The 72,089-nt window shown below is 45.0% G+C and overlaps 1 pseudogene; it reads right to left on the bottom strand.

Annotated features, from left to right (window-relative positions):
* Positions 1-22,556: 22,556 nt before the first annotated feature.
* On the bottom strand, positions 22,557-66,642 carry LOC147710407 (E3 SUMO-protein ligase KIAA1586-like; annotated as a pseudogene).
* Between the last annotated feature and the right edge of the window lie 5,447 nt (positions 66,643-72,089).

Below are 72,089 nucleotides of genomic sequence, written 5' to 3'. Positions count from 1 at the left end.
CTGCGGGGAGCGCAAAAGCCCTGGTGATTCCTGCTTCCTGTTTCTCCCTAGAAGCCAGGAAAAGGAAGCAGGAGAAGGGCAGCCGCCCAGAAGGTAAGTGTTTTTTTTCTTTAACCCGATCCCCCATCCCCTTCCCGCTATTCCTCCACACCCACCCCTTTAAGCACTACCCACCCCAATGCTGCTTCCAGGTAGCAGCAGCGACTGGCGCTGTACAAAAAGCTCTTTTAGCCTATGGAGAGTCTACGCCATATATAGGTTACAAGGGATGCCTGACTTTCTTTTTAGTTCACTAACAGCATTGTCATCTGGGTAAGGGCAAGAATATTTATCAGTTCATGTTTTTCTCTCTTTTAAAAAATTCTTATCAATGCGGCGGTATAATTTAATGTGCTATGGTGAAACGCATCTGCATGTTAAAAAGAGACATTTTTTAATTGCCATAACAACTTACCAAATTTTAACATGATCTTTGTTGTATGATGTACATGTCAAATAGTTTTATGGTTTGGCTCAAGCTCTGGTACTTTGAGCCAGATTCGACCCATGGCTCCTTTCTGGCTAGGCTCTCAATGTACATTTGTTGGCTGGCCCCCCACTAATGTATTGTATGTCAATTGCTCAGTGAGTTACTGCTTTTATCACAAAGGTGCTTCTCTTATTTGCAGTCAATAAATCAGAATCCTGCTTATATAGCACATTGAGGTGTGAACTGGCATCAAGGAACTGCCCGCAAACTGGAAGGTATAGATACAGGGCCAGATGTCCGACCCGTTTTTGCATGCACAAACAAGTTTGCAAACCCTGTTTTCGCATGCAAAAACAACATGGGCCATGTACAAATTCTATTTAGCGGGTCACAATTTATTTGCAAATCGCTAAATAGGTTTTGCGGCTCGCTATTTGAAAGGGGCGTTCCCTCACAAATTGCGAGCCTCAAACCCATGCACCTATGCTTTGCGACCACAATTGTGGTCACAAAACATTCCAAATACCACCTACTTCCCTGGGACCACTGCCTGCCCTTAAAAAATTAAACTGAATTGTTTCTTTTTTTTACTAAATGCATCCTTTAAGGAAAACAGGCTGCATTTGAAAAGAAAATACTGCTTTATTTAAAAGCAGTCCCAGATATTGTGGTCTGCTGAGCCCAGGAGGCCACCATCCCTGGGAGGGCCGGTCATTCCCAATGGGCTCGCAAATTGCGAGAGGCTTATTAAGATTAATGAGCCTCGCAATTTGCGACCCCATTGGGAATCACAAATTTTGCGCCTCACAATTTGCGACTCTCATTTTGTCTCACATTGCGAGGCGCAAAATCAAATGGTCGTACATCTGGCCCTTAGAACCTTGTTTTTATCCTCAATCTTTCATTATTGTTAAAAAGAATTCCTTTGGATAGTAATAAAGTCTTATTAGCCCAAGCAACCACTCCTGACTTTGTGTTTCATCAGACCAAGTGCTCTCACAATATAATGCCTACTAGTTTGGGCGATAAGCGACTTTTGCGCCTTGTGGCCCTCATTATGCATATATATAGTAGTGCTTTCATTTGCAATTGGCATTTATATAACTTTCACTATGTGCACTCTCCAAAGAGGCCAAGGATTGAATGTACATTTAATTTGAACACCTTAGTGACCCACTGGCAGGCACTGTGAGAAACCTGTAGTGCTCTTAGGGCTCTCAATTGTGCCCATCATAAATGTCCACCAGAATCTGAACTCACCCACATCTAAAGGATACACAGTTCACACTTTTGTACTATCTTAGAACAATATGTTGCATGAAAATAAAGCTACAAAAACACATCAGCTGGAAAAAGCAAATGCTCCTAGGAAATATAGGATGATGAAAAGCATTTGAAATGTAAACACGGACTGCTTTGTTCACATGAATTACCTTAAGGTTTTTACAGTCATTGTTGGAAAACCGTCAATGCTTTTGCCTTTAAAGTTAAGAGCATGATCCAGAATACTTAAAGCCCTTGGTGGGGGATAGGTGATAGGTGCAAAGGAGCTGCGCAGCCTCATGACATTGTCCAAGTCAGTGGCAGGACAGCACAATGATGAAGGGGAATGGGATGGGATGGGACATGGTGATTGATGACAGTATCAGCAGAGTTGAGGAAGCATCAATGTTGAGATGTTTGGCAGAGAGTGTCACGAACGATCTGGGATTTAACAGAGTAAAAAGTGGTCCTTAGCATATAAGATTAGGAGAAAACAAGGATATCATATAGACCACAATGGGCTGCTATACAGTTCACAATCCCTTGTCCAGCCGGGCAGGGAATTTTTATTGATTTGATAAGTTGTTTGATCTAAAAATGCAACAGATAACCCAAAACAATATAGGGTTACAGTAGGGCACAGTCCTGTGCCGTACGTAGGGAGGAAGTGAAAAGGAAATGAAAGGAGCAGTGGGTGAAAGAAATATCAGGCAAACAGGGTGAGCTTGCAGGTCACTGGTATGGATTTACATTAGCAGTGTATCCTGGAGTTACTCATACATACAATAATACAGCATGGTCACATGTATGAATCACTCAACAAGGAGTCGACGTTTCGATCCCAAGCTCAGTTATAAAGGGATCATCTTCAAGACTTGAAAATAATTTTGCCTGAATTAAGCTTTTTAAACGCCAATTTTGCGTCCGTGATAGAGGTCTCTTCAAATGGGGTGGCCTCAGTGTTAGAACTGTCAAGCAGTGCCCGTCTCTGTGGAGTCCTTCCAATGTGGGGCAATATTTAGGACGATATTTGCAAACTCTGTGCAGGTACCAGGATTTTGTGTTCAGTCATGGCGTCACATTTGATTTGCTTTGCAATTGGTACATGGTGCACCGGGGTCAATGTTTGCATGGACTGTACCGATGCCTCGAGTTACTTCACGCGTTGGTCGCGTCTCGTTTGGTTAAAGCATAAAGACTTGGTACGTTCATGCGCTCGGTAGAAGCACTGGTTACAAGGGAACACTGGTATCTTATAGTTGTGGATTCTTGATGTTCAAGCTGCCAAAGGGGATCGCGTGAGATTTTGAGTTCCAGTTGCAGCCGTGGTTAAGACGCCGTATAAGTTGCGGTCTGCGCGGAAAATAACCTTGGATAAGTTTCTTTGTTCGGGGAAGTCCAAATGTCCGGCACGATTAATGGCGCCGTGAGTGCTAGACGGCCATAATGTTGACTGGTCCGCCTGGAGTTTGAGGATACTGTGGATACGCCGGGCAACCGCTGTCTCTGGCAGAATCACGATTCTGCCAGATACTTGATACCCATGGTCCCGAGCCATTTATTGAGTTCCCCTTGTCTTTTTTCAATTAACGAACAATCTGGGAAACACAAACAATCCTATCTGCTCACAAAAAGGGAGGAGGAGCTTCGCGGGCAACTAAGATGGCCGCGTGAGCTCGGAGCTCCGAAGACCCTCCGATCCTCCGCATTGATCCTGTCATCTATCCTGTCCCACGGTGGTGGGAATCAGTTGCGGTGCTGTTGCGGATGCGGGGCCCGTTCTCCGATTGAAGATCCGGGCTTCCTGTGCCGAGTTACACCATCGTGAAGTTTGGTGACGACAATGCCATACTGGTCTGGCATTGTGAGGGGGACGGCGGTGCTTCTACACGGTGGCAGTTCGAGAGGGTATGAGCTGCCTTGCTTAGTACCGGTGACCTGACTGGCCTGCCTGGAGGCCTTGAGTTCCGCTGGGACGGTGGAGGTGATTGTTGACTTCGACCGTCTGGTAGTGGTAGTGTTGGCTTGACCCCGCTTTGGGTCGCACGATCCCCGTCGCCCATCATGGCGGGCAGAGGAGACCCGGACAAGGGGAAGCCCCCGAGAGTCAGCAGGAAACCTTCCCTCTCGCAGACTACCATTTCTGAGCGCTTCTCCCTTCCTAAAGGCTCGCCTGGTGCTTCGGGCCGCACCAAGGACTCACACCGAGATGTGTCTCCGGAAGATGCTGAACCCACCCTCCGGGACGTGATGGGAGCCATTGCGGGCGTTAAGGCTGAAATGCATAAGCAGCACGAAGTGTTGTCGCACAAGGTCGATACCCTCACGATTGAACTCAACCTAATCAGAGCCGACCTCGGGAAAACGAATGACAGGGTCAAGTCGCTCTACATCAAGACGTCGAGCTTGACTACGGACATGTCTGATGTGCAGTCGGAGGTTCGGGACTTGAAGGCCGCCAATTCGATGCTTGCCCGCCGGCTCGATGATTTTGAGGGACGGGCACGGCGCCAGAACGTCCGCATTATAGGTGTACCGGAGGGTGCGGAAGAGGACGCTGCTGACCTATTTGTTGAGGAGTTGGTGGTGAAGCACTTGGCTCCAGGTGGCCTGAGTAAGTTTTTCTCGGTGGAGCGAGCGCATAGACTGCCTGGAGGCCAGCCGAAATTGGGAGCGTCTCCGCGCCCCATCATTGCCAGACTTTTTAACTACAGGGACCGTGATGCGATCCTGCAGGCATCAAGGAGAGGAGGTCCGTTGAAATTTTCAAAACGCTGATGTGAACTTCTTCCCTGACTTTACTCCAGCGGTACAGAAGCGTCGACAGAGCTTCATGGGTGTTAAACGGAGACTGAGGGAGTTGGGGCTGAAGTACTCCATGCTTTACCCAGCGAAGCTTCGTATAGAACATGGCGCCCGAGCGGTGTTTTTTGACTTGCCGGAGGCAGCTGGGGACTGGCTGGACACTTTGCCTCAACGTCGGACTACCCCTGAGGATCAGTCGGAAGAGGCGTCGGGTGGTCCTGGCTCTCAGGAATGAACTGTGCTTCTCCGGATCTCTTTCGGTGGAGGACCCTGCGGATGCAAGCAGCTACTGACTTTTGTTTTCTTTTCTCATTTCTGCTGTTTTTCAATTTTGGAGGGTAACGGGGGTGATAGGATGTCTCCTTTCTCCTCTGGGGGCTTTTTGTAGATTAGTTTACTAGGGGCGACAGGCACACTGCTAGTTGGGGGGCTTCTTAGTCTAATGCAGGGGTGCAGGGTGGGGGGTGGTTGGTCTGTGTGTTTCTCTTTTGCTTTTCCTTTTTCTCTCTTCCTATGGCAAGGCTACTATTGTTCTGTTTGCAACGCTGTGGTAGCTGTTTTCTGGGGGCGGTGGTTGGGACGGTGCATCTTTGATGATGGGGGGTAGGACTTTAAATGTGTTGAGTTGGAACGTGAATGGGCTGGGGGATCACATTAAACGTGGGGTTGTGTTACAAATGTTTAAGCGTTGTGTACCCGATGTTATCCTCCTGCAGGAGACGCATCTCATTGGCAATACTTGTCACGCACTTAACAGAAAGGGGTTTAAAATGGTGGCTCATTCCGGGTTCTCTACGGGGTCCCGAGGGGTTGGAATCATGGTGCGCATGTCTCTCCCCCTGGAGGTAGAGTCCACCGTGATTGATGACAGGGGCCGATATGTTGTTGTGTTGGGCAGGCGGGAGGGGCGCACCCTGGTTTTGGTTTCAGTTTACGTCCCCCGGGTTTGCAGACGACTACCTTTCAGGATCTCGGGGGTGCCATTTTGGGCCTCCCAGAGGGACTACTTGTCCTTGGTGGGGATTTCAATTCCGTGGTTTCGGGGACCCTTGACCGTTTTCCGTCCAGAGATCTTCGCAGTGCGCAATCATGGCTCCCGAATTTCATGAGTACTATGGGCCTTATTGACTGTTGGCGGCTTTTACACCCTGCCCAGCGGCAGTACACCTTTCACTCGGGCGCACATGGTAGCCTTTCCAGAATTGACTACATCTTGGCTCCGGCGGTCCAGGCATCGACCGTCTCTGGAGCCCGCCTTATGGCCAGAGGTATATCGGACCACTCCCCTGTCTGGGTGTCCTTTGACTTTGGTACTGCGGCGACGACCAGGGTGGCGCCGGTCAACCCATGGTACTTCCGCAACCCCAAGACTCGAGACCTCCTAGCTAAAGCCATCGACCTGTATTTCACCGAGAATACGGGTACGGTGACGTCGGCCTTATCCCTCTGGGAGGCCTTCAAGACTGTCCTGAGAGGAGAAGCTTTCTCCCTGATAGCCGAGGTGCGCAGACGAAGGGATGAAGAGATGGTGCGGTTGGAGTCGGATATTGCGGGCCTGGATTCCCAGTTGGCGTTAGACCCGACGCCCGAACTGCTGCACGCTCTCTCCCTAAAGCAGTCGGAATATCGAGCCACTGCCACTGACGCTGCCAAGGCGATGGGCAGGGAACAGCAAGGGAGGATCTACGATGCGGGGGACAAGGCGCGCAAGCTCCTTGCCTGGTTGGATAGGAGGGAGTTGGCCTCCCGTGTAGTGCCTGAGATTTTGGGCGAAGACGGGGTGGTTGTTACTGACCCCAGAGCTATCGCCTCGGCCTTTGCCGACTACTTCGAGACGGTTTACACCTCAGTCTCCACTTTGACTGAGTCGGACTCGGCCTCTTTCCGTGAAGGGGTTGAGCTTCCTTGCCTGTCGGACACCGAGCGTGACGACATGGACCGGGGTATTACGGCAGACGAAGTGGCGCTTGCGATACGGTCCTTGCGATCTGGCAAGGCTCCCGGTCCTAATGGTCTCCCGGTGGAACTCTATAAGATTAAAGCAGATACCGTCGCAGTGCCCCTGCGGCGTATGTTCTTGGAGGCCCGGGAGGTTGGTGAGCTCCCATTGGATCAGCGCCTGGCCACCATTGTGGTCATTCATAAGGAAGGGAAGCCCAGAGACCTTTGTAGATCATATCGCCCGATCTCTCTGCTGAATGCCGAACCCAAGATCCTGGCTAAGTTGCTGGCTAATCGGCTCGTGGGTGTGATCGCAGACTTGGTCCATCCAGACCAGTCGGGCTTTATACCCCACCGCAATACCGCCCTTAACCTTCGGAGGCTTCACGCTGTCATGGCGCGGGTGCACAAGCTTTGCGAGCCGACGGTCCTGGCTTCACTGGACGCAACGATGGCATTTGATTCCCTCGAATGGAATTATCTCTGGGCGGTACTGTCCAAGTTTGGGTTCGGCCCCGACTTCATAAGTTGGGTCCGGCTTCTCTATGCCTCCCCGTTGGCCAATGTAACGGTCAACGGCTGGATGTCTGCTCCCTTTGCCTTGCGCAGGGGTACTAGACAGGGTTGTCCGCTATCACCGCTCCTTTTTGCCCTGGCGCTTGAACAGCTGGCTGCCTGGATCCGCACTCACCCTGACATCTGTGGGATCAAGTGGTCGCCTGGCTTTGAGGATCGAGTCTTGCTGTATGCGGACGATATTCTGCTCTACCTTACCTCCCCCTGTCGGTCCTTGATTGTTATGTTTGACGTACTGTGCACCTTTGGTGGGTACTCGGGCCTGGTTATCAACTGGTCCAAATCTTACCTCTATGTGCTTAGCGGAGATACTCCACGTCTTCCCAGGGGCTGTGCGATACAGGTCTCGCAGCAGGGATTCAAGTACCTGGGTATCTATGTATCAAAGGATGCCCGGGCGCGATACGCCAACAACTTGCTTCCCCCTCTTGCGCGCCTTAGGCGCGATGTGGAGGGCTGGAAAAGATTGCCGCTGTCCCTGTTGGGCCGTGCGGCATTATTCAAGATGATGTCCCTGCCGAGATTCTTATACGCGCTTCAAAATGCGCAGGACCCCGTCCCTTCGAAGTATTTCAGGGAAATTGAAGGTCTACAGCGGGCCCTTTTGTGGGAGGGTAGGCCGCGTATAGCCGTAGTTAAGCTGACCATTCCGTGGTACGACGGCGGTATAAACCTTGCCTGATGTCCGCCGGTACTACTGGGCCTCCCAATTGGCTGCTCTTAATCATGGCTTTTATGGCCCGGCGGAAAACCTGGGGTACGCCATGGATCGCTGGCTCATGAATGACGGGATGTATTACAGGGCGTTGTACTCTAGATCTCTGGACCGAGGATTGACTGGTCCCACCAAGACCGCTGTACAGATATGGAGGGCCAATACGAAGGCACTGGGGTGGAAGGGTAGGCTCACTATGGCCACTCCCCTCTATGACTCCGACTTGCTGGGTAGGTTGTGGCACTCGAAGGGGTTTGACCGTTGGGACCTCATTGGTATTTCCAAGGTAGCTGATGTGATGGCCAGAGGTGAAATTAAATCTTTTGAGACTCTGCAGACTGAATTCCAACTGGGTGCCACGGAATATTTTAGGTATGCACAGTTGAGACATGCCCTTACGTCTACCCTGCCTGTTGGTGAGAAGGTCCCCGAGTCGTCCCCGCTGGAGGATAGGGTGCTGGACGGCCATATGCCGGATAGCGCCATTTCCCTGACTTACAAAAAGCTAATCAATGTTCGGACGGACCTGTTGTTGAAAGTGCGTGATCAGTGGGTGCGTGACGGGATTGAGTTGGATGATGAAGATTGGCAGTGTGCGGTGTCCTCCCCCAAGGAAGTGGCGATTTCGGCCAGGCTGCGCTTAGTTCAGCTTAAAATTCTCCACAGGGTTTACGTTACTGGCCCCAGGTTGATTCACATGGGGCTTTCCCAGGATGGCCTTTGTAGGCGAGGATGCGGTGCACTGGCCACCTTTATGCGTACCATTTGGGAATGCCAGGCCATTGCCTCCTATTGGGAACGGGTGCATGCGGTTATGCGTGACGTGACTGGCGTTGATTTGTCTGCGGAACCTCGACGTTGCTTGTTGAATGTGTGGGGTCCGACTGACTACAATAATGCACAAACTCGTTGGGTCACGCTAGGGAACATGGTGGCCAAGCGAGATATTGCTCAAAAGTGGGGCGCCCGGACCCCCCCCTCTGTGAGTCTCTGGAAAACTAATATGGACTGGTGCATGCTCCGTGAGAAAACTGTGTACCTAGCTAGGGGTAAGCCCAAGATGTGGGGTATGATCTGGGGGGCATGGAATGCTTACAGAGGCGATATTTGTGTGCCCCCTGCTGCAGGTCCGCTGGAGGCTCGTCTTTCACCCTAGCCATTCCCTCCACTCAATGTTTCATTTTACCGTAATCCTGTTCTTTCTTCCCCCCACACTTGTACGTTCTTCCCAATATGTTTCGTTCAAAATGCCGATAGGTCCCACTCGCCCCCTGGATTTGTGCTTTACTGCTCCTATGTTTTGCCTTGCCACCTTTTTCCTTTTCCCCTCCCCCCTTCTTCTTCTCCTTTTCCTTTTAGGTTTCTATCTTGTTCCTTGGTTCATATTTATACTATAAAATTAAACCTGATTGCTCCTCTAATTGTTTTGTGCACACCTTTCCTCCGCTTTTATAATGCTGCCTAGCCTCAGGGATGTAAGGCTGAATAGCTGTGTGCTTTGAATCATCAATAAAGGTTTTCCAAAAAAAACAAAAAAAACAATCCTATCTGCTGTTTGCCAAGTCTAGGAGCTCTTTTCTAATCTTTGGTTCATAAAAAGGTAATTCCAGAGATCCAATATAACTTTTAGTGCGAGTGTAAGTGGCCCTGGTGAAGGACTTTGGAGTGGAGGGCAGTAAATTGGCCAGAGCATTTGACTGTTTCTTTTCTGGCCTCTTCAGTACATGTAGTACATTTTGGGCCAGATGTACAACCCTTTTTAGCAGTTGTAATTGTTAAATTGGCGCATTTGCAACCACTAAGATGTGTGGTATATACAAACCCTATTTTTTGATTTATTAACCTATTACTGACTCGCAAAATAGGGTTTGCGAGTCGCTATTCGGAAGGGGCATTCCAAATGCGTCCTGTCCTAATAGCAAGTTGCACTGGTATGTACAATTGTTTTGAGACCGCAAATGTGGACAGAAAATAATGGCAGTTACCACCTACTTCAAGTAGGTGGAAAGCCATTCGCAAACAGGAAGGGGTCACCAGGGGACCCCTACCCTTTTTGTTGGGCAGCAAAAATATTTTTTAAGAGCAGGTAGTGGTCCCATGCACCACAGCATACTCTTAAAAAATAAAACAGAACGTTTAATTTTCCTTTTTTAAATGCATCCCTTTTTCCTTTAAGGAAAACAGGCTGCATTTTTTAAAAACTGCTTGATTTACAAGGCAGTAGCAGACATGATGGTCTGCTGACCCCAGCAGGCCACCATCCCTGTGAGTGCTGGCCATACCCAATAGGTTGCAAATAGCGACCTTAATGAGGCAGGTAATTTGCGACCAATTTGGGAACCGCAATCAGTGTCTCCGATACTGCTGTACATTATGTTTTGCTAGTTGCAAATTGAAAGTCACAAAACGTCGCAATTTGTGACTCACAATATGGAATCATCGCACATCTGTCCTTTTAACTAGTGTGGGCCTCATATCCTATTGTGGTGATCCTTGCAGATGTCAGACAAGACCCTTTCCCTTTTAGTCTTTTAACTTTTCACATTGTTGCTTTACATTTATTTACACGTTTTCCATGAAAACTGCTTCTCGAATTATCTGTCTCAATGTTTATTTTTGCTGCTGTCCCTTATTTGCTGAAATTACTTTGACACAGGGGTAATTTCTTAGTATATCATTGTGTGGTGTTAATTCTGGAAGATTCCTTAAGTATTCCTTTTTGGAGAACCACTGTAGAAATAGCATTGACTTCCCATTTTTAGACTTCATTAAAGTGGATTATAATCTGCTCTTGTAGAGGTCATTCGTAAATGCCATGTTCTGGTTTTGATCTGTGTTGACACACGTGCAAATTATAAGGTCACAGCGGGGACTGATCTTGAAAATGAGCAGTTATTCATACAATTAGGCAAAATTGCAGAAGTGCAAAGGTGCTCAATTAACTTCCTCTGACTATATGTATATTGAGTAGATTTTAGAATCTTCCCTAAAATGTTTTCTGAAGTTTATTTTTTCATAATTTGAGGTTTGCAACTTTGGTCTGCGTTGGGCTGAATTTGGGCTTGTACTTGGACAGCTTTGGGCTTGGGAAGGGCCATAAAATCTGACAACACTGTTTACAGACAGGCGCTATAAATAGAAGCCCTGCACAATGTTAAGAACACAGGGGCATATTATCAAGGGGGTTTATCTCCGCTTTTTTGGCTTTAAAAGCCAAGAAAGCGGAGATAAAATTATCTCCCTATTACCTAGCTGTCGCTAACACCAGTTAGCGACAGCTAGTAGGAGATAGATACCATCTTGGGCCCCACTTTGCATGTCAGTGATATTTATCACTAATGATATGCAAAGTGGGCGTGCCAAGATGTTAGCGACTGAAAACAGTCGCTAACATCGCTATCTCCTATTACCAACTTTTGGAGATATTTGCGCTAAGCGCGAATATCTCCAAAAGCTAACCCCTGCCCTGAGCAGTTCTTAGCCATGTTATCCAATGGGAGGTGGATAACATGGCTAAGAGCATTAGCTCGGTAATGCATGAACATCGCTGACTTTTCAGCGATATTCATGCATTGCGGCGATTTTTATCGCATTTGCGATAAACCTTGGTAATACCAAAGGTTTATTTGCGGTAAAAATCGCCGCAGCGCAGCGGTAAATTTTTGTCTCTAACCAAGCAATAGCGATAATTATCGCTATTGCTTGGTAATATGCCCCACAGTGTCCTTCTGAGTAAAAAATAAAAGTAAGCGCACCCATAGCAACGTGATTTTAATCTCATAGATCAAAAACTCAACACTTGCGCCATGCGACCTCTGAACCGATGAATTGGAAAGTAAATAGGATAGTATGTAAATCAAATAAAATAAAACAAGCTTTGGCATAGCCAACAGGTCTTGCCTTTGGGACCTTATAAGAGATTACAATACAAGTGCTAAACTATTAGCCAATACATCAGTGGCACAGATTGGGGGTGCGGGCCGGAGGGGATGGGGGAGATAAAATGGAAGAGAAATCGTAGCTTATCGATGCATCTTTCGTCGTCCCTCTGCTCTGTCAGGAAACAGGAAGCACCCAGGCTCCTCATAGCCAATCACAATGCTGCAATGCAGCATTGCAATTGGTCTGAGTGCCGTGCTTTCGACTGGGGGCCTGGGCATGTTCTCCACCCAGGCTGTAATGCTGCCTGGGTGGAGAACATGCATAGTGTGTATGACTGTTTGGCCGGCCTGAGACAGCTGGCCCACCATTCATGCACACTGATAACAGTGCATACTACTCCCCGTGGGTGCCTGTTATTCCCCGTGGCCCTGCCCGCACGACACAAAATAAAATGATAATAAACCACGGTTTATTATTGTTTTCTTTTTCGCTTCTGGACGGTGGTGGTGGGGGAGACGCTCCTCCAACATAGCGGAGGAGCCGTTGCTGCAATAAATCTCTCTCAGTGAATGAACACTTTTGCATTCTGTGCCATGCACTAAGATTGGCAGAGGTTATGCAAATACTCCAATCCTAAGTTCCTTTACACAATTACGCGTCCCTCCCACATCCAATTGGGTCAAATAGTTTGTTCAACCATAAGATTGGCTGTCAGGCAACGCTGAAATGCTGCTATTACAAACAACTGTTCTAGTTGTGGTTTGTCTGGGATGTACTGGTGGTGGCAGTAAGAGGTGGAAGCTAATGGGTGGCTGAATCAAATGGATGTAGCAGTAGTAAAGTTTTGGGGTATCAGAGAGAATATTTTGGTGCACAATGAGGCTCCATGAGAAGAATACTGCCATACTGTTTCAGTGGCCATTCATGTTGGTCAATAGGGCCAGGTTGAAATGAAAAACAGAAAAGAGGTTGCAAAAGGGGCCATGGTACAATAGTAGAAGTATGTTTGACTTCTGAGTCTTGGATGTGAGAGCAGGTCAGTGGGTAGCGAGGACCAGTGGGTCAGGAAGTCATTTGAAAGGGCAGGGGCAGGTTACAGGTGAGAATGGACTAGTATGTAGCACGGGGAAGGTGGATCCGTCATTGAATGCTAAGTGGTCTTAGGATTTGGAGGAAGGGTGCAAAGGCAGACATGCCTCCCCTGCTGGCAGACAGGTAGCCAGGCACCTGGCTGCTCTCCGGGATGCTGAAGACCTCGTCATTCTCGATTCCTGCTACCTCACTCTCCTGCTGGGGGTGGAAAACATCAGCAGGGTCATCCTCAGAGACTCCATTCCCCATCTCAAGTAGAGCTGAGCTGACCATGTTAAACTCCGCCATGGTGCTGTGGTGAGAGGAGGGCTGGCTGTGGTGTCGCTTGCTGGGAGCAGAACCACACAGACAAGTAACTCTTGTGGGAGAGCAGCAGAAACACAAGACTGCTCATCCGTCTGAGCCACCAACATAGAAAATGGACTTGCCTTGCTTGCTGTCTACCACTAATGATTGATCACAAAGCAGCCATCTTTCAAAGGAGTCATAAGAAGTTTGCACAACATCTGTTGCAGGATTGTTTCGAAATATTACCAGAAGATGCAACATATTATTATTATATACGGCAAAATAGAGGTGGACGAGCTGCGCCACACAGAACAAAAAATGCACTGGAGCCTCCATGCTTAAAGATTGATCAAGGGCTAAAGCATGGAGTGCCATGCTGATCAATAAAAGCACAGGAAGTTAAAAAAAAGTCTCTGAGCCAGTAGCAATATCGGGACAAGCAGAATACTATAAAATGTGGGTGCCTGCTCCATGGTTGGGCACAAACAACGAAAAAGGGGGGAAATAGGAAAAATAACCACTCAGATACAAGGACTTTTAAAGGACACTTAAACGGACAAATAGAAAGCAGTGGCGGACTATTAGCCCACTGAGGGAATACAGCATGTCTTGAAAAGACAGCGCATGCACTGCATAGGCTCAACCTATAAAGGTCTAGGAGTGTCCCAGCAACTCTTAACACCTAAAGATTTCTGAGAAACGGGCTTGCACAAGGAAAAATACAGAAGTGCTGCTTGGGATGATATTGGGACCGTTGACAGGTCAAACTAATAAAAAATAAAAGTCAGGTTTGGATATTGTGAGAAGCAGAGGAGACAGGAAGTAAACCTTACAATATATAGAAGAAGGAAGGGACTAAGGAGGAAATGGCCAGTTGCTAGGGGTGTAGCTTAAGGGGGTGTTTGGGGTGTTAGATCCCCCTAAGAAATGTATTTCCTTCCAAATAGCTGGGTACCAGTGATTTCAGTCAGTATGATGAGGTGTCTGTTGGATTTCACCAGTATTTTTTACATTAACGCAGACAAAACTGCACACACACTCTCTCCCTCTCTGCTTTGTAATTCTGGAAAAAAGTTGGTTATTTTGCAAAATGTTTTCTTCAACCACTCTGTTAGAAATTGGGGTCTCTGGTTGGCAATGGTTTGCACCTTTGTCCAAGTATGGACCATTCTTCCTAGCCAAGGTAAGGGGGATACACTTCTAAAATAACCCCTGCTCACCCCCTTGGTAGCTTGGCACATGCAGACAGGCTTATCTCAGAGGCAGTGTGTAAAGCATTTGTGCACACATACAGTAAGATAGTGAAAACACTTCAAATGAACACCACACCTGTTTAGAAAAATAAGTAGTTCTTATCAAAACCAAACAAGACCAAAACGCGAAAACTCCACATTACAGTAATCAAAATATGACTTGTAAAAGGTAGAAACAGTTCTGTACATAGCAAGCTATGGATGCAACACTTTCAACACAAACTACCTTGGATGCGTCACAATCTTAAACAAAAACAGCCACAGGGAAGGTGATGAGTCGGTTCCTTACACCCAGAGAAGGTGAAGCTTTGGTTCCCTACTCCAGGGGAGGTGATGCGTTGGTGCCTTACTGCCACGCAGTTCGGGCTGTACTGTTCCAATGAGGCACAGGTTCAAGGCTGATTTGCATATGGCCACGTCTGAACTGGGGTGGTGTGGAGTGCAAAAAAATGATGGACTTAGGCCCAGATCTCTGTACTGGGGTGAATGTATGACATTGTTCTGCATTCTGTCCATCAACTGTTGTTTTTGCATTTGTCACCCCGAGTGGGACGGGTATGCTCAGACGTGAGTCCTGTGCTCTCCACACCACTGTAGGCAAGCTATCCTGGCTGATGACGGCTGATAGCCAGAAACCGGTCCTAGGATGCTTGATTCCGGTCCAGGGAAGACATGGCTTGGCAGTTGGGGCTGTATTGTTCCCATAAGGCACAGGGTCAAGGCTAATTTGCATATGGCCATGTCTGAACTGGGGTGGTGTGAAGTGCAGAAAAAGGATGGATTTAGGCCCAGATATCTGTACTGGGGTGAATGTATGACATTGTTCTGCATTCTGTCCATCAACTGTTGTTTTTGCTACTGCCACACAGGGGTAGTGATGCATCCGTTCCTTACTGATAGGGAGGTGATACATTGGTGTCTTACTGTGCAGTGAGGTGATGGCTTGGTTTCATACTGTGGCCCTGGCATTCTTGTAGACTTGGCATCCCAGTGCGATGCGTGAGGAATGGGGATGCGTCGGTTCTCGATGAGGCGGTGGCAACAGCGCTGCATTGGTTTCTCCAGCCACGGTCCCACGATGTGTTGGTTCTTGCAGCCGCACAGCAGAGCCTGCATCGGAATCGGTGCAGTGATCTTGAACTTCAGAGATCGTGCATGGGATTCGGCATGCAGTGATTTCTCCAGCCACGGGCAGGCGCTGTGTTGGTATCTTCGGCGATGCATCGGAAACAGGTGCGGATTTGTCGCACTTCTCGTAGTTGCGTTACCTTTCCAGTTTCCAAAAGCAGTAACAACCTCCAGAGTACCAACACAGTCACAAGCACCTCTAGGCAGGTCAGTACTCCCAGCAAGGAAGTTCAGGGGAATTGATGGTAAAGTATTTGTTTCCCTGAGATGTCAAAACAGGAGGCAAGCTCTACTTCAAGCCATTTGAGATCTTCCTCAAGCAGGAGACACAGCCCACAGCAAAGTCTTTATCCTCTCCTTGGCAGAAACAGCCACTGCAGGCCAATCCCAGGCAGCACAGAGCAAAGGGGTAGTACTTCTCCTTCAGTTTTTCCAGCTCTTCTCCTTGGCAGAGATTCCTCTTGAATTCAAGGAATAATCCAAAGTTCTGGGGTCAGGGCCCCACTATTTATATTCAATTTCTCTTTGTTCTCTTGTGGGGGAGAGGCTCTGAGCTCAGTCAAAACCAGTTCTGTCTTCTCTGGTCCAGCTTCCTGGCAGGAGTTGGAGTCAGCATTGTGTAGGGCAGACCAGACCCATTCAGGTGAAAGGAAAAGGAAATCTTCTCCCCCTACTCTAAATACAGCCAGGTCTATTCAGCCCAGCCCTGACTCATCCTGAAAGGCAGGGTACACCTCAACCCCTCCAGTGGCTGTCTACAGTGAATGCATATCCCCAGCCTCTGTCACTTCAAAGCCAGACAGTCAATCCGCAAACCAACAGAGGCACACAGGATGGCTAAGCATGAAAAGATCCACTTTGTAAAAGTGGTATGTTCAAACACACAATATAAAAATAATCTTTACTAAAAGGGATACATTTTTGGTACAGAATCAGGCTGCCCGCCTGATCCATGGCCTACCCAAATACCACCGGGCCACTCCACTGCTAAACGCATTACATTGGCTCCCTGTGAAAGAGCGTGCCCTTTACAAACTCGGCTGCCTCACTTACCAGGCCAGATCGGGCACTGCTCCCGAATTCATCTGCTCCGCCATTAAGCCCTACCTCCCAGGCAGAGAACTTCGCTCCACTTATTTGGCCCTCCTATCCATCCCCCGTTTTAAAAAACAGAAGGCGGGTGGAGCGAGATTCGCTGTCCTGGCTCCAGCCTTTTGGAACTCCCTCCCGGCTACCCTGCGCACCTCACCTTCTTACCTCCAGTTTCGGAAGGATCTCAAAACCTTCCTTTTTATGCAAGCCTACTCTACCTAAACCCATTAGCTGCTGCCGTCCACTGTCTTACCACTAGCGCCATGAAACCGCTGGGTATACGAGCGCTGTATAAATGTTTTTAAATTAAATTAAATTAAATTAAATTATATTCTGAGTTCAGGCATACTAAACTCTATATTTCCATCTTGTTCCAAAGGAAAGTTATACTTAAAAGATGCTATAAATAAACTCCGTTTCTATCACATGGGACAGATAGCCTTTCAAAAGTGAAAAAATAAATTAGCTGTACATCACTACCAGGACATGTTACACACAGTAGGACATGTCCCACCTTTCACATACACTGCACCCTGCCCCCAAGGGTATCTTGGGCCTACCTTAGGGGTAGACTCACATGCAAGAAAAGGGAAGGTCAGGGCCTGGAAAGTGGGCGCACTTGCCAGGTCGACATGGTAGTAGAGACTGCGCGCAGACACTGCACCCGCAGGTAGGAGATGCCCTTTCAGGGCTACTCATGTAGGTGGCACAATCAGTGCTGCAGGTCCACTAGTAGCATTTGATTTACAGGCCCTGGCCACACACAGTGCACTGTACTAGGGACTTATCAGTAAATCAAACAGCTAATCATGGAAATACCAGTCCATAAACACAATTTACCCAGAGCGCATATGCACTTTAGCACTGATCAGCAGTGATAAGGTGCCCAGAATCTAAAAACCGACAAAAACTGGGTTAACAGGGGGCCCAAAACCAAAAAAATCTGGGGATAAACCTGCTGGAAAAACCTTGTGTAACACTCCAAAACCACATATGCCTCCCTTTCCACTGGCCCTTTAGTCCCTCTCATACTCCCTGCTTGTCATATAATGCATTTTAACATTATATTCCAGCTTGATTGTTGGAAAATCTGAAGCTCCCACCTGCCAGCACCCCCTCATTATCTCACTGAGCACGTTACACCCCTGCCAGTTCCTGTCCCTTTGTCATGCGGCCTGTCTTGGCCTTCCTGTTATTTCTTTAAATTCCTGTTGTTTGTATATATGGACTTGTAGTTTTGTAACAATAAAAAAAACAGTATATTGATCCAGTAGCCACTAATCTTGTTTTAAACCTATTCCTCTACAATCAGCACCCCCATCCATTTGCAACTGATGGCGGAGTAGTGGACGCGGACTCCACGAGGCGGCCCACCGGGAGCAGGTGCAGAGTTGCTCCGTGCCAGGCACGTGTGTTACAGCTGGTGCCGCGCAGTCGGGGGCCTTTGCTCACATCCTATTGATCCGGACTGGTTCCTGCACACAGCTGGAGAACGTGAGAAGCCTGGAAATCGGGAGCTGACATTATGCTCCTACCTACGAGAGCCCGATTCCTAATGCCTCCCCTGCCAGTAAATGCAACGGCGACGAGGCTCGTCTTTCACAGTGCCCAGGTGTCGTGTTCTCCGTAGAGGGCATGAGGTGTGTCACAAGGTGACCTGCTCGGTCGATAGCACTGCTGTCTTCGAATGGAGAGATTGTGGAGGGGGGAGCCTGAGAGTCTAGTCTATTCTATGTTCCATGGGCCTCATTTATGAGCCCTTGCGTCACTTTTACGCCACCGGTGCGTCACTTTTTGTGACGCACCAGTGGCGTAAAAAATGCGCCTTGTTGCGCCATGTTTACAAAGTGACTCATCTAGGTAGATGTGTCACTTTGTAAACCCCTGCGCCACATTATACCTGCGCCAGGTATAATGTATGCAAGGGGGGCGTATTGCCGCAAGAAAGGGTTGTAGAAGTGGCGCAGTGAAATCTATTAGACTGTAACTCCTTGCACAATGATGCGTCATAATGTAAATATGACGCATCATTTGTGTCGCAAGGAGGGCACAATGAAAAGTGATGCATCGCTGTTTTCAGGCAGCGATGCGTCACTTTTCATAAATGATGCTTCATGAGTGTTAATACTGTTGCCTAGAGGTTTAGTATGTGTGACGTGTGTCACCTAAGGAGCTGTGCTGCTGCGAAACGCGAGCATTGCTAAGATGATTTAACACAAAGGCTCGCGCTGTTGTAAAAAAATATGAGCCTGCAGTATTGCGTTGGGTCAGTGACGTGTTCTGCTTCTACAGGCACAAGTCACTGAGATGATCGTTATCAGTCCGAATGAAAGCTGTTATGGACGCCGCTGTCTTGGCGCTAGGACCAGAACTGCTGACTTTAAAACCAAGAAAGCAGGTTTGAGTCTTGGCTCGCTGAACAACCTGTGATTCTGGGCAAATGACTTTATCCCCATCCCCAAAAATTAATACATTTGACCTTGTGTAATGCAACGTGAGGCGTGAGCTCATATAAACCACTCAATGCGTTCGGGTCGAGTATGCGCTATACAAATCTGAAAAAAACCCTGATATATGTCACATTAGCATTCTTAGGGGCATATTATCAAGGGATTTATCTCCGCTTTTTTGGCTTTAAAAGCCAAGAAAGCGGAGATAAAATTATCTCCCTATCAGCAACAGGGTGCTAACACGCAAATTCGCATGTTATCACCCTTTTTCTCTACGCTTCCCCTTGCATCTCTAATGAGATGCAAAGGGGCGTTCCAGAGAAAAATAATAGGAGAAATGTTGTTAAGCGACATTTTTCCTATTATCAAGGATTTCGCTTTCCCTGTTAGTGATAAAAAAAGCAGCGATAACCGCGGTTAGCACTGCTTTTTTTACACCTGGGGGCATATTACCAACCAATAGCGATAATTATCGCTATTGCTTGGTTAGAGACAAAAATTTACCGCTGAGTTGCGGCGATTTTTACCGCAAATAAACCTTGGTATTACCAAGGTTTATCGTAAATGCGATAAAAATTGCCGCAATGCATGAATATCGCTGAAAAGTCAGCGATATTCATGCATTACCGAGCTAATGCTCTTAGCCATGTTATCCACCTCCCATTGGATAACATGGCTAAGAACTGCTCAGGGCAGGTGTTAGCTTTTGGAGATATTCGCGCTTAGCGCGAATATCTCCAAAAGTTGGTAATAGGAGATAGCGATGTTAGCGACTGTTTTCAGTCACTAACATCTTGGCACGCCCACTTTGCATATCATTAGTGATAAATTTCACTGACATGCAAAGTGGGGCCCAAGATGGTCGCTATCTCCTACTAGCTGTCGCTAACTGGTGTTAGCGACAGCTAGGTAATAGGGAGATAATTTTATCTCCGCTTTCTTGGCTTTTAAAGCCAAAAAAGCAGAGATAAACCCCCTTGATAATATGCCCCCTGGTATTTTCCTGACTTAGCCATGATATCCTATGGAAGGTGGATATCATGACTAAGTTTGTGAGCCCCTATCATCAAGCTAACGCCAAACTTCGAGAGATTATCGTTGGTTTTCCAGCGATAATCTCTCAATTGGCAGTTAGCGTGAGGATTTTTATCACTGCTGAGATAAACCTTGATAATAGCAAGTTATCTCTGCGATAATTTCCGGCGATGCTTAGCGTTAAAAAATTCGTTGCTAAGCATCGTTAGCGGTAAATATCGCTAAACGTTGGTAATATGCCCCCTTGTCTTTAAAAAACCCGTTACACATGAGCAAAGTGAGGTTGTATTTTTCCGAAGCTACCTAGAGAACAGTTTAATTTAGAACGGTCACAACTTGTCACTGCGTGTCTCAAAACGTGTGTGAAATCTGTCGAGTGGTTTAGTTTAAGAATTCAAAGAAGCCCCAAAGGAGTAAAATGCCTGGACTGTGGTATGCTCAATGGTAGGATGAACAGCCACCGACTGTAAACACAAGTATTCCGTTTCAGTATAGAGGGTGCGCCCGGGGTGTGGTCTCCGGGACCGTTATCAGTTTCTATGACGCTTTGGCACACACACTGAGGCCTTAAAAGACCTATGCCAGTGGGCAAACTATTGTCAATAAACTTTACCCTACAGTAAGTCAGGGGGCTAAACATTTGCCAAATGTTCTAACTTTAGTGTGACACTTGGCTGATGTCTACTTAGAGCTTACTTCCTAAAATAAAGAGTTCTGTACACAAAACTGTGCTTCCGTGGTGCTAGTAACATCGGGCGCTGAATACCAAGGCTGGGTAGTGACCTGGCATGCCCTGCCCCTTTATCTCACCTTTGCTGGCCTCTCTGCTTTCTCACTTTGTGTCCGTTTATCGTCTTTCTCTCCCTTCTTCATCCTTTAGGATTTTTTTTTCTCTCTTGCTGGCGAGCCATATGAGATGAGGAAAAAATAAGTGCCGGTCCCAAAAATGAGCGCGGTTGGGCTTCACAGGCAATCACCTGCTCAAATTAAGCACTCTTTTATTTTATCTAGCGTTGCATAGCCCACGTGTTGGCATTAGTATGGCCATGTGAAGTGTGTTAAGTTACATTTTGTTTTCACCAGCTTCCCCAAGTAAGAAATGTAAAAAAGCAACCGAAAGACCACATAAAATTAGGTTTTACTATAACTAACTGCAGAACTTCCTTTTCCTGTGAAAAAAGTTTTTTCTTAGAAAAGGTTTCAGTGAAACATCTCTAACAAAAATTCTTTTGTATGGGATGTCTCACTGCCAGTCAAAGTTTGGTGAAGGCCCCTTCCTGCATAAATACAATCCTGAATGCCACGCAGGCCCCCGTGCTGAGGGGCAGATTTACAAACCCCTTGCGCAACTTTTGCGTCACTTTCCCCGTTGTTAAAAATGACACAAAAGTGGCCAAGGGGCTTGTAAATCTGCCCCTGAATGCGCAAAACCGAATGCGCCATATTGTGATAAATACGGCGCATTCCTGCCCTTTTCCTGTAACACAGCGGATCGAGGTGCTTTGTGCGGTGCGTTCCTTTTGATAAATATGCCCCTGTGTGTATTAAGTGACTGACCTATCTTCCTGGTATTGGAACTTACAGCGTGCATGGTAAGCGCAATTAGCCACAGAGGGCGTGTTGTTACCCTCCTGAGCTGTCTTTCCAGAAATAGCATAGCCCGATAGATCAAGCTTGCTTACACTGAGGAATTTCTTCTTTAAGGCTTGTCTTCTATATTTAGGCCGCACGCTGTGATTACACACATGGGGACAGATTTACAAGCCCCTTGCAACACTGTTGCGTCATTTTTAACATAAGAAAAGTGGGGCAAGGGGCTTGTACATCTGCCCCATGGATTGCAGCCTTTTATAGCGCATTGACACCAACTGCTGAGCCTTTTGTTCCCAAAACACACACAAAGCAAAACATCTTACACAGGAATGAATCCTTTCGAGTTGGCAAATACATTATATAAACATTAAAATAAATACAGGACGCGATAATGATGGCTGAAATGAGCAGAGAGGGGATGCAGTTATAAAGCAGGTCGAAAGCGAGAGCAAAGAAGGAAGTGAAAGCGGACGCGCTTTGAAAATCTGTCTGAGAGAGAAAGCTCAGATGATTCCCACACTAGCCTGATTGTTAGAGCCAACCTCAGTGACGCAGTTTCACACCCCTGGGAACATTTTGATTACTTGATGAAATCCCCTACTCTCCCCCATTGTGGATGGAGCCAGAGCTGTGGGAGAGGAGCAATCCCAGCAACCGCCGAAGCTCAAACAAAAAGAGAACCCACTAACTGTCGGTAGCTGTAATAGGCTTAAGGCCATGCCGGGCTTTAAGTGGGATAAAAAACGGGGGGCGCCCTAAAAGGGGCGTGGCGAATGTCTATAAGGGGTGTGGCCTATCCGAGTAGGGGCGTGGTCTAAATCAAAATAACTAGCATTGTGTGCTTAAGAAAATCATGAAGTTGCATCCAGCAAAGGATAATAAAATAGGCAAAAAAGTATATTTATTAAGTATAAGCCATAAAATATCAAACACTTTAAAAAAACATGTAAAAATTATTTACATTAATTAGAAATCTATTGCAGGATTTCCCAAAACCCTTGAAGATATTTACTGTGTCTATTTTGCTGGGGTTTCTCACAACAATTTTCTTCAGCAGACCTTCTACCTTTTGCCAGCCAACCCTTTACATACAGCTTTGCGTAAAATGTTTCAAATGGAGGACCATTGGGTTTTACCCATAAACATGAAGAAATGGTCTCTACAAGAAGAGAGGCCCTTGTTGGACTAGCAATTAATTTCATTGCGCTGAAACCTCTCTCGCAATTCGCATTACTTGCTAGCAGGGTTTCCATGCAAACTACTAACTTTTTTAATGCTTCAGGGGTTTTCTGTCCATCGAAATCTTTGAAAAGTCTAAAAGCTTGGATAGTATCTCTTGCTGGCAGCTGAAACTCTGAACACAGTTTCTCGATCTCTGTTTCACCATAAAGAATGCATTCATCACCAGAAGGCAAGTTGCCTGAATCTAGCACACTGAAGCTGGCTATAAGTTCTTTCTCAGAATCCGGGGCACATCGTTTATTGATATTTACTGAAAGACTTTAGTAAAACTGATTTTGATTAAGAGCAACAGAGTTACTTCTACCATGGAAAAGAGGAACATTCTTGAATTTGCCCTTGTCAACTGCTCTCTGAGCTGCATAAGCAAACTCCCCTGGTGAGTCCTTCATTGCTCTAAATATACGTACTTGACTAACCAAATGTCTGTGGGCATTAACAATTGTAATGTCCCTTCTCTGTAAGGAGAGTGATAAGTCTTTGAGCTCTTGAAGTGCATCACACATTACCCCTAAATCTCTAATAAAAGAATAGGATGTAAGCTTATTCAAGAGACCTTCATACTTACTCCGGTCTCTTATGGGTCTGGATGGGTCTTTAGAAGCATTCTCAAAATGTTTGCACAAGGCTGGGAAGCAGTTCCAAACAGCTTTCACAGATCTGTAACTGGATGCTAACCATCTAGTCTCAAGTATTTTCCCTATCTTCTGAAGCTGAACACATAGCTCGCTGACGGCCAGATTTAGCTCTCTCTGGTTTTTGGTGACATGCTGTATGTGGCATACAATGAGTCCATGAAAATCTTGAAGTGATTGACCCCGGCAACCTCATCAACTGTATCTGCCACAGCAAGTTCTAGTCTGTGAGCCAAACAATGCCACGTCAGTACAAGATTTGGAAATTCTGATTTCAGCAATGCTACTACTCCTTTTTTACCAAGCATTACTGCTGCTCCATCTGAACATACTGCAATCTAGATATCATGTAGCAGACTTTTTGTGAGTCCAACTTTTTTGAAGTAGCTGAGGAGAGCTGTCTTTACGCCAAGGGCATTTGCTTCTGCCAGCTCTAGCAGGCTGAAATAGATGGTCACTGGGGTACTTTCATTTCCAAAAATGCAGCGGAGGTAGATGATTAAGGTAGAAGCATTGCTAATAGAAGTGCTTTCATCAATTAATACTGTGATCTTTGGTTTGTGTTGTTTGATATATTTCAGTTTTACTATTTCAGTTGCAGTCACATTGCTGTGCAAAACACGACCCTTTCACTTCCATTCTTTGCCTGAAAATGAATTAGATCACGGTGGTCAGTGAAAGGGCAATCTTTTTTTTCCCAGTAGTGGGCAGTGTCTAATACCCTGCATGTGCTCTCCATAGGTTTTGCTTTACATTCCTGTACTGTCACCACCAATGTATTTTCCTGCTGAGCTGTAAAAATGTCTTCACCTGGGTCTTCAATGACGATAGGAAGTCAATCATTGAAGACTGCATAGACTTGCGCTTCAGAGCAGAAGCAGATAAGCCACTAGTAGCCATGGTAAAATTTAGAACTTCCTTCTTGAAGGCTGGACTGTTATATCTGAAAAAGAAAAGAAAATCTTCCTCTGCTGATTTTGGTTTCCAGGTGATAAGGCCTTGCGTCACGCAACGAGAATATTAAGCTTCTTATCTGCAACAAAAATGTAATAGTTTACTCCAGTGATCAACAATGTTTAATTGAAGTGACATTTGGCAGGCAGATGTTACTCTTCATTTTGTGCTGCTCCTGAAAGGATCTCTCATTGTGCAGTGCAAGTTCCTGAGTGTGGTCAGAGGGGGCCCATCCAGGTACTTTGCAGGGGGCCCCCTCAAGTTTTGTCACGCCACTGACACGCAAGTAGCAATAGGGTGACCTGTAAAGAGAATGCAGGCCCCCCAGTAGCACGTGTGATCATAATCTCCCCCCATGCAAACTCCGGTTACCCGTTACCTTAGGATGTGAAGGGGGCTCTGCGGTCCGCGCTGATCTCCGGTGAAGCCGCTTTCGCCAGTGGAACATGCCTCGGCCTCAGGTTTAGGCAGCTCCTTTCCTCGATGACGAGCGCAGGGGAACCCCGGTTTCTAGGGGATCACCTCGCGCCTCTCCAGATGCAACTTAGCTCCGCCTCACGAACTTCCGCGTTTCTGGGGGAAATCCTTGTTGCTGTGACCAATCCGAGCGCCGCTCGGAAATGACGATTCGGGGTCGGTGGTGCTGAATACTGGCAGGGTGTTTTCAAGGCTCCTTGTCAGAGCGGCGAATTCGGCCTCAGGCACACAACAGAGTTCGAGGGGCGACAGTGGAGTCAATGCACACACAGCGCTCGGGGGCAAAGCAGGTGTTCCAAAGTTCCTCAGCAGGGCGTTAATCCACACACACAGAGCGCAAGTGGCTCGATCCTGGGGCAGATCACGTTTGAGGCAGAGCAGGCCTCACAGCCTTACGCCCCAGCTGTGTGCCGATGAGCACACCGAGACAGATTTCACAGGGGGGCAGCTTCACGAAGGCACAGCGCATTGACCCACACAGCAGCTGGAAGTGTGGGTGCTGGAGAACTTTTGTATCCCTGAGTTCCCAGCTCTTCTTCGGCTCTTGGAGACAGGCAGGCTTCAGAGGGGCAAATCACACAGCACAGCTCCTCTTCAAGTTAGGGGGACACAGCACACAGCAGACCTTCCCTTCCTCAGCAATCACTGCAACTGTAGGTCAGCTCCAAGACACTCAGCACGGATTCCTTCTTGATCACAATGTTTCCTAATCTATTTTTAGTAGGGCTCCAGTCCTACTTTTATACCCCAAAAGGTTTTGTTCTTCTTGTGTGAGGGGTCCTGGACCCAATCTAAACCAGCCTGGGTGCACTCTCACAGTGCATGTCTTCTTCCTTTGTGAGTGTGGGCCAGGGCTATCAGACACACCGCAGGAGGTGGATCCAGAATTGTGGCAGGCAGGCACAGCCCTACTGAGACCCAGATGCTAGTCCTCCCACCACTCTACATACAGATGGATCTATTCAGCCTTGTGCTGACTCAGCCAGCATCCTGGAGCTGCCCCCAGCCCCTGTCACTCACAAACCAGACAGTCAATACTCAACCAGGCAGAGGCACACAGAAAGGTTGAACAGGAAAATAGTCACTTTCTAAAAGTGCTATTTCCAAACTAAGAATTTTAAACCATCTTCACTAAAGGATGTGTTAATAAATTCTGAGTTCAGGGATACCATATTCCATATGTCTATCTTGCCGTTATGGGGAGATATGCAGGTAAACATGTTACACAGCATACCCCATGTTATCCTATGGGCAAGATAGCCTTTCAATAGTGAAAAATTAAATTGGCAGTATTTCACTATCAAGACATGTTACCCACACTAGTAACACCAAACAAAACCGGGATGTCTGCTCACCCTACCTTTGACATTTGAGGCCCGAAAATAGAACCCCCTTGTCAAAGCCCAGCTCACCTGAGTTTCTGTTCAGTTCTGATGGAGGTTGAAGACAGTCCGACCCCACCCTGAAACTGCTTGTTCCAGCACACTAGTTTTAAAACAGTGCACTAAGAACCAGAAGCTCAAGGGAAGGGTGGAAGTGCTGCTAAAATCTGCAGCCCTCTCTGACTTCTGTAGAAACTGGTGCGTAATGAAACATAAACAAAGAACAGATAAGTGCAACCTATCCCTAAATGTGTTCCTGACTAAACCTTAATCTTATTAGAAATTCTCTTCTACAAGTACCTCTTGGATCCTGGTCTCAAGCTTCCAGGTTTTGAATGTGTTACTGTTCTGGGATGTGCTTTCTATTACTGTAAAACTTCTGTAAAATCAAACGAATATCATTATCAGAATTACCAATGTCTAACATTCACCTTAATATAACTAAAGCCTAAATTCTTAATAGCAAACTCACTTTTCACACATTTCCAGACTTTTTATAAAACAAATGCTGTACTTTTACATCAAAATACAGCAGGTAATTTGTGCTAGTCCTTGATTTACTGTTTGCCTTGCTGTCAATTGTTTCCTCTGTTCGATTCTTAAAAAAGTTCCATGTAAAACAATGTTTATTTCACAAAGTTCCACAAAGTATTCTTGTAACAAAGGGTTTGAACCACAAACTTCGTGGGAGATATCTTGTTCCAAATTGTCTTTACATGAATCCAGAAATCGCCGATAAAGTTCTTTCAGGTAATAAAAGGTTTTGCACTTACTTGTTGCTGAAAAGGGATACTGATCAGTCTAACCTTGACCTCTTTCTCTTTTGCAGGTCTATTGCAGTAGACAGAAGAGGGGCTGAGGCAAGAAGTAGCCGGAAACCAGAAAAAGGAAGAGCCAGAAGCCGCGCCCGTTGAAGTCAATGAAGGTCTGGAGAGAGCAGGAGTGCCAGCGCTGAAGGATCTGTTCTCAGGTAAGTGGGAGGTCGATGAGCACAAGCACTGGGTGAGGCTCAGGGGTTGCCTTTTATAGACAGGGCTGGGTGTGGTTCGAAGAGCTGGGTGTGGTTCGAAGAACTGGGTGTGGTTCTCACAAGCAGGTGTGCAGAGTTTCAGTTATTATGCTAATGAGTTGAAGTAACACATGGCCTAGGGAGGAGTGTTATAAATAAGCCTTGGTAAAAGCAAGGTCCAATGTTTTCTAAATAAGCCTTGGTAAAAGCAAGGTCCAATGTGCAAACAAGACAGCAATGTCCAAACTTGTGAATACATTGAGCAACATACACGGAAGTCTTAGGGAGGGGCTGAGATAACAAGAAAGGCTTTCAGTGGTATCTTTAAAGGGAGCTATTACTGAGACCACTAGTACAATGAGAGGGAACATGCTCTTTGCTGTGCACAAACCCTAACACCCCTAGAGCCCCCTTTCGAGGCCTCTTCAAAGAAACTGGGGGTGCTCAGCCCCCCACAGCACCCCCCACTTAAAGCCCTGAGCCCATGTTCACTAGCACCAAATACCACAACTATATAGTTACAGTGCTGGAAACCTTCCTTCAGTGTGCCTTATGTAAATGGAGACACCCAGCCGACATCCCACCCCCTCACCCTCGCAAGTACCAGTAAGAACATTCTCATCAAATCAAAGGACAGAACTTTAGGCAGGAAGAACTGCCCAGGCCTATTAAACCAACAAACTTGTGATGAGCCAAAGAAACCGGCAGTACAATCCAGATAATCAACATTCCTCAAGAATCTCAGAGATGTGATCACCATCAACAATAAATATCACCTCATAAGGTGACAGGTCCAGGAGGACACCCAGCAAGGGTTAAAAAAGAGAACTGCGTAGAATCTGATGAACCAGCTGAAGAGCCCAGGAGGGGGCTGACGGTAGATGAAGGCACAACTCTCTGCTGGTGGGAGATGGTGTTTAAGAAAAAAACATTTGAGAAATCTTGACACCACAAGGTTCAATTCTTTCCCAAAATCTCAAAAAACCCACAAGGTCATATATTGAACCTTCAAAGATGCATTTGCCCAAGTGAAAACGAAAAACCCTGCACCCTGTGGGGGAGAAGGTGGAGCCAGCCATTCTTGGGAGAGTCACAAACTCTAGAAAAGACCCAGTGGTGTTCATAAGCCCACTTAGTAACTAAATTCCTGGATTGCTGCACAGCTTCACCAGCTTTACAAGAAATAAGTTGTCTCCGAAGTCATAGTCTTTCAGTCTCGATCCGCCAATCAGAGAAGAGCCAACTAGATGTAGGAGAGTGCTGGAAACAACAGTGGAGAAGAAATAAGAAGAAGTACCCACATATGGAGTACTGATCCTCCAGCATTGGGCCCTGAGGATATCCCTGGAAATGCAGAAGTCCTGAGATGACAGGAACAAGTGACTCAGTCAATTCTCTCTCAGATTCACCTTCTATGTATATGATAGGCTGACATGTTTGATAAGCATGAACAGCCAGCTTCATCTGATTTAGTGGTTCTCTTTTCACCACAAATCATAATATAGAGGGAATAGTATGTTATGATATTTAATATTTATAAAGTGGTATCTGCACTATAGATTCTTCATGCTTTTGAATCAAACAATCATAGAACAGAGAAAGAATCAAAGGAAATTCATGTATTTTGAGTTGTGTTAGAAATGGGGTTTCTAGTTGGCAATGGCTTGCACCCTGTACAAGTAGGGACACACACTCTAGCCAGGGTAAGTGTAGTACACACTAAGGTAACCTCTGCTCACCATCTGGTAGCTTGGCTCAGAGCAGTCAGACTAAACGGGAGAGGCAGTGTGTAGAGTATTTGTATGCGTGCACACACTCACACACACTAATACAGTGAAAACACAGCAAAAGTACTCCACACCAGTTAGAAAAATAGCCAATTTTATCTAAGTAAAACAAGACCAAAGTGACAAAATTCCAACATACACAATTCAAGATATGAATTTTTCAAGATTACATATAGTTATAGCGCTTAGAAAAACAATAGCCCTGGCTGGGGCTCAACATGTTTAATGGGGATGAATCCACAAGTGTACGCAGAGCCCGGTTATGCCTCAAGACTCAAAGAAGATGCAATGCGTCGGTGAGGGGTCACAGAGCAATTGTGGCGTCAGTTCCTTACTGGTATGCGGGTTGTTGGCACATTGGTGCTTGGGGACAGTGCACTACACAGAGGAGATGAAGCATCACTGAAGCAAGTGAAGTGTTGGTTCCTGGAGGCAGTGCAGAGTTGTTGAGCCACTGATGCCTGGGGACAGTGTGAGATGCAGGGGAGGTGATGCAATGGTTTCAGCGAGGTGTCGGTTCCGATGGTGGCACGGTGTCGATGAAACATCAAGAGTTAAGCAACAAGGTGTCAATTTCCTGGTGTTGAAGTCACACCTTGGGGCCACGGGTGCTGAGGCAAAGTCGGAGTCGGGAGTCACAGACTTCGGTGATGCGATACATGAGACTCATGAGGTAGCGGTTCTCTGGTGGCGCGTCAGAGATTGTGTTGTAAGTCGCGGTCATTGTGTTGAGCTGGGCCCACAGCTTTGGTGCAGGCAGTTGTGTGGTGTCGAACAGGGGCATAGCAAACACCTCCGCAGCCCCTGCGGTGCAGGAGGCCCCTAGTTCTTCAGTGCATGAAGGGGCCCCGTACTCAGCTCATCTGTAGAGAGCTGTGTGTCTCTTGCTCTAAAGCAGCTGCAGTGTGCAGTCTGCTCTGAGCTCCTCCCGCTGACCCAGGACTAAAGAGAAACAAAGTAGCAACTTACATTGTTTCTCTTCAGTCAGAGACAGGACTCTGACAAGGGTGGGGAGGGGGGCCCTCAGAGGGAGCATTCTCCACAGGGCACTTCTTCTCTGAGAAGGGACGAGGCAGCACAGAGCTGACTGGGGCAGCAGAAGGTTTGCAGCTCCCTCCAGGAACAGACTCTGATCAGACACATTGAAAGGTACACAATCAGGGGCCTATGAGTGGTGCAGTCAGTACAGTGGCACCGTGAATCAGAAGCGAGGGGGGGCATCTTGTCTGTGATGACTGCATTTATTTTACTTGTTGGCTCCTCAGATCAGTGTTTTTCCTCTTATCTGCCCTGCACCAACATCTATGTTTCCAATTCCTGGAGAGAAAGAAACTGGAGGGACAGGTAGAAAAACAAGCATTTGAATTGCAAAAGGTCTTGCAATTGCGAGATTCTTAGCTATTGGCAATGCCTTTTATTATTTTTTTAAACAACTACCAATGAATAAAAAGCATTGTCATTTACAATACCAATAGGTCAAAGTTTCGAAAATACAAGACCTATTGCATTGCAAATGCTTTTTCTAGTTTGTGTTGTACTTTGCACAAATATTTGTCATTTGCATGCCTGCTTGCTAGCGAACACTGCATGTACTACCCCGGATAGTTTTGTATTGAGTTGACACACACAACACTGTATTCACGGCGCGCTCACATCATCGCCAGTGAGCCAGGTACTCACTCACTGCACATAAATGATTTTACATTGGCACATACACCTTTTCCAGTGAGCTCTGTATGTACTGAGTCCAGATAGGTTTACATTAACTCACATAGACCTGTATGTACTGCACACAGATAATTTTACATTGCCATACACATCTTTCCTAGAGAGCTCCGTATATTCTACAGTTTTCGTCTTCTCTAGAGAACTCTGTATGATATGTCACAAGAAAATGTTACGTTGATACACACAGCTTTTCTAGTGAGTGCTCTACGTACTGTGTGTGTTGTGCCCAGATAGTTTACTTTCACACACAAAGTACTGTATTCAAGTTCAAGTTCAAGTTCGGGCATTTGTATAGCGCACTACTCACCCGGAGGGTCTCAAGGCGCTAGAGGGAGGGGTTCATTATTTGTCGAATAGCCAGGTTTTCAGTTCTTTCCTGAAGGAGATGTGGTTCTGAGTAAGGCGGAGGTTGTTGGGGAGTGAGTTCCAGGTCTTGGCAGGCAGGAAGAAGGATCTGCCACCCATGGTGGATTTTCGGATGCACGGGACTGCGGCGAGGGCTTGATTGGATGATCTTAGTTGGCGTGTGGGTTTGTAGAAGGACAGTCGAGTGTTGAGGCATTCGGGTCCTAGATTATAAAGGGCCTTGTGTGCGTGGGTGAGAAGGCGGAAAGTAATTCTTTTGTTGACGGGAAACCAGTGGAGGTCTTTTAGGTGTCCGGTGATGTGATCTTGGCGCGGGATGTCTAATATGAGTCTCGCAGATGCGTTTTGGATGCGCTGGAGTTTTTTCTGTAATTTTGTTGTAATTCCGGCGTAAAGTGTGTTGCCATAATCCAGACGACTCGTAACCAGTGCATGAGTGACAGTCTTTCTTGTCTCGAGGGGGATCCAGCGGAAGATCTTTTTGAGAATGCGAAGGACGTTGAAGCAGGAGGACGAGACTGCGTTGACTTGTCTGGACATTGAGAGAGAGGAGTCTAGAATGAAGCCAAGGTTACGTGCATGGTCTGTGGGTGTAGGTGCTGTGCCCAGAGCGGAAGGCCACCAAGAGTCGTCCCTAGCTGAGGGGGAGGATCCTAGGATGAGCACCTCTGTTTTGTCTGAGTTGAGTTTTAGTCGGCTCTGTTTCATCCATTCGGCTACTTCTTTCATGCCTTTGTGAAGATTGGTTTTGGCGGTGTTGGGGTCTTTGGTGAGAGAAAGGATTAGCTGGGTGTCGTCGGCATAAGAGATGATGTTGAGGTTGTGTTGACGCGCGATAGAGGCTAGAGGACTCATGTAGACGTTGAAGAGGGTGGGACTGAGTGAGGATCCTTGAGATACGCCGCAGATGACTTCGGTGGCCTCTGAGTGGAATGGGGGAAGTCGGACTCTCTGAGTTCTCCCAGCTAGGAACGAGATGATCCAGTCCAAGGCTTTTCCTTGTATGCCGATGTTGCTGAGGCGTTGTATAAGGGTGCTCTGGCAGACTGTGTCAAAAGCGGCGGAGAGGTCGAGTAGGATGAGGGCCACTGTTTCTCCGTTGTCCAGGAGTGCTTGGATGTCGTCGGTCGCTGCAATGAGGGCAGTTTCAGTGCTGTGTTTGGCTCAAAATCCGGATTGAGATGGATCAAGGGAGTTGTTGGATTCAAGGAAGGCGGCGAGCTGGCTGTTGACGGCTTTCTTGATGACTTTGGCCGGGAACGGGAGGAGGGATATGGGTCGGTAGTTTTTCAGTTCTGAGGGGTCGCTGTGGGTTTTTTCAGCAGGGCGCTAAGTTCGGCGAGTTTCCAGATTTCAGGGAAGGTGGCAGAGTTGAAAGAGCAGTTGATGACATCACGGAGTTGGGGTGCGAAGATGGAGTCAGCTTTGTTGAAGATGTGGTGGGGACAGGGGTCAGAACGCGAGCCAGAGTGGATTGAGTTCATGAGGCGAATGGTGTCTTCAGTGGTGATTGGGTTCCAGGCACTGAGGTTGTTAGTTGGAGGAGTGGGATCTGAAGGGGGTGGGGCGGGTTGATCACAGGGAGTATTCTTGAAGCTGTTGTGGATGTCGGCAATTTTGTTGTAGAAGAAGGAGGATAGCGCATCGCAGAGGTCTTGGGAGGGAGTGATGTCGTTGGATGCTGCGGTGGGGTTAGTGAATTCTTTAATGATATTGAAGAGTTCCTTGCTGTTATGAGAATTGTTGTCGAGACGGTCCTTGAATGCTGATTTCTTGGCGGATCGAATCAGTTGGTGGTGTTTGCGGGTGGCTGTCTTGAGGGAGGCCATGTTGTCTGAGGTTGGGTTTTTTCTCCAATTCTTCTCCATGGTGCGGCACAGCTTCTTGGATTTTTTAAGTTCATCATTGAACCAGGGAGCCTTATTGCTGGTTGATTTCAACTGGTGCTTTTTCAGGGGTGCTAATTCGTCCACACTGTGGGTAATCCATTGCCTGAGGTTGGTGGCCGCTTGGTCTGGGTCCATTGAGAGGGCGGGAGGGTTTTGGTTGAGTGATGTGAGGAGTTGGTCGATGGTGATTTTGTTCCAGTTTCTCCGGGGAATGGGTTGTGGACGGTTGTGGGGCAGGGTGGTTTTGTAGTTGAAGTGAACACAGCTGTGATCCGTCCAGTGGAGAGCTGTAGTGCGATCGAAGGAGATGTGTTTGCTGGAGGTGAAGATAGGGTCGAGCGTGTGTCCGGCTGTGTGAGTGGGGGTGTCAACAAGTTGTTTGAGTCCGAGATTGGCCAGGTTGTCCAGAAGGGTGGTGGTGTTGCTGTCGAGTATGTTTTCGAGGTGGTAGTTGAGGTCTCCTAGAAGAATGTAGTTTTCGGAGGCGAGGGCGTGCGGGCTGACAAAGTCTGTGATGTTGTCGCTGAATTGAGTGCGGGTGCCTGGAGGCCTGTAAATGAGGGTGCCTCTAAGGGTGGTCTTGGGGTCGGTGTGGATCTGGAAGTGGAGGTGTTCGGCGGATGCAAGATTGTCGTCGGAGCTGGTTGTGATTTTGATGGTGTTTCTGTGGTCGATGGCGATGCCTCCTCCAGTTTGATTGGTGCGGTCTTTTCGGATAATCTTGTAAGCGTCCGGTATGGCTATGGCGATGTCGGGAGCAGAAGATGCGTTCATCCATGTTTCAGTAAGGAAGGCGATGTCAGGTGACGCAGTGTCGATTAGGTCCCAGAGTTCTGTTGCATGTCTGTGGACCGAGCGGGTGTTCAGTAGGATGCACTTCAGGTGGTTGGGGTGGAAGATGTGTGTGGAGGAAGTGGGTTTGGTGAGGGTCCTGAAGCAGTTGAACTTGCAGGAGAGGCAGGCGAATGGGCCGTGGGTACGTCCTGGGGTAGCTTTGCAGCATAGTGGAGTGCGTCCGGGGTTGAGGGTGAGGAGAGTAGCGGCATCATAAGTGATTTTAGTGGGTTTGGAGTGGCGGGGACCAGGGGGTCTGGCACTGGGCGCGGTCCAGGCGCGGACGGGCGTAGACGGGCTTACCTTTGGCGCACCTTTGGCGCGGCCGCAGTGCGTGGAGGCTGCGCGTTGGTTCATCTGCATAAATGGAGAGTGGAGGGGGCGGAGCGTGGGAGGGTCAGCTGGGAGGCAGGATCTAGGTGCAGGGAGGGTCTGCAAGGGGTCCCAACAAAATGGCTGCACAATAAACAAACAAACAAATGCTCCGACAACAATCTCGAGGCGCACCACAATGAAAGCGCTAGCAATTAACAAATGCGAGGCAAGTAGCGTTATCGAGCGCTGCACAGGTAGGTTTCAATTGACTAAAGCAGTTGCCTAATTCAGCATACAGGTTACGAGCGCTGCACGGAATGGGTATTTAAAAGCAGTTCCAGTGGCACTAAAGTGCACAGGTCATAAGCGCTGCAAGGAATCAATTTCAGTAATAGTGCCAGTAGTAGAAATGAGCACACCGTTCTCGAGCGCTGCACAAATAGCTTTAAAATAGAATAACAGAGCGCATACGATACCACCAACAGGGGGAGGTGAGGGGAGCGACCGCTTCTGCGTGAAGCAGGACACACAAGGCACTGTATTCACACACAAGGCACTGTGTTTTGCCCAGATAGTTTTACTTTCACACACAAGACACTATATTCACACACAAGGCACTGCATTCACACACAAGGCACTGTGTGTTGTGCCCAGATAGTTGTACTTTCACACACAAGACACTGTATTCACACACAAGGCACTGTATTCACACACAAGGCACTGTGTGTTGTGCCCAGATAGTTGTACTTTCACACACAAGGCACTGTGTGTTGTGCCCAGATAGTTTTGCATTCACACACAAGCCACTGTTTGTTGTGCCCAGATAGTTTTGCATTCACAGACGGGACACTGTATTCACACACAAGGCACTGTATTCACACACAAGGCAATGTCTTGTTCCCAGATAGTGTCGCGTTCTAATCTAGGACCCTGATCGATACTTTGACCTTATGCCCCTATACGGCTATAAATCCTTTATTCCCTATATTGGCATAACTGATCAAATGCAATATTCAGAAACTCGTCTCTGGCCTCACACGAACAGAGCCACATTTCAGAATCGCTTTCTCTGTCACTTCCTTTGCAACCAATTAGTGCAATGACATAGCAGAAGTTACTATCTAAGATTCCTAGATTAACACTCCGAGTTCTTCAACAAGATAAAAACTCAGCAACCTGGAAATCCCCGCTTGCTGTGTTTTGATTAGTAATAGAACTCTAATGAGCACTGATAGACGATCACTTCCTAGTGACAGCTTTATTGACGTCTTATGTCCAAAAACGTACGTCAAACAAGGCACCTTTCAGGTATAAATATTACCAACGTTGCCTTGAGCAAACGCTGATGTTGCTGCTGTCTCGCTGCTGCTGAAGTTGCTGTTATGCTGATGATACCATAGCTGCTATCGCTACTGCTATCGCTGCTAACTAGCGAACGATGGTGTGGTGAACTTAGGAGTTGAACAGCCGTCCCCCTGCAAGAGCCCAGCAGATGCAAGCTGCCCGCGGACGCTGCCCCTCCTCCTCCTCCTCGACGCGCTGAGAGAGACGCTGTCTTTTCTCCTGCAGAGAAATCCAGCTCCGGCGTTTCTGGTCTACCCTTGCGGGTGACTGGGATATCGACCCCCTGAAGGAGATACCAGACCTCCATCATTCTATTCCAGAGGTATGGTGTTGACTAAACCCTTAGAGAGAATTCTTGAAGCAAACCTTGGCAAAACCAACTTAACTTAAAGCTACTTACCTACTCCCCTCCCAAGTATTAGGCTTAGGTCAGGTACACTGGGGTAGGCGTAGTTAGAAGCACCAGTTGAGTATTTTAGCCAAATGTATATATGAATGTATATATGTTTTATTCATTTTAAACCATTGTATGGCTAAGAAACCATATCAAAGCTTTTACAGTATTATTTCGCAATACTTATCTTACTGTACATACTTTTTATAATAACAAGTCTTGCAATTGTGGCAATTCATTTCTCTTGTACGAGAAGAAAGACTGTTCAATAAATGTTACCCTTTATTGAAAACGCTTGTCTCTCTATTCTCTACATATTGTGAAAGTAAACTGCACAACCACTGACTGAGTAAAATAACTTTCTATTGTTTCACACGACCCTAGAGATTGACTCTTGATCTGAGGAGCAAAGTTGTCATGTTGCACGGTTGTTGGAAAACTGAATCCCTTCTTGGCTGTGCCAGGGAAGCTGATCACTTCCTATTCAGTCAAGAAAGTTTCCAGTGAACTCTAAGCTAGTTGGTAACAAACACAATTAAGTTTAGCATAGTCAGTGGAGGCCTGGAAGATCCGCACTTCTACGTCGATACTACTGTTTATGTTATTCCAATGCGCAGGGCCTATTGGGAAAATAGGAACTACACTACATGGCGCCCAAACGTTTGGTAAGGCGATAAACTAACGCAAGACGTTAGAGTAACTCAGTCGTGCATATTTCACACAGACCCCCTTCTCCCGTAAATACTCCAATAGACGTCTGGAGTGGGTGAAAGGTTTAAATCCGCCCAAACTCAGTAGGAAGAGATTCCTATGTAAAGCTCTAGTTTATTCAACGTTGAAGGATATAGTGTTCCAAAATATTGTGCACCTAATCTTTGTCTCCTTGGAGACCTGCTCTACAAACCTTGCATTTATACAATGCCAGAAGAAAACGGAACCACTGGGGCCGCAGCAGATGCGACTCAGCAGGGTCCCGACACTACTACTGAACCGGATGCAATTATCATCCCGGTACATTTAAGAAAGTCTATAACTTTAAAACTTATAGAAAACGGACTGACACCACAAGGTGGTACAGTAATTTTCGTGATAGAGGCACACGAATATCGGCAGACAGAGGTATTCTATTCATGGATAAACTTTCCAGTGGCAAACGCTAGAACAAAAGAGTTTCACTATTACAAAATAGAGAAACCTCCGGATGAGTACGCTCCTTTCGAGGAGACTGAAATCCCACTAAAATTCCAAGAGCACCTGCTCTGGTTTAATGGCGCCCTAAAACATAATGATCATATTACCAGGCTCGGTCCACTAGGTAGACCAGGAGCAACGTGGCCGGTTCTAGCCAGCTACACACAACATCCGGACATTGAAAAAATGTCAAAAGAAGAGCTGTTAGTACAGCTAAAAACACTTATTAAAATACATAGGCAATTAGTCAAATATGTAATGCGGACTGCAACAGTCCAACCAGCTGTTAATGTACCACAGCTGACCCCTCATCAGGGGAACACTAATAAAATCACACCACAGAACATACAATCATGTCTTGGTAAAACACCCGCAAAACGGGAACAGATTCCATTCTGGTTAGCACAAAAAAATCACTCAAATAGAGGCAGTATTTCCGGATACTACCCCTATCGAGAAACACAGAATCTTGACAATCTGCCTTCCTATGGGAATCGCACCACACGTGGAGGACCGTGACACTTGGGGTACAGTCTTTGCTTCCATTTACACAAAAACACATGGTGTTCCGTCTATGGCGATAATACCAGATGTACTAAGACAGATTCAGAATGAATACGGTCCAGAACCTGCTTTAACTCTTGGTATGAAATTACTGAAAGACTTCAAGCAGGTCTCGGCTATATTATTAGCCAATATAAAGGGAGAAGCAGCATCTGTGGCGATCTGCCAGAAGTTGAAGGAAACAGATATAACAGATCAGCCAGTTGAGCTTGCCAAAATCATAGAAAAGTGCTATGAAGAATTAGGTAGAGACAGCTTGGGTGGAAAACCAGTAAAGCCCCAACTGCTCGAAAATCCTGAAAAATTATTTATGAAAAATAATTCAAACACTCCTAAAAAAGAGCTGGGATGGAAATAAACAATCCACTCCCAAGGAAAAAGTTTTCCAGTCCAGAGGAAGGTCTCCTCGACGGAGGGAAAGATCTCCGACTCGAGAACACCAGTCTCCCAGGAGGGAGCCCTCTGAGAAAAGATACAACCTTAGAAATAGGGATAATTTGAAAAAACCTGATAGATATCAAAGTATTGATACACGTCCCTCTCGATCTTTTTTGCAGAAATCGGAAAGAAGAGGACGGTCAGACCCAGGAGAGCACACCAAGTCCAAAGACAAGGAACCTGCTCAGAGTAAAAAATCTCAATTTCCAAAAAAGAAGGTAGCCAGTATTAGAGTAATCAACCATGCCGAGAATACTGAGGACACAGTTGAAAAACGGGGAGTGGGCACAGACAATGTTAGAGAGTGCAGCAGAAATCAGTATAGCCTGCAAGATCTTGAAGAGTCATCTGGAGACAGTGGACACGAATGAATACATTCAGGTTGAAACTGCCGACACCAGACTTAGCGAGCCCCATAAAATATACGAAATAACATTGCGTATAGAGGGTGATAGGACTAGGAAAATAAGGGGTCTATTTTGGGATAAACTCTCAAAAGGCTTAGATATTCTGTTAGCTGAAAAAGATTGGCCCCCAGAGTTTGTCAGGGAGTGCCCTCGTGGCGAAGAAATGATTATGCCTGCCTTCTCGAATCACATTCCGATTCACAAAAAATATACTTATGCAAGGAAATGGGCAGTAGCCCAGGCCGGCAATATATAAAAATCATGTAGGATGGGATGAGGACTCACCTCCTCACAAAATCCAGTTAAAAAGTGAACCAACTGCCCAAAGGCAGTATCCCATTAAGCAAGAAGCTAAAAAACAAGTCAGGGAGATCTTAGATCAACTTGAGTACCAGGGGGTGATTGAAACATGCACCTCTCAAATGAACAATCCTTTGTTTCCTGTCTCCAAGCCAGAAAATTCATATAGTCTAGTTTTGGACTACAGACACCTTAATGCATGTTGCAAAACTTTTGCAGTACAAAACTCGCATAGTGCTGCACTAATGAACAACATAGTTAGGAAAAAGTATAAAACGACATTAGACATATCTAATGGTTTCTTTTGTCAAAACATTGCACCAGAAAGCAGGTATTTGACCGCTTTCTCCGTAATTGGGTCTCAGAAAAATTTATGTCGACTCCCACAGGGGTTCAAGAACAGCCCAGGACTATTCTCAGCTAAGGTAACAGAGTTACTACAAATATATGATGATGAGGCATTATCGTACGTAGATGATATCTACCTCACAGACGACGACTTGGATACTCACTTGAAAAGAGTGAACACCATTATACTTGGGTTCGCAGCAGAGGGTTACAAATTCAACTTTAAAAAGTCTCGAATTGCCCATCTGACAGTATTGTTTTTAGGCTACGAATTATCAAGTGAAGGAAAAAGCCTAGCGGACAACTTCTTAGAGAAGTGCGCTATAATCCAAGCTCCAAAAACGCTGAAGAATTTACAATCCATACTAGGTTTTCTGAATTTCGGAAGAACATACATTCTAAATTACGCAGAGAGGGTTAAACCTCTCTACGAACTAATAAAACCTGATTTTAAACAAATCAATTGGACTCAAAAACACACAGAAATTTTGAGATCACTGCAAACAGACATGTTAGCAAAAACAAAATTAGATACACGTGATAACACACGCGATCTTGTAATCCGAGTCATCCCAGGAGGATGCGGATTCACGTACCTGACCTCTAATGAGGGAGAAAAGGTACCAATTTCAATTAAATCTCACTTGTACACACAAGTAGAAAAAACATTCAGTCCCACAGAAAGAACTGTGAAAGCAGTGCAAATTGCATTAGCAAATGAACGAGAATTAGCACATGGTAAAAGGATTAATATCCTCACAGCAGAATCCGCCTTTGAGGCGCTATTCAGCGCAGTAAACCTGCCTACAGTGTCACTGGATCCGAAATGGATACAGTGTATAGATTCTCTAGGAACGGAAGATGTGAAATACTATTTCGCCCCGCAATTCGAAGAACTGAATGATTTAGAATATGAAGAAGAATATCCTCTGCCAATCGAACTTCTGCCTCTCCCACAGCACGCCTGTATAATCTATACAGATAGATTTGTACAGCATTTCAACAACGAGAGAAAATCCTACGATGCAGCCTGTGTGATTGTTAAAGGTCGTTGGCTGTGCAGTAAATTCAGACCGAAAATAACAAAAACTGAATCAGTAAGAAACTGTTCGGCTCAGAGAGCTGAAATCAGATCTTTAAAGATGGCGCTTGAAAATGCAGAACGTGAATTCCCGACACTAATCGTGTGCGATTCTCATTTTTGCATCAACTCTTACAATAATAAACTGCAGAGCTGGATTGAAAACGATTACAAAGATGACACAGGTGCCACAATAAAGCATAAATTGCTCTGGAACCAGGTAGCTCTTTTTCAGAAAGAACTACAAAAGACTCACGTGATACACGCACAGAGTCTTCAACGTGATGGCGTTCACATTGCAGGGAATTCATTGGCTAATACAGCCACAGCGGAAGCAACTAAACCGGCTTCCGTATTCACAAAAAAGCGTGCAGAACAAAACATAGACGGGGAAACCATGCTGGCAGTAAAAACGACCGTAAAAGGCGACTGTGCAGCACTACCCGTGAACTATCCACTCAATTATGCATACGTAATCGATGCAAACTCCGTTCCTTTTGCTCGAATCCCTGGAGTGGGGGATAGGGTAATTCCAAACATGAACAGGAGAATATTTTTGATAGCAGACGCACACATGGGTTTGGGTCCTAGGCACAGAAAGATCAAGGAATCCCTGACTGAATTACAATCAGTATACTGGTGGCCGGGAATGAGTGTACAACACCAAATATTTGCAAACAACTGTGAAAACTGTAACAGGGATCGCAGTAGTGAACTATGCTACCGGCTACCAATCCGAAACAGCGTAACGCTGTCTACACCCCATCCTGCGTCCTATTAATCATTAAGGCTAAACACACTTGAAAAATGTGGCCTCCAGCGCTCGGCTGATGCCAGAACGGTTATGAGAAAGATCTGCGAGTCTTTATCGGCACATACGCAATTGCCACGTTCCATTCTGACCAGGGTCCTGCTTTCAGCTCTCGAGCTTATAAGGAGGCCATGGCCAGCATGGGAATTGGGTTGCGGTATTCTTGTCCGTCACACCCCGAAGGGAATAGTGTGGTAGAAAGAAAAAAACGAGACATAAAGCGATCTATAACAGCGAAGGTATTAGGTTCAGGTGCTGGGTGGGTCAAACATCTAATAAGTGTCCAGACCAGTCTTAATAACTTGCCAATAAATTCTCTAAAAGGTTTCAGCCCATACAAACTATTGTTCGGAATTAGAATGAGAGTTCAGGACCTCGATAGTCAGATATCAGTGGTACAAGATAAGAAAAAAACAGACTTTGACATCAAAGATCGTTTGGCTGTTTTACAGGACTTGAATGAAACAAGAAAATCCTTAAGCAACATAAAGTTAAAGCAACAGCCAGATACCACTGACGAGGCACCACAAGCAACAGCCCCAGCAAGGTCTGTCTGGATTCCAAAGATTGGGGATCTAGTCAGAGAAAAAATAGCGGTGAAGAAGGAATTTGTGCCTTCTTACAGAAAAGCAGTACCTGTCTTGGCAGTCACCGGAACAAGATCAGTAGTACTACCGCCCCTTGCTGGTAAAAAGGAGAACAGAGTTGTATCAATCGACCTGGTAAAACCACAAGCATGTGGCCTATAATCAACAGTAGGCCCAGTGGACTCCCGAGAAACAACAGAATACCCAAACTTGCCACAATCCAAGAGGTTCAAACTGAAAGACTAATCACATTCGATCAGCCTGCAGTGCACAGAGAAGGACTATGCAATAATGCCATGGAACTCATGCCTCTTGAGACAAAGATTGAAACAGTTCGTCAAGAAACACCAGTCTACAATAATGTGGCATCAGAAAGTGCTACCGAAAGACAGATTGAAAGAACAATCCCAACAATTGACAGAACTGCCTCTGGGTATTTTATCGACTTCGACAATTTTTCCGAGGATCAAAGCAACCCCGAAGAGATGCCAGAAACAAATAAGACTTTTAAAGAAAAAGCAACGGAACTCTTTCATCAACTGAAGGAAATCTACCTTATTTCCCCTTGGTTAGAGTTCTGGTTCGATCTAGGTGTATTTTTCCTCCTGCTTTGGCTCATCATGGTACTTTGTTTGGGAAAATTCATTGAGGGAAAATATAGTACAATGGACACAGCAAGTCAGAACATCAACCTAGTCCTCAAACCACACAGATCATCCCACGTGAAGAAAAGAGAACTGTCAGCAGTAAATGTCACAGCCATTCCAATACCCGGTGGGGTAGTATGGGAGAAAACTAACTATGAGATCTATGGTCCGGTCGAGATCCTGAAGTATCATCATCAACTGAAGGTTTCCTTAAGTGACTTTGTAAAACCTAGTACATTCTCTGATGATTGGGACTTTAACAGTATTAATGACACGATGTCTGATTTAGTAATGTCGGCTAGATTCACAGAACATGATTATTTACAAGGTTCGTCTAGTTATGAACAGTTGTTCTGTTATAAACATTATGGCGATCATTATTTGCATAAATCTGCACAGCCTAGAAATGTTTTTAAGTATAATCAATGGGAACATTGTGCTACACCACCTAAAAGCAGTTCTAAAACATTCTTTGAGAAATTCAAGTACTTCTCAGGGTTTAACACCAGTGATGCAGAAACGTTTTATTACAAACTGTTAGATATATCAGGAATGAAAACAATGCTGAAAAACACTAAATTAATATATTCAGAAGCATTTTATGAAAAAATGATGACATTTGGTTTTGATTATTGGAAAAATAACATTGAAACAAAAACCATTTGGGGTACGAAAGATTGGCAGGTACAAGGCCTAGAAGCACTATTCAGAACCTGCATGATACCAGAACAAATGATGTTTTTAAATGACACAATTCACCAAACATCCTGTCTTGGCCTAGCTAAGATCAAAGACCTAAACAAACCGTCTATTCCAAAGCCAATACCTGAAAATGTAACGACAGATATTGAGATAGACGTAACTAAAATTTTACATTTTAACAGAACACATCCTGATTGGAAAAAGTGGTTAATCTGGCCTACTGACACAAACAACTGTCAAGATAGATTCCTGAACAAAACACAGGGGTTAAAAATGACCAGACAAGACCCTAGATCAGGGGTCTCCAACCTTTTCTGTAGTGAGAGCTACTTCTGATCAGTAAAAATCATTGTGAGCTACTAAATGCCAAGCAACTCGCACATTTTTACGAGACACCCCCCATACCCAGCTTCATTGACTTTAAGCCTAATTTCTTTAGAGACCACACTGTGATTTGAACATGCACTGCAGTGAACTGATTCCCCGTGGACCGCAAAATGAAAAATTCAGTTCAGCAATTGTTGATTGTCACTTGTTTTCTTTCTATTACATCTGACAAATTCTGTGTTGGTACACAAAATATTATTTTGGACCTTTTAAAAAACATACATAAAGGGTGGAAGAATATGGACTCTGGAGCTAATTTATGATGGCTGCATGAAAGCAGTGCTCAACCAATCAGTTTGTACACACTGTGAGGTGCACAGCAGATTCCTTGTGATCGAAACTTGCTGCTAGTGGTGCCTGGGGATGGTGATCTAGTGATTCTGAATTAGTTGAGGGTTCTGCTTGGTGACTTGGCGGTGCATGGTCTCAGAGGCCTGACAGCAACTGGGGCTGTTGCCGAGGTTGGGGTTATATATGTGTCTCTTTTGCCATGTCACCCAAACCTGCTGCTGGCGCCCCAAGAGCCTCTTAGCTCCACAGATGAAAGTGCCTACCTGACACAGCATATGGCTGTGTGTGTGAGATTCAAGTGCCCTCAGGGAGAAGAGCTGCTACACTGCCAGTCACGTGCTGGACCTGGATGCCACGGGTGATAAATAATTGCAAGGGCCTCATATTTGCATGCCAGATGAAGCTTTGCGGACAATAAATGGAGCATGATACCTGATGATATATTTTTTTATCACATATCACTGGGGTGACATTGGGTCATGCAACTCCCACTGTTCTTCTCTGCCGTGATCCTCCTCAACAACTTCGGCCCACCAATAAGTAATCCAGAGTGTGTACTGCGCAGGAACCCTCTACTGTTGATATGCCCCGCTGAAATTTAGTTTTGAGAGCAAACCATTACCTGGGCGACTAATGGTAGACTGATAAGGTATCATGACACCATTCTGTGCAATGTATTTATTCATTCCCCTTTCAAAAACAAATCCCTTTACAGTACACCCTCGCCATGCAACCAAGCACTGAAGCCATACTCATCACAGTACTGCCAGCTGACCTGCTGAAAAGTACTTTTCTCTCTTCACACCAACATACATCTAAGAACCTTTCAAATAAAGTTACCTAAATATATGACTCTGGCAGGGGAAACACATTACGTAAGCACTAACTGCCTGACTAGCAATGTGATATCGAAAACAACCAGTACAGGAAACACAATGGACAACTGACTAGCCATGGAACTCAAAGGGGCACACCCATCCATGCACACGACACACTACACATGTTTAAAATTATCGGACTCATTTTATTTTCACATTGACCAGCAGACACTGATACTAGGTCAGGCGCTTAACAAGCCTTTTGCCAAGAATACACAACCAAAGCACATCTTTTTGAGGGAAGTCCCAAATGCCATAACAAGGGTCCCTAGAATGTAAAAGTGCTTATTTGCCAAACTATTTGTAGAAGGGGCTAATTACGCATTTTCTGTCCCCTGCTGCCGGGAATACATGAAAAATGTTCTTCTCTAATATGTAAATACATATTTCTGTTGCTCGATTGCTGTCAATACCTGGTGCAAATTAATTTTAAGAGTTCATAAGATGAGCGTAAGAATCACAGGGCAAGGGGACACCAAGCAGGGGAAAATACCCTTTGAGGTCAAGCAGACTGCTTTTGTTATTTCCCTCCGCGCTGCCCCGCCAGCTGCCACTGTTCACAACTAAAAAGCATACACAACTATTTCACGACGTGGCTTACCGATTGATCTGCTGCTTCCCACGCAGATCAGAGATTCTGTGCCAGGCTGGAAAAGGCAGGTGGCGCAAGGTTAGGTAGGTTAGCAGCTCAGTACTGCCTGCGCCACGCCACTGCCCATGCTATCAAGATTTCTGGCGTCTTTCTGCACCGACACATGTCACGGTGCTACGCTGCGAAAGGCAGGTGGCGTAGTGATAACTCAGATGACTAACAACGTCGTCATATTCAGCCCGCCTCCTACTCCCCAGCTAAGCTCAGTTAAGCCTATCAGAGCAGCTGATTTGGGTGAGGGCGGAAACAGCTATTAAAAATTTCCAAAAACGGCAAAAGGAAATAAAGGGTTACAAAATCAAAATGCCGGGGAGAGCTACTCACAGGGCCTCGGCGAGCTACCGGTAGCTCGCGATCGACCTGTTGGAGACCCCTGCCCTAGATACTCCCAGAGACAACATCCAGGGATAGTAACAACATACAGTGTAGGGAAACTCTGCCTCGAATGGCTAGGATCATCCACACTGGCTGAAATTAAGCAACACTTGTCTTTACTTAAAGAGGGTGCTGATTTGCGCGATTTTATTATGGGACCACGCAAACAGCGTCAAAAGCGTTTCATAGCGGCCAGCATCTATGCTGCGTACAACGAGGCTTGGAAAGTCACACAAATTGAAACAGCAGAAAAAATACGAGAAATTGATCGTATTAATTTGGAAAAATCACTTTCTGTAGTGGACAATGGATTAATGACTCTGTCCTCCAGAATATATTCGTTGGACAATATTGTATCCTCTGCCTTTGATATAATAGACAGAGACTTGCTAATGTTACAGCATGGCCAGTCGCAATTACGTTCTATTGTACAATTAGGCTGGACGCTGAAAAATCTTCGTTCAGGCTATGTGCCTTGGCGTTTAATCAACACAACGTCATTGTTTTCCATTTTTAACCTTACTGATAAACAAATCAGCTTGGCACAGAAAGGAGCAGACTATACAATCCTGAGCATCGAAAAACTTGAGAGATTACCATTGACAATGTCAGAAAGTCCTGTCATTGAATGGATAATACACGGAATTATCACTATTCCGATAACAACTTTCCGATTTAAAAAGTGCCTTGAATACATACCTACTGGCCAGTATGAACGATTGGGTAAAGGATATGTTAAGTCAGCATGGAAATTACCATACACACATTCATGCTACAGTGACAGCGACAAAAATTTATTTCTTAGTGGTGAAAACTGTAAACGTTCACTAAGCGGTATACTTTTGTGCCAGGGTATTAATTTACACGGAGCCTGTGAAGGTAATTCTAACAACCTTTCATGCCACCAGCTTGTCACACCTGCAACGCAGATAGAGCCCTTCTTTATGCAACTCGCGGATGGGAGTTACATTCTAAGAACGGATCACAGATGTTGTGGCCTTGTTCCAGGGAAAAGTTACCTCGTAAGCGTAACTTCCATGGTCAAATGCTGTATGCAAGCATTGTTCCTGAGCGGGCCTGGAGACATAGAGACTCCCATCTGGCCTCGTCTGCATTTCTATTCTATACGAATTGATACTTTAAGCAAAATAAAGTCTGTGCTTTTGCAGACAACAGTGCCCATAACGTCATCAAAAGAGACGTATGATCTCCTAGTTGCAAGGACAGCTACGAGGTTCATGACCTTTTATCAACAAATTGCCCCATGCATTTCGTAGAAATTTTGAGCCAACTCCTTAACATGTCTAGTGCCACAGGCATTCCAGGCATATTTAAGACGATTTTCACGGGACTGCTTACACCATTTCAAGCAATTCTGGGAATCGTTCCAAATTTTGTCCACTCTTTTTTTGGCGGCATACCCCTATTTTTGGGACTTGTAGCAGGCATTTTATTTTTGACCCTCCTGCTTCGTTATGGCAAGCCACAGCTCAGACATGACTCCTATGGGAATGGAAGAAACAATCCTAGCAATACGCTACCGGGACAGGATAACTAGAGTCCTTGGATTGGCCAGGCTGAGAGATCTAAACATGACCTGGTTCCTTTCATTCAGACGATATGGCAAAACTGCATCTTACCTGTACTACGATGTATGCTATGCGGAGATGAGTGCGTGTTGGACACCTGTCTTGCACTTCCATCAGCAGTACCAATGGATATCGATACTTTGCTCAGTCCGATAACGGCTCACGCATTGTGTTGTCCCCAGCGGCTACCAATCCTGATGACGGCATTCGTTGAGACTCCTGTGCTACGACTAGGTGGTAACAGTGGAGCGAGTGACAAAAGCAACATCACCCAGGTACGACCTTCTGTGAGCAGTGCTGATCCAGCCTTTGATGACAGCAATCATTCTCACACCTCATGCCAAGTTACAGCACTATCGAATTTGGTCGAACTGTCACCTGATTTTGTAGACCAATTCTTTGAGAGCCTGTCTGATATGATGTTCTCACCCGAACAGAAACAATAACTTTAGAGAAGCATTCCGACACACAGCGTTCCCATGAACTCTGAATTCGGCCTTCAGTTTTGAACAACAAAAACTGCTAAAAGCGCTGGAACTCTATTTTCCCCGTTCAAGCAATAATTCTTTTGAATTGAACACTTTTTAATATTCACCTTTGTTGGCACGAAAAATTCTTTGCTTAAAGTAAAACTATTCATAGAGAACAGAAGCTTCTACTTCTATTTCTATATACATCTAGAGACATAATAACTTTACACCAGCCTCTAGCACATTTTACTGCAATGCATTTATATGTGATGAAATTATCTCGCCCTTCTTCTGTATTCAGAGATATTTCATGTGTAATTCTTTTTGCATAATCGTTCATTGATTTCATATGCTATAATTTTTGAATGATTTCTATGCTTATTTCAAATGCATATATGTATTTTGGGGTGGGCAATGTTACACATGCATCTTATTGCTCTAGTTTTAGTAATTTGATGGACATGAATTCGTGGAGTGGGTTTCGCGTTCTAATCTAGGACCCTGATCGATACTGTGACCTTATGCCCCTATACGGCTATAAATCCATTTATTCCGTTTATTGGCATAACTGATCCAATGCAATATTCAGAAACTCGTCTCTGGCCTCACACGAACAGAGCCACATCTCAGAATCGCTTTCTCTGCCACTTCCTTTGCAACCAATTAGTGCAATGACATAGCAGAAGTTACTATCTAAGATTCCTAGATTAACACTCTGAGTTCTTCAACAAGATAAAAACTCAGCAACCTGGAAATCCCCGCTTGCTGTGTTTTGATTAGTAATAGAACTCTAATGAGCACTGATAGACGATCACTTCCTAGTGACAGCTTTATTGACGTCTTATGTCCAAAAACTTACGTCGAACAAGGCACCTTTCAGGTATAAATATTACCAACGTTGCCTTGAGCAAACGCTGATGTTGCTGCTGTCTCACTGCTGCTGAAGTTGCTGTTATGCTGATGATACCATAGCTGCTATCGCTACTGCTATCGCTGCTAACTAGCGAACGATGGTGTGGTGAACTTAGGAGCTGAACAGCCGTCCCCCTGCAAGAGCCCAGCAGATGCAAGCTGCCCGCGGACGCTGCCCCTCCTCCTCCTCCTCGACGCGCTGAGAGAGACGCTTTCTTTTCTCCTGCAGAGAAATCCAGCTCCGGCGTTTCTAGTCTACCCTTGCGGGTGACTGGGATATCGACCCCCTTAAGGAGATACCAGACCTCCATAATTCTATTCCAGTGGTATGGTGTTGACTAAACCCTTAGAGAGAATTCTTGAAGCAAACCTTGGCAAAACCAACTTAACTTAAAGCTACTTACTTACTCCCCTCCCAAGTATTAGGCTTAGGTCAGGTACACTGGGGTAGGCGTAGTTAGAAGCACCAGTTGAGTATTTTAGCCTAATGTATATATGAATGTATATATGTTTTATTCATTTTAAACCATTGTATGGCTAGGAAACCATATCAATGCTTTTACAGTATTATTTCGCAATACTTATCTTACTGTACGTACTTTTTATAATAACAAGTCTTGCAATTGTGGCAATTCATTTCTCTTGTACGAGAAGAAAGACTGTTCAATAAATGTTACCCTTTATTGAAAACACCCGTCTCTCTATTCTCTACATATTGTGAAAGTAAACTGCACAACCACTGACTGAGTAAAATAACTGTCTATTGTTTCACACGACCCTAGAGATTGACTCTTGATCTGAGGAGCAAAGTTGTCATATTGCACGGTTGTTGGAAAACTGAATCCCTTCTTGGCTGTGCCAGGGAAGCTGATCACTTCCTATTCAGTCAAGAAAGTTTCCAGTGACCTCTGAGCTAGTTGTAACAAACCCAATTAAGTTTAGCATAGTCAGTGGAGGCCTGGAAGATCCGCACTTCTACATCGATACTACTGTTTATGTTATTCCAATGCGCAGGGCCTATTGGAAAAATAGGAACTACACTACAATAGTTTTACCCTCACACACAAGACACTGTATTCACACACAAGACACTGTATTCACACACAAGGCACTGTGTTGTGCCCAGATAGTTTTACTTTCACACACAAGACACTGTATTCACACACAAGGCACTGTATTCGCACACAAGGCACTGTGTGTTGTGCCCAGATAGTTTTGCATTCATACACAAGCTGTTTGTTGTGCTCAGATAGTTTTGCATTCACACACAAGGCACTGTGTCTGGTGTACCCATATAGATTTACATTGGTATACACATCTTTCCTAATGAGTGCAATGTGTACTGTGCCCAGATAGTACCACGTTGACAAGAAGCTGTCTCCTATTGAGTGTTGTATGTATTGTGACAAAATATTTTTTTATTCGCATACACATATGTAAAATCTGTATGTACTGTGCCCAGATAGTTTCTCATTTACATGCACTTGTCCACAGATGTAAAGTGTGTACGTTTCCCAGAACATTTCTCATTGCCATGCACATGTCTTCTAGCAGATGTAAAATGAACTGTGTCTAGATAGCTTCACAATGACATGCACACGTTTCTTGTGATTCTACTGTGCCCAAATAGGTTTTCATTGTCATGCTCGTCCCTTACAATGTGTTTCTTGTTAACATGTATGTCGCCTTGACTGTGCAGTAGTTCCTGTGCCCAGATTGTTTCACATTGATGTGCACTTGTCTTCTGGTATGTGAAGGACTGCCAAAATAGCTTCACATTGGCACGCACGTCTCCACTGTCTAAGTGAGCTCTGTGTTCAAAGGATTTCACATTGGCATATCCACGTCTCCTAGTGTGTTGTATGTTCCAGGCTCAAAGAGTTCCACATTGGCATGTATAGTGTGTAGTATATCTAGTGACCTGCTGGTCGTATGTACTGCACCAGCTAGCTTCTCTTGCACATCTCCTTCAATGTCCTGTGCCCTCTCGATGGGCCCATGTCTGTTAGCGCTGCATGCCCAACACCGTGCCACTTGAATTAACCCTGTGACACTGTGCAAATGTTTTACACAACACGTGATTCCTTTTGTGTGAAGAGTGTAACCTCCTCCCCCGGCTATGTTTCTAGTTGATGAACCTCGAAAGGAGAAGAGCAGGGGAGATTCAAAACATGTTTTCTGACCACCACGAGTCGTAGCTGAAGTATCGCGCTAGGGTGGTGTTGAAGTGTACCTCCTGCTCCTTCAAGATTGTTTTATTTCTTGTGTGGTAGAGCAGACGATCATCAGGTCAGCTACGTTGTATTAGTCACAAGTACACAACATGTAGTTCATGCTGGAAAGCTTTTCTGATGAAAGCCATGGTGCCACCGTTGATGGGGGAGGAAGGGAAAGAACTGGGCAATGGCCAACCTGATGCCCTGCACAAACAAGCATTTGCAATACAAGAGGTCTTGCCTTTAAGCGAGACCTATTGTATTGCAAATGGTAGGCATCACAGACAAAGGGAGAGGGGGTGGGCGAGAAGGCAGGGCAACGGTAGGGAGGGTGGAGAAGGCACAGACAACAAGAGGCAAGTGAGCAGACAAGACACGGACAACGGGGTAAGCAAGATATTGAGAAGGAGATAAATAGAAAGAATGAGAGTAAGTGAGGCAGAGAGAGAGAGAAAGAGAGCTGAAGGGTGAGAGAATTAAGAAGAGAAGAAGACTTTGAGAGAGGGAGAAAGTGAGAGAGAAGGTACAATGAGATCAAAGGAGAAGACATGTTTTGTGATCTGTTCGTGAATTTGAATCACAACTAGGCCAAGTCATAGTTTCAACTTTTTGAGGTTGGTACATTTGTACAGTAAAGCCTTTGAGATTGTAGAAATATAGAACAAAGAAATACTTTATTTTAAGAGGTGCCTTGAGGTGAAGAGGGTTATCAGAGAGTTCTGCAGACCAAAGGAAAGTGAAATAAGTTTACAGTGTTTGAGAGTAACAGCGAAAATATAAGACCACAAATGTGAGAAACTTTATGTTGATGGAATATTATATTAACAATGTTAAAATTTTAATATTTTGCTGACCCATTGATCTTTTATGGTTCAGATCATTTTTATTAATTTATCCAGGAACAAATACTCCTACCTAAATCCAAATGCTGATTAGGTAGAACAGTGGGACATAACAGTGGGAGAACAGAAGAAGGAGATTGAAGGCGGGGAGAGGAGGATACCAGGGGGGACTGGGAAAGGCGGGAGAGGAGGGATAAAATTTCAGGGGTTGTCATTGAGGGAGCATCACTTCTCTCACCAGAATTAGCTCTTTCGCAACATATTTAGTGTCAGCAGGCTGGGTCTTTTAGTGCGTCATACCCACTGCGGTCAGTCTTTATCTTGCTGTCTGGCATGCCCCCTCGTCCTGTAAGCTGGTGTATTCTTAAGGAAAGAGGACACCTTCCCAAATTCCTGTGCCAGAGATTGGATGCATGGGCCCCTCATTTTGACAAAGTGTAGCAACTTGTTCTGCAGGGAAGCAGTAAGCTTTTCCATTCTTGTAAGGTCCCACAGTTTATGCAGCCAAAGAGAGACAATAATTTACCTGTGCCCCATTTGGCTTTGATGACATGTTTAGCCCCACGCAAAGCCAAAGCCTTTGTCATTGCCTTTCTATTGTTAGAGTGTAAAGGGTGTGTCGGCATTGGGGAGTCTCAGTAGGACGTAGCTAGAAAGACAGGGTATGTCTGCTGCAAACCTTTCATTGATATCTTTCAGACGGCCTACCAGTAGCGTTTGAGTTTGGGACAGAGCCAGAGGAGATAGGACAGTGTGTCTGGGTGGCCGAAGTTGCGTTTACAGCCATTAGAACTGTTGTGCTTCCATTTCACCTTTTGGCTGGGGTGTAGTACCAATAGTGTGTAATCTTAAGCATTGCCTCTTTTCCCCAGGCACAGAATGAGGAGGTGTGAATTTTGTGGAGTATGTTAGTCAATTTCCTTAGGATGAAGTGAAAGTCCAGCTCACCCTCCAAGCTGCGGGGCTAGAATAGTTGCACAATTCAAATGTTTTGAATCGTGTATTCAGACCTGCCTTCTACAGTATTTCTCAAAGAAAAAAGCCAGTGCACCCGATCAAATGCAATGTCTCTGTCAATTGAAGCGAGAAGTACTAAGACTCACTCTACAGTGAACTTCTGTCTGTCTGTCAGTTTCTCAGACACCCTGGAAAAGAAAGCTGCACTTTGTGAAGGATTATGTTTGTGGCTGGTTCTCTTTGTCTTTATCAATTTAGAGAAATTTGGGAAGACACATTTTATTGTTTTTGCAGGACAGCAGGTTGAAGAAAGAGGTCGGTCTTAGCTTTAGGCTGATGATCAATAAACCAGGAGTTGGGGAAACTAGTGAGTCTTGATTAGCGGTATCACATGTTGGTAGGTTGGGTGTTGACAGAAGATCCTTGAGTTGTTCTCTGAAGAGTAGTAGGTTGGATGGGTTGTGATGCTCTACAGGAAGTCTGTTTCAAGGGCTATTGTCAAACATTAAATGGATCAGCCCTTTGCGGAGTATTTTAAAGTGAGTTATTGGGAAGACAGTGTGTGGTTGGAGCACAGCTTATTTTTTGGGGTGATTTTGGCCATGATCGATAGTGGTGCTTGTCAGCAAATGGGTTTGTGAGGTAGTGGCGTGGAAATTAAAAAAGAAGCAAGAGCAAGTTGTTAGCATCCAGAAAATACAACAATGGATTGTTTAAATATATCTGTCCAAGAATGGTAACAGACAGATGCATGTTTTAAAAAACTTAGCCCTGCCTGGTCTTTACTATTTATTATCAGAATATGGACACCAAATGAATTAGCAAAATTAAAAGGCAGCAGGGAGAGATTCCAAAACCAGGTTTACTAATGTCACAGCCGATGGAAAATATTGATATACGTAATCTGACTGCAAGAAAAGTGTACATCCTCTTTAAGCCAAAGTGCTGACCTAAATGATGCACCTCATGCATTATACTCTTTTTTTACCTTTTCCTATGTAGGAATATGCCTGGGGTTTTTTGGGAGTAGTGTCAGTGTGGATATCTCTTTATATGAGGTATTGACCTGCTGGGTGCTTTTTTTGTTTGCATAAGATTCCACAACAACATTACTATGTCACTGTACAGAAAACAACAAGAATGCTGAATGTGTGATAAGGGAAGTGAAGGGTTTTGAACAAGGCTATTATACATGTTCCAAAACAAAAAGTGCTTGTGGTAGGTCAGAGGTAAGGATGTGTCCCCCACAACAGCAAAATCCTCTCCTCCATCTATGGCCTTTTTGTATGTGTGTGAGTATGTGTGCATGTGTGTGTATGTAGATGAGGGAGATCGAGATTCAAACATTTTAATCAAACAACACAGCTTTGCTACAAAAGGTAGTTGGACAATTTAAAGTGTGTGGCAAGGTGCAGTGTCTTTGTTTTCGGTGTCCAAAGAAAAACCAAAGGGGATGATGGACGGAGCGTTGACAATACAAACACTCACCCCCCAGTCAACTGATCAGGGTTTAATCCATCACAGTTCTTTAGCTCACTCGGCCAGCCCAGTTCAGCCATGGCCATATGCAAATCAGTCTGACCCTGTGCCTCATGAGAACAGTCCAGCCCGAACTGCCAAGCCATGTCTTCCCTGGACCGGAATGAAGCTTCCCAGGACCGGTTTCTGGCATTGCAGCAGTCGTACGCCGGGCTTGCTTGAATCCAGTGGCAAAGTGAGCAAGGGACTCACGTCTGAGCATACCCTGCAAACTTAGGGCGAACAAAAAAAACCAAAGGGGATGATGGATGGAGCGTTGACAATACAAACACTCACCCCCAGTCAACTGATCTGGGTTTAATCCATCACCGTTCTTTAGCCCAGTCTGCCACCTCAGTTCAGACATGGCCATATGCAAATCAATCTCATCCTGTGCCTCATGGGAACATTCCATCCCGAACTGCCAAGCCATGCCTTCCCTGGACCGGAAACAAGCTTCCAAGGACTGGTTTCTGGCATAACAGCCGTCTTCAGCCGGGCTTGCTTGAATCCAGTGGCAAAGTGAGCAAGGGACTCACGTCTGAGCATACCCTGCAAACTTAGGGCGAACAAAAAAAAAATAAAGGGGATGATGGATGGTGCGTTGACAATACAAACACTCACACCCAGTCAACAGATCTGGGTTTAATCCATCACCCTTCTTTAGCTCACTCTGCCACCCCAGTTCAGACATGGTCATATGCAAATCAGTCTGACCCTGTGCCTTATGGGAACAGTCCAGCCCAAACTGCCAAGCCATGCCTTCCCTGGACCGGAAACAAGCTTCCTAGGACAGGTTTCTGGCATTACAGCAGTCTTAAGCCAGGCTTGCTTGAATCCAGTGGCAAAGTGAGCAAGGGACTCACGTCTGAGCATGCCCTGCCAAACTTATGGCGAACAAAGCAGTACAAAAGGGGTTGGTGATGGACGGAGTATCTGAACCAATCAAACGGTCACACCCAGTCAACAGATCTGAGTTTAATCCATCACCGCTCTTCAGCCAACTCGGCCACCCCAGTTCAGACATGGCCATATGCAAATCAGTCTGACACTGTGCCTCATGGAAACAGTCCAGCCCGAACTGCCAAGCCATGCCTTCCCTGGACCGGAAACAAGCTTCCTAGGACCGGTCTCTGGCATTACAGCCGTCTTCAGCCAGGCTTGCTTGAATCAGGGAACTACTACGATGTTGGTCCTTTTGGATCTGTCAGCAGCCTTTGACACCATCTCTCACAGAATCCTTTTGGGTAAGCTGCGAGAGATTGGTGTCAGAGGATCGGCATTAAAATGGATGCATAGCCTTCTGACCGACAGAACATAATGTGTACACAATTGGACACATTTGTGTCACAGACTGCAACAATGGATAAGGGGGTACCACAGGGCTCCATCCTAAGTCCCACCTTGTTCAATATCTATGTGTCTTCTCTGGCCCCATCATTAGATCTTGCGGGTTCCAAACAATCTCTAATGCGGACGAAACCCAGATGATAGTCCCCATAGAAAAGGTCCCCGCTCTGACCAGAGAAAATTTTTAGAGCTGCATGTTAAAAATAGCCACATGGATCAGCAAGAACTTCCCTACAGGTGAACTCCAATAAAACAGAGAATCTGCTGTCCTCATTCCTAAAAAATGTGTTAGGAATTTGGGCATTGTGACTGTATCTCTGGGAGGTGCTTTGGTATGATGTGCATGCTGGGAAAAGTCTTCCTGTGGATTCCCCTCTATACTATGGGATGGGCTTACAGGTGTAGTAAATAAAAAGCTAGTTATTTACGCCGTTTCGGAATTTCTATAATTACCCAAGAAAATGGTAATGCATAAAATGAGGAGCAGAGTCCGTGGTCTTCGAGTTGAAAGGGTTTTATTCCAGAACTCGAGTTAAGGGAGAGCTCCTTCACCAAGCGGGTTCAGGAGTAGTCTACTTTGCTTGAAACATAACAGCACTTATATACAGTACGAGTACAATCAAAAAGAAGGAGTTTCCCTTAGACTCGATTCAATCATTCATGATGTAATCATACAGAAGACATAGCATACTTGTTCTCGTTTAAAGAATAACCTGAATAGCATTTACACATAGAAAAACATATTGCATCGGGGCGATTGTGGTGGCAAGTTACAGAGTTGCTGGTATCTGAGGACAGAGAATCGAGGTATTGTCACAGGGTCATTTCTGTCGGAAAAGGTAAAGAGGACGAGGCATTGTGCGTTCTTTACTTCGTACACAAGGGCGGTGATGTCTCACAATGGTATGTGTGTGCAGCGGGGAAAAAGGAGAATGAGCTGTGGTAAACTATTCTTCTTCGTGGCTGTCTCGTGTGCTTGATTAGGTTTTCCCTTGGTTGTTAACCCAACCCGTGGCTGTCCTCGCAAACTAGGAAATCATTGACGAGCGAGAGCTGCTCGTTCGGTGACAGAATTAGGGAAGGGGGGTTTTCGAGTCACCCATCCGACTGACTCCGTTCTTGTCTAAGGGAAAATATCGAACGGGATGGAAACCCATAGGTTACATGGTAGCTGGACATTATTCTTGGCATGTGTCTGCTTTTACGAGAAAGAGAGCAGGCAAGGGGGGGTACAACGGAGTTTGTGCTTGAAGTAGGAGGATCGGCTTGCCTGGTCGATGTCAGGGTGGATAGGGTGCATGATGGGACACCAGGGGAAAAGGGAGCTTTTTAGTCAAATTTCACATTCCCTCCTTGTCCCATAGAAACCCTATTACAGAAATTCTTAATCAATATCTATATTCATCAGGTCGTATATTTGTTCCTGTAACATGATCATTTCATTTTTCTTTCCTCGGTTTCGTGGACGATGAGTACAGGAAGTGGCACACAGTCCACAAAGGGCGGGGCCACACTGGACACAGAGGCAACAGGTGAAGATAGTGGCCAAAACGAGTCCCAGGACTGTTAGTGCCTTCCACCCCCAGGTGGACAGGAGGTCCCAGAACCAGCCGTTCAGGGACCATGTGCAGGTGTCCATATCCAATTTGTCGGATAGAACATGGAGGCGGGAGATAGCAGAATAAACTGATGAGGCGTTGTCTGGAATAAATACACAACAACTGGACACTATTACCTTACACACACCACCACGGTCGGCTAACAGGACATCTAAAACTATACGGTGCTGTAGTGTCATGAGCCTGTCTGCAGCGACCTCAGCTGTAATGTTATTTAAGGCGCCAGGTGTTTCGTCTATGGTGGCCTGAACTACACGGGTTAGTTGCCGGATGTGGCGACTATTTGCCATAGGTCCCCAGAAAGGGAGAAACCCTTTAAAGAAGTCTCCTATTTCTTGTTCCGTAGTATCTTCTGCATCTATAACCTCCCTTCGTTGTCTTCTAACTTGGGTCAGAGGGTCAACCAGGTGGTAATTGGTGGGGGCTGTGTAAGTCGGTGGTAATAGGAATGCGATGTAGCACTTTCCAGACCAGCCTTGGGGCAACCAGGTGCGTGCATGGGGTCCACAAATGAAATAGGTGTTTGGGGCAGTTACTATGGTCGGAAAATCGGGAGTGGGCAGTGTGTATGTCCTATCACACTCGCTGTTCCCCATTACTTCCCCTTTTCCTTTCCCCCTTATGCAAAACCAGCCGTTTTGCGGTACTACCCAACCACCTTGATCTGTCCGTCTTTGATCGACGGAAAACATTTCCCTGAAGGAAGCAATGTCATGGAACTGTGAGTAACTGATATTTTCGTGATCTTCGGCCCTCCCCCAGGTGACAGTGAGATCCACCATTTTAGAAACAGCCTTTACTATTTTGGTCTTTACCTCGTTCCAATTACTTTCGTTTTTCAATTTGGTCGGGGGAATGTTTCTGACTGAGGCAGAGAATATCATGGCTAAGGCATAGGCGGATCCTGAGTAACCAAACGGGAGGGAGAAAAAGGGCATTCCCTTATGCACAGAATGTGGCATCAAGCCACAAACCCAACAGTTGGTCTTGTTGACTATGAGCTGGTGTTTATGGAGGGTGGAAATGAATGTATTATTTATAAATTCCTTTCTTCTGTCCTCGAGGTGTGGGGGAAGATCAACATATTGCATAGTGGTATTCTTTATAAGTGTGGAAGAATGTGGAGGGAAAACTGTACATAAGATCCATCCTAGACAGGCTGCTATACAGCAAACAAGCAACATTGTAAACAGAAAAATCGAGAACCTGCTATGCAGTAATTTTACATAATTAGTCTTTTTTCATTGACGCACCGCGTCATTTCTCCTCAGGATGTCTATGGATTTAGTATCAAACACGAGATCAAAACGTCTACCAGCAGCCGCTTCACCAAGAGCTTGTTCCTGGGCTTAATTAGCCACCGGTGCGTTATGATCAGGTGCAATGTCTTTAGTCTGTTTTTGGTGGGATCGCAGCCGCGATCGGTATTCCTGTTGAGGAGTGAGTTCTGGAATTGGTGAAATTATATCCGGGGCATTGGTAGCTGTTGGACAAGGCACAGTGTCTGTGGGTGTAGGTCCAAAAAATTTCCGACAGTGGCTAGCGTGGAGCCATCCTTTGCGTCCTTCCACTTTGACGGCGGTCCTCATAGTTAGTTAGGAGGACCAGCTTAGGAGCTGTCCATCTCTTCTCCAGGGGGCTGGTACGATCGAAATTTCTGATCAATATCCAATCGCCGGGCCTGATTGCGTGTTCTCCAGGCGTGGTGAGGTCTGGAAATGCTGCTGTGACCTGTGAACGACAAGATTGGAGTGCAGACATCAAGGAAGCCATGTAATCTGTCAACATATTAGAATCAATGTCAGTCAGTTTTCTAGGAGAAGGGACACCCCAGATGTTAGGAGGTCTCCCGAATGTTATTTCGACAGGGGACATTCCCGTCCGGGAATGTGCCACCATTCGCATATAAAAGAGAGCAACTGGGAGGGCAGTGACCCAATCTATCCCTTTTTCTGCACATATTTTGGCTAGTTTTGTTTTCAAGGTCTGGTTGTGCCTCTCTACCAAGCCTGCTGCTTGAGGGTGTCGGACACAATGGAATCTCCAGGAATATCCCAACAAAAGAGAAACAGCCTCCATTAATTTGGAGGAGAAAGGTTGTCCATTGTCCGAATAAATGACCCTTGGTAACCCATATCTGGGGAAGAATTCTCTCACTAATTGCTTAGCTGTTGTCTGGGCACCATAGTCTGGGACGGAGTATGCTTCAGTCCATCGTGTCAGTGTACATACTACCACTAGCACATATCTGTACCCTCTACATCGGTCCATCTGGATATAATCCATTTGAAGGACTTTAAAGGGATGGTCAGGAGGCTGGAATCCACCTTGTTCTACTGATACACCTTTACCAGGATTAAATTGGCAACATATCATGCAAGTTTTTACTTTTTGTTTGGCTGCAGATCTCAGATGTTTGTTAAACCAGATATTCTGTAAACTATCCAGCATACCTTTCTCGCCTAGGTGGGCGGGGCTATGGGCTGTGTCAATTATGACTTGTACCATGGAATCAGGGAGAAACCACACTGTTCGGTCTTTGGTCATCCAACCTTGATCTGTCTGGACCCCTCCTTGTTCAGCCCATTTCTTTATTTCATCTGAGGTGGCATGTGTCTGTATGTCTAGCACATCTTTCAAGGGATCTCTCACTACCATAGTGACAGTCTGTGTTGGTACCTGAGAGTCTGATGTGTTCACTGGACTCTGGGCTGTCTGTTTAGCAGTTCGGTCCGCTAAGTCATTTCCTTTGGATATGGTGTCTGTAGCTTGGTATGTGCTTTGCATTTCAGAATAGCTGTGGCTGTAGGTAGGTGTATGGCATCTAGTAGGGCTTGAATCAGGGGACCATGCTGCATTTTGGCCCCATGTGAGGTAAGGAAACCTCGTTCCTGCCACAACACTCCAAAATTGTGAACTACACCGAATGCATATTGGGAATCGGTATAGATGTTCACTTTCAATTGTTTTGCCCATATGCAGGCCTGTGTCAGAGCGATGAGCTCCGCTGCTTGAGCTGACAGAATGTCAATTGTTTGGGTCTCTATAACTTTACAGTCCGTTGTTACTGCATAGGCTGCTACTAACTCTCCAGCACTTGTCCTCATGCATGATCCATCCACATAGAGTGTTACATCAGGATCTGGGAGTGCAACATCTGTTAGGTCTTGTCTTGGTTTTGTCACTACGTCGATCATTTCCACACAGTCATGTTGTGTCGTGTCATCTGAGCTTGAGGGCAAAAGGGTAGCAGGATTCAACACGGTGCATCGTCTGATCTCTATGTGTGGCTGAAAGAGCGTTAGTTTGTATCCTGTCAGTCTTGCTACAGTCAGGTGTTGGGTCTGCGTTCTGTTCAGAAGGACTTCTACAGCATGTGGTACTTGTACTATCAGGGGATGTCCTAACACTATTGAGTCACTTTGTCTTATGGCCAGGGCTGTAGCCGCAACGGATTTCAGATATGCAGGCAAAGCTTGAGCTACGGGGTCCAATGTGCTAGAAAAATAAGCACAGGGTCTGTTTCTTCCTGCTTGGTCTTGTGTGAGGACGGATAGTGCTGTTCCGTCACGTTCTGTCACAAACAGGGTAAAAGGCTTGCTATAGTTCGGGGTGGCCAGAACTGGTGCTTGACACAGAGCTAGTTTTAGAGCCTCAAATGCTTGGGAGTGTTCCAATGTCCAAGCGAGAATTGTATGAGTGGCTGCTTCCACTGTGGTTAACTGTATGAGTGGCTTGACTATGTGGGCATACTGAGGGATCCATTGTCTGCAATATGAAGTGAGACCAATGAATGCGCGAACTTCTTTCTATGACTTTTGCTGTGAAATTGTCAAAATCAGTTGGATTCGTTCTTGTGTTAGTTGCCTACCCTCTTTCGACAGCAAATGTCCTAAGTAAGCTACTTGCTGTGCGCAGAACTGTAATTTTGAGGGAGACACCTTGTGACCTTTGTCTGTCAGGAAATGTAGGACTGTGAGAGATGCTTTTTCACATTATGGTTCTGTCCTTGCAGTGACGAGGATGTCATCTACGTACTGTATCAACGCTGTGTTGGCAGGCATATTGATACTGACAAGTTGTCTTTTCAGTGCTTGGCTGTAGATGCTTGGACTTTCTGTAAAGTCTTGGGGAGCTCTAGTGAACCTGAAGCTTCGTCCTTTTAAACTGAATCCAAACAGATATTGACTGTCGGGATGTATAGGAATGCTGAAAAACGCATTCTTCAAGTCGATGACTGTGAAAAATGCAGCTTCGGGATCTATGGCAGTCAATAGTGAGGAAATATCTGGGACCACCGGATATTGTGGGATCACACATTTGTTCAGCTCTCGGAGATCAACCACCAGTCGGTAGACCGGGGGTGCCTGAGGATCAGTCCTTTTAAGGACCGGAAGAACTGGAGAATTGCAAACATTTGAATCAGTCTCGATCACCACACCATGCTCTATGAGTTCTTGGATTATTTTTAGTAAGGCTTGTTCAGCCTCGGGTGGAATCTTATATTGTCGTATACGGGGTAAGACTACACCCTCCTTGAGTGTGACTTGATGTGGGGTGATGTCCATGTAACCGACATCAGTCGAGCTTTTTGCCCACAAATGTTGTGGGATGTCTTTTAGTCTGGGGTCGAATTCTTTGACTGGCGAATGTCCTTTGAAATCTCGTAGGAACAATTTTACTCCTTCCGGTGAACAGCATATTACTGCTCCTAGTTCTTTAAGTGTCTTGATACCTAGTAAATTCTCTGGGCACGTTTTTGTAAGGACCAAATCAGTAGTACGTGTCAGAGGACCCACTCCTAAAGAGACTTGTTCAGATACTTTGTTTATGATCGGTTTTCCTGAAAAGCCCAGAGATATATTATGTGAGCCAGAGAGAGGAATCTCTGGGACTTCCTTATGACTTATGGTAGTCCTGCTCGCCCCCGTATCTATGAGGAATTTTCTGTCTTGTCCCAGTAAGTGAGCTTGTACATATGGACCTTTCTGATCTACTGGAACTGGAATAAGGGGCAAGTCACTTTCTCTCTCAAGGCTGTCTCATGCACACGGTTCAAACTCGGGGAAATCTGATTGGGCGTACTGGTACATCCGTGTGGTAGCAGTAGCGGGCTTCTGAACCTGTGGCGGTGTAATGGTTTGAGGCTGCTGAGTGTTACCTGGTCTAGGAGTGTGTGGGCGTTCTTTCGTCTTTCCTGTCGCTATGTTATGCTTCAGAACTGGACATTCTTTCACAAAATGGCCTTGCTGCTTGCAGTAGTTACAGGTACCTCTATTGGCCCCCACATTACCTTTGGGGCCCGTATTTACTGGTGCCGTCTGTGCAACCAGTACCTTCATTTTTGTGTCTTTTACTCTCTTCTTTTCCTGTTCCTGTTCCTCTCTTATTCTGTTGTGGTGGTACTGTAACATCTGTAACATTTGTGAAGGACTATTTGCTTGCCAGGTACTCTCAACTTTCAACACTCTATTCCTGATGGAAGGTAAGGCGTGAGGATGAGATGAGGATATGCCTCGCTACTATGTGCGAGTCCACTATTTATAGAGAAACATTTCTCCAATCTGGTGTAGTAATCACCTGTATCCTCGTCTGGCTTTTGTTTACAGGCAGAAATGGCATCCCAATCTTCCTTTTTCGTTGTCAACAACAGAGGCAAGACCTGTATGAGGAGACTGGGCAGTTCTCTTACGCGCTCACCTAAACCTTCACCTGGTTTTCTGTCGGTCTCTTCTTGTTCTAGGGCAGTCCACGTGATCTTTTTACCACCCACTTCCCAATCTTTTTCCTTCAATTTGTCAAATATGCCTGTAGGTAGAATTACTTTGGGGAGTATTATGATATCTGGATATGTAAAACCACCCATTTGGAGGATATCTTTCAGTTCCCTATGGAATCCTCCGGGATCTTTTTCGTGAGAGGGCACCATCTTTTTCATTTCCATTATCTCTAATTTGGTTAGGGGAGTATACACATGTATTCGTTGCAGTGTACCATCTGGCTGGGGTATGGGGTGGACTTCTCGTAAGGCATATTGGCCTATACCGTAAGGTTCATGATCTGATGAGGCTAAGGTAAGTTGGAGGAAACGGAGGCGCAGGTCCAGAATGGTGTTGATCAATTTCGGTCCCCGAGACCTCCATCTATCGGTCACTACTTCCTGTAACAATTTGTATAGCTTGTCTGGTCGGTTGGAGTTATTCTCATATAAGGTAGCCAGGTGTTGGACCATATAAATACCTGCTAGTCGTTGTTCTGCTCGGGGAAGAGCCAAGAACATTTGCGCTACTATATCTGGGCCATACACTCGATGCTGTGATATCCAATGGGTGGCAGACCGGGCCAATTCTTTTTCTTGCTGTGTAAGGGGAGGCTCATTGTCCATCCATTCATCTAGGGCTCTTTCCGTGGACTGAAAAAGATCTTCCGAAGAAGGATCTAATCTTTTAATTTTCAGCGACATTCGTGGGGTTCGCCACTTGGAGCCAGGACAATGTTGCGCTACACCCAGAAAATTCATTCTATCTAGTGTCGGACTATCATCTTCCTCTGAGTCGTCCTCTTGTGTGACTTTCTCAGCGTGAACAGTGACAATTTTCTTAACCAGTCTTTTGGTCATTTTGTCAATCTGATGTCCCAGATCGTGTGCTCCTCGGTGTATCTGATCGCTAAGATCTATTAACTCAGAGTCTACGCTTCCATTACCCAGGTCTAGTTCCCGGATCAGACAATTTATGATGAACCGCAGGAGCAGTTCTCTGATGGGAACTTTTCTGATATTCATGACCTGGACCAGAGTATCCGGACCTTCACCTGTCTGTATGAATTCGTAAACTCTATCCAAATGCTTCGTTATATCAGGGACCTTTTGGAGTTGACCCACGGCTAGTCTTAATCTCTCTGATATTGTGGCCATTGGGCCATTACCGGGTTCGGGGTCGTAAGGACACTCAAGAGGCGGGACATCATCTTTATCCTCAGCCCCGTTCCCGGACACTCCTAAATCAGAGGTAGAACCACCGGCTACTAGTTCAGGAGCACGTATGGACGGGCGTGTATTAGGCATGTTTACATAAGCGGGGGGTGGTTCGGACAGATAGGCAGGAAGGAAATTTTCGGGAGCAGTGGGAATTACTTTCACTGGGGACTTGGAATGTTCTTCTACAATTTCTTCAGACAAAACGGAATAAATACCAGTAACAAGGGCATTTCTCTCTCTCTCTCTACTTGTTCAGCTAAGACTTTCTCACCTTCTTCCTGTAATTGTTTTTCTTTAGCCTGCTCCGACATTCTCTTACTTTTCTCGACTTTCCCTAGTTCTTTCTGGGCCCTCCTATGCGCTTCCTTACACCATTACTCAATGGCTTCTGTCTGTGAGGGCCTCGCCTTTCTTTTCCATAACTCTTCCTCCACTCTCATAATGCATTCTATATCCCATGTACCTGTGGCAGGCCACTTATAGGCCATCTCTAATTTCTCGGTATATTCTACCCAAAGGTCTAAAAATAATATGGCACTCAACCCATGTTTGTTGTACATAAAATATCCAGGAGTGTCTCTAGGTGGAACTTTAACTGGTTTTTCTAACAGATTCTTTTTGGTGCCAATCGTACGTAATTTGGAAAATAGAGGCATTCTTGAACTCAACAAATTATGATTTAAAAGACTTGGAATATACAAAAACAAAACGAACACTTTATACACTAGAATATAGTGCAACCATACCGGTTTCACGAATGAAACACGTCTTTACCATTTTCCAAAAATGGAACCCGTCTTTATACTATCTCAGTGGTACTCACCAAGAAGCAAAACTTGAATACCTGGTCATCGGACTCTTGACGCTTGCGCAGGAATTCGGGGCTCCAAAGACCTCGGACTCGGCACTCTCACTGGTCAGGCTCTGGGTTAGGACGCTCCGCTATCTTCTTCACCGCCTCGTGTGGATGATCAGTCGCAGTCTGCCTCCTCCTCGTCTCGAGGGAGTTAACGGGAACACCCCGCTGTTGTGCACTTGAAGTCCGTCGAAAGTATGGAAGGGGACAAGGACCCGACTTACATCGCCGGCGCGTAGGGAAGAGGGAGCGTCTCTGCTCAGGCGCCAATTAATGTGGTAAATAAAAAGCTAGTTATTTACGCCGTTTCGGAATTTCTATAATTACCCAAGAAAATGGTAATGCATAAAATGAGGAGCAGAGTCCGTGGTCTTCGAGTTGAAAGGGTTTTATTCCAGAACTCGAGTTAAGGGAGAGTTCCTTCACCAAGCGGGTTCAGGAGTAGTCTACTTTGCTTGAAACATAACAGCACTTATATACAGTACGAGTACAATCAAAAAGAAGGAGTTTCCCTTAGACTCGATTCAATCATTCATGATGTAATCATACAGAAGACATAGCATACTTGTTCTCGTTTAAAGAATAACCTGAATAGCATTTACACATAGACAAACATATTGTATCGGGGCGATTGTGGTGGCAAGTTACAGAGTTGCTGGTATCTGAGGACAGAGAATCGAGGCATTGTCACAGGGTCATTTCTGTCGGAAAAGGTAAAGAGGACGAGGCATTGTGCGTTCTTTACTTCGTACACAAGGGCGGTGATGTCTCACAATGGTATGTGTGTGCAGCGGGGAAAAAGGAGAATGGGCTGTGGTAAACTATTCTTCTTCGTGGCTGTCTCGTGTGCTTGATTAGGTTTTCCCTTGGTTGTTAACCCAACCCGTGGCTGTCCTCGCAAACTAGGAAATCATTGACGAGCAAGAGCTGCTCGTTCGGTGACAGAATTAGGGAAGGGGGGTTTTCGAGTCACCCATCCGACTGACTCCGTTCTTGTCTAAGGGAAAATATCGAACGTGACGGAAACCCGTAGGTTACATGGTAGCTGGACATTATTCTTGGCATGTGTCAGCTTTTACGAGAAAGAGAGCAGGCAAGGGGGGGTACAACGGAGTTTGTGCTTGAACTAGGAGGATCGGCTTGCCTGGTCGATGTCAGGGTGGATAGGGTGCATGATGGGACACCAGGGGAAAAGGGAGCTTTTTAGTCAAATTCTACACAGGAGGCAGGAGGGAAGAAGTGAGAGAAAAGATGATGGGAAAATCCTACACAAAATAAGCCCACAATTACACACAAGCAAAATAGAGCCAGATTGTGCAAAACCTCAGCAGCGGGAGAGCAGCCCAAGATGTCGAGGAGACCACAGATGAACATCAAAAATGAATTATCTTGTCCTGTACTTTACTTTTGCAAATCATTGTTTATAATACATTTGTTAAATGAGGTGAATCCCACAATGCACTAATTTGGTATGTAAAACTGTGGAACTATACATTAAGCATTCCAGCTTAAAATGTACTTGTTTTCATATTTCTGATTTCAAATTAAATATATCTTGGATTTTGACAAGACGGACATTTCCAAGAAAAATCGGAAAATTCATTTGAGAACTTTTATAGATATCTTATATTTTGTGTCTCAGCCTTCATGTGCTACATGTTTAGGTCTTGGCTACACAGTGCATGCACTGTCTCGAAGAGACATGTTGTGTTTGTATCTGTAGGCTTACAGGTCGTCCATCTCCTACCATTCGTAAATTTCAGCATTGTTCTCATTTTCGTCATGGCATGCGGGAGTCATGCCCTCTTCTTGTGTTTGGCCCACCCACAGCGCATGGACCAAGTATATGTCTCCTTACACTGCTCCCGGTTTGAGGAGCTACTTTTTTCTTTGTTTCAAGCACTCCATAGGAGTACTTGTGTTTTCAGGCAATCTCCCATGTACACATGCACACATACCCGGGAGACAATCTCCTCCTCATTGAGCAATTAAAGGAAACCATTTCTGGCAATGTCGACTCTGCCATGTCCCAAATCTTCCCTGGCAACTTCAACCTTCACTGGGCAAACCCCAAAGACCTCGCTGTATCTTGCCTTAAACTTTCTGAATGATCAAGATCTCATTCAGCACTGTGACCAACCAACCCATAATAAAGGAGAAACTCTAGACCTCATTTTCACAAAAGGGCAGACCATCAAACTGGATTCCATTAACCCGTGTGTCTGGTCAGACCACCACTGCATCCTCTTTTATATTAATAGGGAGGTACTGATGAGGAAGGCTCAACCAATGAAATCAAAGATATGGAAAAGGGACCTCAGATCAATAAATTCTGTTGATCTAGCTGCCCATTGTAAATCTGCCCTCTCCTCCCAAGCTGACTTGATTGAGGTGCAGTTACTCACTTACTCCTACATTTCAACCATCTCCAACATCATGGATGACATTGCTCCACTCCAAAATATAAATGCTTCAACAAAAATATCCAGACTGTGGTATAATGACAACTTAAATACGGAATGCCGCAACCATGGAGCAGTTGAACATTCCTGGAGATCAAATCCCTCCTCGGACCAACTGAAACTCTTGAGAGATGTTAGGAGCCTCTACTACAAACACATCAAGAGAGCTAAGGCTAACTACTTCAGACACCAATTGGATCAAGTGGCAAACTGTCCCAAGAAACTTTTCGAATTGGTCAAACATCAATCAGTTGTAGGCCCAAACATCTTTGAACCTAGAGGCAGCCCACCCTCTTGCGACAAACTTGCTGCTTTCTTCATTGAGAAATCAAGGCTCATCTCCCCTAACCTCGCCTCTAAGAAGGCTCTACTGCCCTCCTCCAGGGCAGCATCACCCCTTGTGAGGTTCCGTGAATACTGAACCTGTTCAATAAAGGCCGTCGTATCGAGACAATTTTGGTATCAGCGAACCGCAAATGACGAGAGCGGTATGCATGAGTGTTTTCGTCATGTTACACCGATGGATTCACTGTGCATTTGACTATTTTGTCCTGAACCTTCGGGTTCCATTTTGTGTCCGGCAGCCATTTTGTGGATTGCCCTCACATAGGCTGATGACTACAGGATGACTGTGGCCAAACAAGTCTCTAGGGACACATACACCTTAGCTGACTTCTGTGTGACCTGGCCGAACTGACTCCCTTGCCCGAGGCTAAACTTGTTGAGCCAGTTCCTTGTTAGGCAGCTGGTCAGATAGAGATCAAAGAACAGGAGATTGTAAAGTTTGGTATGCACATACACACCCCTTATCCTACCTCTCATCTGTTTCTGTTCCTTTTTAAGACCTGTTTACGATCTGGGTTTGTCCAGATTGTGTGGGAAGGTATGTTGTTTTTTTTGCATGCTTGCATAAGCTAGGACTGCCCCTTACTTATGTGCTGAATCATGTAACTCTAAAACATATATAAGACCTCTGTTATCTGTATTCCTCAGACTGCCTCATTCAATTGCTAAGGCAGTTGGGTAACGTAGCCTCACTTAATTAAGTTTAATAAAGATGTCTTTTTCATATTTCAGCTTCTGTGCCAAGTTTTTTATTGATATTAGTAAGACCCCTGAGAATGAAGATTTTCCATTTCCACAAATGGCGCAGCCAACGCGGGCTTCATCGGAGAAGTGACTTTCTGTGGGAGTGATCTTGCCAGGAGACTGAAATCTACTGAGGAGGACAGAACAGGATTCTACTAAGAAGGTACTCTGTGCACAGGGATTCTGGAGATTCTTTGATTCTGCAGCCCAGTATATTTCTGATCTTCCTAATTTTGATCCTCCACATGATGTCACTCCTGACTGAGAACCTTTTTGGCGTGAGTATTTTAAAAAAGACCGTTAGGTCATGTAGAACTTGACAGTTAGAATTTGGATAACGTTTTGATTAGTAAAAGTAAGAGTTAAGTATAAGTGGGTCGCTCCCAGTTCTTTGTTCTTTCGTTCTGTGGTTCTTTGCTTAGTTTGCTTGGTCCTTAGTTTTATTTGAAGATTGCAATTTTCAAAAACTGAGGGTCTTGTATATTTACGAGTGTATCGATAGAGATAGCCCCTTGAAGTTTGAAGCTAGATTAGTGAGCTATAAGATGCCTGATCTTAGCAAATTTGGAGATTTGTGTTGGCCAACTTTGTATACGTTTGTATTAGCCGGCTTCCCCTAAAGGGAATATTTAAATAGGTTAGATTTAAAACATATTTCTTCCTTGGTGATTTTGTATCCCCAGGGAATTAAAATATGACATAATACAAAACAAGGATCCTTTGTTCTGCGCAGTTTTATGAATAGAGATATGCAGACCGATTTTTTGTGTTCTGCCAGCCAAAGCTAGTGAATTAAGTGTATTTTTGGCTTCCTGCACATACGGCGGTCTGTTGGGCTATTTTTGCCGTCTTTTGGAACACTATTGAGAAGTGTTTCTTGTAAATATGACTTACAGCTAGTGTTTACAAATGGTTTGGTTTAAGTACAGTCTGTAGGCTGTCCTGTGTTTTCGTCCTGAGTGTTGATTTGTGGGTTCAATGTGTGTTTAAATATCTATGTGGCTTTTCTCATTAGTGTAACTTCGGTATGTGAATAGCGTTCGCGCAATTTATGAAACAAATACGTATAGCGCTGTATTGTGTGTCCTGAATGTTTGAACACTTTCTGTTTCTGTCTGAAATGAGCTCAAATGTGGTTGTGGGTTTCTTGATGTTTTCAGTCTGTTAAGTAAAATGTTAGATTAATTAATATTAGGTGGAAATTAAATGAGAATGCAGCGATTTGCCATGCGACATGCTAAAATCGCTATATGTTGCTATTTAATTTATAGACTAAGCAAAAAACGCATATGTGAAAAATGTTAAATGTTTAAAATAGACAAAGTTAAAATTCGCATTCACTAGGAATATGAAAAGCCTCAAAAATAAATTGTGTTTTTTTTAAAAACGAATTTATAGCATTTTTGTACCGACATGCATTGTACTACATGGAAAAGGCAAACACTTCAGCGAATGTGCATTTTTGCTACATTTAAATGCATCTTATTGCACACGCATTTTAAAATTTTACATGTCTGTTTTCAGTAAGATTGAAAGCGTGCTCAGATGTGCAGGGCTTTGACTGCCATTAAGGAAGCAGATGTTGTTTTTCAAAGGCCATGGATGACATTGGAATGTTTATTTAGCCAGGGTTTAGTCGTTAGTTAATGACGGTTTGAATTTTGCATTTCAGAATAGTGTTTTACAAGGTTACAAAAATATGGTTCATTATTTTGTATCACAGGAAGACATTTCAATTGTGGTTTTCCTCTCTTTAAGCATTTTTTTTAAGCATTCTTGGTTCTCCTGCTAAATAAGAAAATCCTTTTATAGAAAGTGAAGCGAAAATCTGTCTTGTTTTAAGTTAGTCTTTTGTGCTTAGGCTTATAAATGAATGCGTCTAAAATGATAGGCAAGGGATGCAGCTCGCTTTTATATGTGGAATTATAAAAAACGATTGGGTTTATTAAGAATAATTAATACATTTTGAAAAAATAATTAATAAAAATAAGTGCTACAAAATTCGTTTTTTATTGTTTATGAAGCTTAATGCTCATACTATGACATCCTAGCATTATAATTTAATTTAAGTTGTGTTACACTGCATAATGAGGACATTAGCAATATGGAATTTTTACTTAGCGCAGGCGTACAAAAGTCATTTTTCTAAGTATTTAAATGGGATATGTCTGTTTAAAAATCTCTGTCATTTGTAAAGAACATTATGAGGATGATTAATATGTATAACAAGTATAGGATATTTATTTTTAAGTGCCCCAAACATTAAAGTCGAATTTGGGTAAAATAGTCCATTAAAAAAAGTATTTTTGCCATTTAAAATAGCTTTAAAGTGCATTAAGCCTCAGTAAATGCATACATTTAGGTATAATTCAAATTTGCAGGTTGTCCCCATTTGTGTTTACTTTTAAATGGCCCAGTGAGATCCAATTAGGGTTGCTGAAATATGTACCATTGCAACAAGCATTTGTTCTAAAAACTGGTATGTGTGTTATTAGGTTCTGTGAATCATTCACAGTAAAAGTAGTAGGCCTTCTGTCTTAGTCAGCCTCAGAATGAGCAAACACTGTAGGCTAGGAGAACAGGCTGCTCAAGTTGCGCTAAGATGCTACCTTTAGTTTGCCTGTAAACAATGGAAGGGGCTGTCATGTTGACATTTGTGACCTTTTAAATGCGAGCCTTGTCTCTGTGGAATGCAGAATGACCTTGCTAAACAGGCCTCTGAAAGGTGGGATTTCTGGTTTCTCCACAAGAACAGCAATAAAATTAAAGAACCTAATTCCAAAGGGACAATATAAAAAATGGTTTCTTTGAAAATCCCAACATCATGACATTTGTATTTCTGCTCTAAGAAATAATGTCTGCTAGTTGCTTTATTTGACAGAAAATGATTGACATTTTGAAGGCTACAGGAATAAGTGAGAACGATTTGCTAATTAAGAATTATTCTTTACAGTGGAGATTGTGGCAAAAGGCTAACATGAGGTGTCAGTGAAAGGATGTTACTTTTGGAAAATTAAAAGGGCTTCATGTTGCAAGGTGACTGACAAGATGGTAACAGTTAAGTAATGGAAATTTATTTTTGGGTCTGTTAATATATATGTATCATGTTTTGTCTTCTGATTAAAAGTTATAATTGATATTCGTTTGATTATGCAAAATGTTCCTCTTTTGTGTGTTGTGTATTTTTGTTTGTGCTTTTGTCTGCAGATCATTCATGGATCGTTCTGGGTGATTTTAAGACTGACAAGACACGTGAGTTTGGTTGTTTGAAAAAAGATGTGTTTTTGAGTAATTTCTTTGAAAAGAAATGTTTGTGCATTTTACGTATTCTTGCATTTTATCCTTTTATTAATTTTTCCTGCTGGTCCTGTGTGTCAGAAGTGACGCACAGTAAGTTGCATTTGACAGCCAAATCTCCACTACTTGTTGATCTGCTGTCAAAAAGGAGGGTTAGGATTTTAAACCTGAGAAATTAAGAAGGCCCGAATGGCCCGAATATTGGGTTTTGGGCAATGGTATTGTGCGTCACCGCTCATTTACATATGTTATTGTTTTATCTATGCTTTTTGTGCTTGATGCTTGATATACAGCAAGTATATCTGATGGCTTGACATGTGCGTTATGCATGTTTTTGTT

Source organism: Lissotriton vulgaris, chromosome 5, assembly GCF_964263255.1.
Source record: "Lissotriton vulgaris chromosome 5, aLisVul1.2, whole genome shotgun sequence".
Lineage (NCBI taxonomy): Eukaryota > Metazoa > Chordata > Amphibia > Caudata > Salamandridae > Lissotriton > Lissotriton vulgaris.
Note: the sequence above shows the minus strand (reverse complement) of the source record. Positions and strands in the feature narration are given on the sequence as shown.